This window comes from Juglans regia, chromosome 5, assembly GCF_001411555.2.
Source record: "Juglans regia cultivar Chandler chromosome 5, Walnut 2.0, whole genome shotgun sequence".
Classification (NCBI taxonomy): domain Eukaryota; kingdom Viridiplantae; phylum Streptophyta; class Magnoliopsida; order Fagales; family Juglandaceae; genus Juglans; species Juglans regia.
In genome coordinates, this window is record NC_049905.1 from 13,625,503 (window position 1) to 13,697,591 (window position 72,089).

General features: G+C 38.4%; 1 protein-coding gene and 1 pseudogene across 1 annotated transcript; one reads left to right on the top strand and one right to left on the bottom strand.

Moving 5' to 3' along the window:
- The window catches only part of LOC108982551, a 1,563-nt pseudogene extending 347 nt beyond the window's left edge, over window positions 1-1,216 (bottom strand).
- Window positions 1,217-11,428: 10,212 nt separating this feature from the next.
- Window positions 11,429-50,878, top strand: LOC108982552 (CBL-interacting serine/threonine-protein kinase 3-like). Its single transcript, XM_035690493.1, has 15 exons — window positions 11,429-11,740; window positions 12,130-12,329; window positions 12,424-12,486; window positions 13,952-14,023; window positions 14,291-14,398; window positions 14,517-14,597; window positions 18,807-18,860; window positions 18,964-19,089; window positions 19,171-19,260; window positions 22,087-22,209; window positions 22,324-22,434; window positions 49,524-49,637; window positions 49,805-49,861; window positions 49,952-50,026; window positions 50,734-50,878. The coding sequence occupies exons 2-15, from the start codon at window positions 12,159-12,161 to the stop codon at window positions 50,806-50,808; spliced, it is 1,320 nt and encodes a 439-aa protein (XP_035546386.1). The 5' UTR covers window positions 11,429-11,740; window positions 12,130-12,158; the 3' UTR covers window positions 50,809-50,878.
- Window positions 50,879-72,089: the final 21,211 nt, after the last annotated feature.

Genomic DNA, 72,089 nt, shown 5'->3' on the forward strand with positions numbered 1-72,089 from the left:
GAGAAATTTCCTCCTCGGATGCTCCTCTATCAATTGACCCCGCATTCATGTTGTATCCGACAAGGTTGCTAATCATTGGCATGCAACAGCATAGCAGCAAAAATAGTAGGAATAGAAATGAATAGCAAATTGCATTCCAAACGAGCAGGGAGATGCATAGCACATGTAGTTTTGGGGCTAGATGGAAGGACCCAAATCGAGAGTCAAATACCCAAACATTACCTATCACAAATCATAATGCAAAGAACAATTCTAGTGAAGTTCGGCATTTGTTCATTAGATGTGAGATCCTGTATCCATTGTAGCAATCAATTAGAAGGCTTCAAAAAGCTCTTGAATTGTCAAAAACTCTCTGTAACACTTCCACTAAATTTATGGAAACTTGTTTGTGTGTGAAAAAAATTAAAAGTAGGCAATTCATGAGTTTGTATCTTGTTTTTCATCATTTAAATATTGCTGCCAATACGATTAAAACTCTAAGGTGGCCTAGTACAAAATATAGTGACCACCAACCATTATCGAATTGATTTGAAGTTATTTGTTATAACTTGAGGCTTTTATCATATCACTAAGGGTTCATCACTACTAAGCTGTTTGCATAATTCCTCAATAATTCTACCCAAAGAACAAAATCAAAGACTTATCCTCAATAACTAGTTGCATGATGTTTTATAACTAACTCACAAATCTTTGTAATGATCCCAACAGACGAGTTGTCACTATTAGTACAACGCATGGAAACCAATGATTTTGTTTAAGAGAAAAATATAAATGAATCATAGAAGTTGAAGGGGCGATTGTATGTAAAGCTAGCATACCTAGATTCTTCACTGCCCCTCTGCTATTCCACATCAGAAAGGCCAAAACTATCTCCATGATTGAGATGGCGCCGGTAGCGGCCGTAGAGTAGCAACAGACTAAGAACACATCCAATATTATAACCAACAATCCATATTCTCATTGGCCAAACATGCTTCTCCTTGGAAATGGCTATAGTAGATGTTGTGATACTTATTTGAATCACCAAAACTATAAATTCCATCAGCATCCAAGTGCTTGAATTGAAAGGATTCGAGCTAAGATCAGATCTTAATTCATTTTGGTAATGGAATACTCTACTTAAGAAAGAGAACCACCTTGTTCTGGAGATCCTCATCGCCATCCTTACCAATGACGAAGAAGGTAGAGCACTAGTAGGCCTATGTCGGGTATTCATTTTGGATGATTTTTGTTGGACTAAAAACCAAATTCCAAACATTTCCAAACAATAAACTACCGTTAACCCTTTGCCCATTATATCATTGCAAACAATCGAAATATATAGAATACCAGCATAAGGAAACTTCAAAATCACAAATATGATATTGTTGAATCATGAAAAAAAGTGGCTTTTGGCTAATTCGTAATGTCACCCAATTCATGAGATTTCACAATAAAAAGGTTTAATCAGAAGTTTTTGGCAAAGATTCTAGCTTATTTGATCATGCATGATAATCTTGATTAATGTGAAAAAAGGTTTATTCTGTACTTTTTTGTCAAAAATTAAAATGAACCAAAAGGATTAACCCAACTAATGAAATTCATGTACTTTTAATTGTCCATGAAGTTGGTAATTATTAACATATATAAAATTTGTGGGACTTTTTAGCTATCCATTATTAATGATCATGGTTGTAACTACTGATCAACTCATCTTTTTACTGGTGCAATTAGATCTAAGTTGCTCATGATGTATTGGAGATGAATGGAATGGATCATTAACATTTAAATGACTAATTATTAAATATGTATGTATGTATGTAGTAAAGTTGGTAACTCCAATCATATATATATATATATATTATATAAGTCATATATAATATAAATATATATATGATTTTGTTTCCAGCACTGCAGATATATATCCATTCTTCCATTGTAATGCTACTTATCAATCTTCTTCTTCTTCTTCCTCTTATCTTTTTAATTAACTTCAATGCCTTTTTAATTTCTCCCTATTATTCTTCCATGTGCAGTTGAATTAGAAACAGTTTTTTTGGCAAGATGTTTTGTTCTCAACCACATTATAATCTAGCTACTTCAATAGCATTTTCTATGTATATATGCAGAAATTAAACTGGCAATTCATGCAGAACATCCTCAGCTACCTGGTGAAAGACAAGAAATGCATGCGTTTTTTCAATCGATCTTCTCATGCATGCATGTGAACCCACAATTCTAGATCACTGATATAATCAATATATATAATGTTTCAACATCAACATCAAAGACATTAATTTCTGTAGCTAACTCCAGCCATTTAGATATATATGACTGAATAATCAATAATTAACAAATAGAAAGAAAAATAGGTCATTAATTCATGATAAGCCTCAAACCCACCCAAAAAATTTAGTTTTATCTAATTACTATGTAGGTTATATAGCATATATATATATATATATATATATATATATGTTTTTTCAATTAATTTTCATCCTTTAATGCTTATGAGAATTAAGGTACAAACGTACGTAGGTTTGGTTTCAAAATTAAAATAACTAATTAATTAAGAAGACTGGTCTGATATATATCATTTCCATGAAATTATAAATTAGCATAAAGCTGGAGTTCACTATAAAAACGAATACATATTGGAATATTATTGCAAAAACTAAAATGGTCAGTTTGAGAAAAATTAATATTGGAGGAAAGAACAAACCTTCACATTAAGAAGAAGAAGAAGAAGAAGAGATGAAGTAAATGCATGGAGAGGGAATTTGGAGAAACTGAAGGCCCTTGGAGGCAAAGGGCGAAGGTGCAAATTAAGGCAAAAAAGGCAATGATTACTAGAGTGAGATGAGAACCACTTGATTAAGCTAAACAATAGTTGATGCTGTTGCATGTGATTCTAGATCGACCACCATTAATTATATGTGACATGATCAATTATATATATATATATATATATAGCTAGAGTACTAGTCCTTCCAGGTAAATATATAGAAGATATTTTCATGGTGGGAACAAGCGTGCACTGCATTTTATATTATTAGTTGACCTATAAAATCACTTACAATATACACCTATATATAAGTGAATAAATATAATAAAATCACTTAGTGTGCTACAAGCAAACTGAACAGCCAGCTTGTTAATTTCCATCCTAGCTATCATAGTACTATCACAAAATGTTGCATTATTATATATAATTGTTAATATAAATATTAATTTTACTGCATGCATGTCGATTGATCTTTGAAATTATCTAATAATTAATTTTTGTGTGTGTGTGTGTGTTTGAATTGTAACATGGAGGATTGATACGGGCATGAACTTTGAGTTGCAAGCTAGCCTTAGTCATGCTAATTAGTAGGATATATATATATATATATATATACATATGAACAGAGTCTCACCTGCATTTATATATATATATATATATATATAGCTAGAGTACTAGTCCTCAAGTAAATATATAGAAGATATTTTTATGGTGGGGGCAAGCATGCACTGCATTAAAAATGGCTGATCATGATCATCTAGCTAGAAAGCGTTAGATGGAAGATAATCTCCAACTACAATATTAATAAACTTGCAGTAAACTTTTGTCAATGTGATGAACTCTCTCATCTAAGTCTGGTAGTGGTTGAGCATGTAGATGACAAATATCACAGTAGTTTTAATGTCAAACAAAGGCTTATGTGCTGAAAATAAAAGCCACACAATGATATTTTAATGACTTCTTTTTTCTTTCTCTTGTTTGGGGCTCAAGTACATAGATAACAACTTCATATACATGGACTCCATATGAAATGCAGTCATTCGGACTATGGACTGGTAAGTACTTCAAGATAAAATGCAGTAGTCATTCGGTTCTATGAAAGTAATATTATACCTGGCCAGGAAACCAATCAGCGGCAGCGTTAGAGAGAGAGAGAGAGAGAGATCAGTGGAGCCTAAAATAGTGAAAGATAACTCACCGGCGTCTGCTAGGCGGCGAGAAGGCAGTGAGGTGGCAAGACTGCAACCAGAAACAACGTCCCTGCGAAGCCTTGAGTCAGAGAGAAAGAGAGAGATAGATCGGTGGAGCCCAAAATATGAAAGAGAAACTAACCGGCATCGGCTAGGCGGCGAGGCGGCGATGAGGCGGCGACAGCAATAGGAAACAACCGTGCGAAACCTCGAGTCAAAGAGAGAGAGAGCGAGACAGAGGGGCAAAACTAGCAAGGGAAAATAATAGGGAAATTAGGGGTAAATTTAGGTTTTCGTTATTGTGTAGGACTTATTAAGGCAACCTAGATGTTGCCGTAATAAGCAAGATGGATAGGATTTTAAGTTTTTGTGACAAGATTATTAGCGGCGTCATAAAATCGCCGAAATTAATAATTTGTAGCGACGACTTTTTTCTAATGATAACGGCTACGTTGCTATACATAAGCGTATTGGGGACAATCTTATTTCCGGCGAAAATAAATTGCCAAAAATAATGATCTATTCCGGCGATTTTCCTATGGAAACAAAGGATTTACAGTAACAGTAAAATAGGCTATTAGCGGCTATATTTACGTCGCCGGAAATAAAGATAGTCGGAAATGACACTTTTTCTTGTAGTGATCTACTCGTATTTCGCTCATTTTCTTATAAATCTGAACAATGTACATCATTTACGAGCCGATTAGAGTCCATAAACATCATTCAAGTAGTAAGAATCCATCTTTTACTAAGATCAACTCAAAGCAACAACAATCAACATCAAGATGCTAACCAAAACATGCATTAACTCCAAATGGCAATTCTAAGCTTACTAACACTTTACAAATCCATCAAATATTTATATAAAATGCTTCCATTGACTCTCTAACTCACTTGTTTTCACAACTCTTATCAACTCATCTCATCATTAAAACTTTCTCAAATTCTCACATAAAATTATAAAATAAACAATTCAACTTTTTCAAATCCCAAAACAAAAATAATATTCTAACAATATTTTTTTCGACTTTCAACTTTCATATAAAACCATATCATCTCATCTCACTATTCAAACAGGGGCTAAAACTTTCTCAAATTCTCATACAAAATAAAATAAACAATTCAATTTTTTTAAATCTCAAAACAAAAATAATATTAAAAAAATATATTCTAACAATATTTTATTCAACTTTTAATTTTCATCTCAACTCATCTTATTTCATCTGCAAAAACAAACGAGGACACATCTATTCAATTCATACCGAAAATGTATAGGGAAAGTTTACTCACCAAACTGGAATTCTTGAGCCTTAGCGATCGTTTTTGCTATACTAACTCCTAGTTAACTCCCTCTTTGTTTCTCGCATTGTGGATGGTGAGTTTGTGTTGAGCTTTGCGTGTTTGTGAGAAAGAGAGAGCAGATGAGTATATAAGAAGGAACTCTTAGGTTACAGCACAGAAATTTAAAATAAATAAATAAAGGTTTGGAAGCCACTAGTATGGCCCAAGGGATTCTCTCTCACAAACTTGTGTTTAAGTTTTTAATAGGTCTAGTTGTTTGATCTACAACAATTCTCATTTTATCTCATTTAATTATTACAATTTTTTCAGATTTATACACAAAATAAAATAAACAGTTCATCTTTTTCAAATCTCAAAATAAAAATAATATTTGAAAAATATATTTTAGTAATATTTTATTCATTTTTCAACTTTAATCTCAACTCATCTTATCTTATCTCACTATCCAAACAACACCTAAGTCTACTTCTTCTCATCAGTTTAAACTTTTGAGACAAATCACTACTAAAAAATTCGTCTATCCCGACGATTTTTAAGTCGCTACAAATAATATCGTTGGGAAATGTATTCTTTCACATCGATTTCCAAATCGGCAGTTGTTTTAAAATCAAATATAACCAATCGTACGTTAGGTCCATTAATCAGAGTTATTGCAACGCTTTGATGGTCTTTGGCGACGATTAAAATTGCTGTGAAAAAAATTATCTTTGCGACGCTCTAAACTACATCGCAATAGATTGTGTGGGTGTCAGATTGATCTCTTGTTTATTGAAGAGTAATTTTATTTTCCCCCCAACACCCAGCTTCTGCACTTTGACGAACCCTCGACTACAGTGCACTTGCATTGCAACCCTTCCAAGTGTGTGTGCACGACATCACCTCCTTTGTCCTCAGCGAAACCTCATTTTCACTGTCCCATTTTTCCACACCCTTCTCACTTTCATTGTTGGTTCTCCATTTTCAGCGATCCTACAAAATGGAAAAATCAAGTTCCCTCCATTTTGGCTAGTAAAGACGATGTGACCTACGTTTCCTTCCCTTATAATATAGGTTTTGTGCCTCCATTTTGTTTCTCAAGTTGAACTTTTGCCGCAGTCCAGTATAATCGTCGTCTGCTCTAGGGAAGGAAACCACTGTACATGTATCTCTAGTTGCTAATTTATATGTTTTTCCCCCTTCATGTGTAGGTTGCATTGCAAAATTTGTGTTATGCTAACAACTTGATTACGCTACATTATACACATACCAACGATTATAAAATTGCTGTAAGTGAAGTATCAAAACCAAAAAGTCAATTGCAATGATTATAAAATAGTTGCATATTCATCTTTACCAACGATTTTATAATTGCTGCAACTGAGTTCTCAAAACTAAAAATGTAATACAACAATTATAAAATTGCTGGGAATTTAATAGAAGCGGTGATTTAACTTTTGCTGCTTCTGGGTATTATTCTAAACAAAATACTCAATCCCAGCGATTCAAAAAGTGCTAGAAAATAGAAGTACCAGTGATTTATAATCCCCGCAATAAGGTTTTCACAATCGTTTGATTAGTTGCAACGTTATTTTGAAAGCACTGGGAAGGTGTACTTGTAGCGATTTTAGAACTTTTCAAAATGATTAAGCTTTCCCAACAATTAGAACTGAATCATAGATGATATTTGCAACGATATTTGAAACTTTTTGCGGTGAAAAATATCGCCAGTAAAGATTATCTTTTAGCAGCGATTTTTGGCTTCCGTTAGGATAGATCAAAAGCGGTGATTTAATACCGGCGATCGTTTGGCGATGTGGATATTGCTGGTAAAGGTGTATCGCGGCGATTTCATATATTTTTTCCAACGAAATTGATTGCTTGGAAAAGCGAATCCCCTTGTAGTAAATGGTGATTTCCATGATATCAGAGTAGAAGTCTTGAGTTCGAATCTTGATTCTATACTTTATCATATTTAATTAAATATTCTACGTAATTAACCCACTTATTGAGAGAGAATTTGACCATATGTAAGAAATGTTAAGACAAAACATAAATGATTAAATTTATGATTTTTTTTAATTTTAAAATAGTCTAGATATTATTATTGATACTCACTGCTGGTTGAAGGGTAATTATATACCGAAAGTTTGATTTTAGCTCTAAATTAAATTAAAAATTATAATTACAAAAGTATCCTATCTAAAATTATAGAATTGATAAAAATTGTAAAACTATAGTAATTGAAAAAAACACAAACCAATTATAAACTATCCTCGGAAACATTTTAGGTACTAAAAATATATTTGTGCAAATCGAGTGTAGTGTTTTGATTTCAAAGAAACATAACAAAACAACAATATTCATGCAAAAAAAAAAAAAATAATAATAATAATAATAGCAATAAAAAACAAGTTGAATAATGTAGTGAGAATAACTTCTACAAACAATTTCTGAGCAATTACTCTATATGAATGATATTTTTTTATTTTTTTTATAAAATATGTAATATATGGATGATGAATAGAAGAATTTAATAAATTTAAGAAGAATAAACTTAAAAATAAATTTTAAAAAATTAAAGAATTAAAAAATATAATGTGTAGTGTATGAATATAATAAATAGTAAAACTCATAAAATATATATTATTATATTTTAATCCTTCAGAGACAGGTGTGCTGGTGCGGCTTGTGTAGACAGAATGCAGCTCGCGTACAAAACACGTGGTCTGGTGTACTTTCTCTTGCAATAATATAATTAGTACTAAATTGTAATTTTGTACTATTAAATATTAAGATATCTTTTCTATAAACAAAATAATAGGTCAATTAATATTTATATTTGTTAATTTTCTTTCCCCTACCAAGTTGTACCATTTTCTGGTGGCTTATCACATGCAGTACGAAAAATACGCTAATTACAGGAAGATACAGAGAAGTTTCGCTTTACCGACTGTTTCACACGTATACGTGATTTAGAAAATGAGACAGATGATCTGTTAAAATGATTTGTGAATAAAAGTATAATTGTTTAAGTTGAAATATTTTATAATAATTTTGAGAAATGAAAGAGAAAAAATTAAATAAATTTTTATTTTATTTTAGGATTTAAAAAAATTAATTAATTAATTAATTTTTTTTTATATATTTTGTTAAAAATTTTGAAAAAGTTATAATAATTAGTTGAAAATTTAAAATTAAAAAATATTTATAGTATTTAGATATTGAGATAAATCCTTTAAACTTTTGGAGATTTTTGACTGAGTAATGTTAGCCCGGCTTACAATTTTTTATTTTTTAAAAATGAATTTTTATTTTATATGAATCTCATATTTATTAATTTTTTTAAAAAAAGTATGCGAGACTTGTACATTCTAAAACTACAAATATTATTTCTCTTTATCAATTAAAATTTAAAACTCAAAATTATTCCACTTCTTTAATTTTGACCATCTTAACAATAGATTTGAATTACAAATAAAAACTATAGAATAAAATAGAAAATCATATTCAACTCCACTACACTATTAATTCTATTGTTTGAAAATCAAATCATAGGGACCCTTTTTTTAATTTTCCCAAAGAACTACAATCAACTGGATTAGGTTGAAAAAATATCACACAATAAATATGAAACGAATAAATGAGTAGGAAAGTCACATTGATTACCTCATTCTACCATTTTTATTTAGAAATTGATAAATAAATGAAAAGATGAGAGATAGATACTTAGAGCACTGGCATTCAAATAATTATTTAAAAAAATTTCCTTAGCTAACATACGTTGACATTATTGATCTAATTGAAATAGCATCTCACATCCTAAACGAGTTTCCATTAAAGTATTTCAACATAGATACCAAAGCTTTAAGCAATTGATTAAATTTTATTATTTTATCTCTCCACCTTTTGAGCAAACAAATAAAAAACATTTGTTCATCACTATTGCTCAAATTTTGGGTTACTGTATCTCATTTTCGTTTGGATTGAGAAATGATCTTAATTTATTTCATCTTATCATTATAAACTTTTTAAATTTTTATACAAGATATAATAAATAATTTAATTTTTTTAAATTTTAAAATAATAATAATATTAAAAAATAATATTTTAATGATATTTTATTTAATTTTTAATTTTTATCTTAATTTATTTCATCTCATCTCTCAATTCAAACGGGATCTAAGTGATATAGCTTTTGGCAGATGCATAGTTTTCAATTATTTTGACGAACGTGACCTATATTTTAATTCTAGCAACTCAATAAAATATGTATTCTTCGATATTTTTAGGGTCTATATATTTTTAATTTATGCGATTCAATGGGTCACGTTTTTGGATATATATTGATAGAAGAATAGTATTATATATGTACAATTTTATACACAGTATTATAGGTATTTAGTGACAATTATTATTTTCTTTTTAATTTGAATCTCAAATTTCAAATTTTAAAATTTTCAATAATTAACACATTAGCATGTATGATTATATAAGTAAAATTATAAATACAAAATAAAAGTTTCCTTAATATATATATATTTTTTTTATGAAAAATTATATTCATCATCTCACACCATACATCATATATATATTTTTTAAAATTTTATTCTCTTATCAAATGTGTGGTATATAGATGATGAGTATAAGAATTCAATTAGTTTAAGAAACCAAATTCTTTTTAAAAAGAATTTTTAAAAAAATATAATGTGTGGTGTGTGGAGATAATTGTTGTCATTGTTGTGTTTCGCAGCCCGAACAGTTCCGCAAAGCCCAAGCTTCTTGTCGCCTGCAACTAAGAAGAAAGAGAGGCTCCTGTGGCTTCCGGTGTCACTTCGATGCCTAAGTCAGTGGATAACTTTCTGGTAAAAAAGAAGGAAATATGGAATAAAGTTGGATTGTTAAGCAAATTGAATCGAGAGTTTTCCGTAGGAGGGTTCTCCCTTATTTATACCTGATTCGGGCTCTTCAGTTGAGGGAGATCGTGGCATGTCAGACGTTTGGCCTGCCACTACTCATTCTCTATTGCTTCAGTGGGTGTCAGTCCGCAGCCTATCGTGGAGATCGTGCTGTGCCAGTTGTCCTACATATGTCTGGCTGCCACTTCCCTGTCATGCCAGTGGGTGTCAGATTGCAGGCAAGCCGTCCTTGCCTCGTGGGACATTCTGTCGCGCGCTGGATTTCCTGACACTGACCTGGGTTGGCTCGTGCCTTGGGTCCGTGGCTCTGGGACCGGGTGCGTGCTGCTGTAGTGCTCGTCCGGCCTGGTGATTAAGCTTGTTAATTCGTCGACCCCCGAAACGTTCCTCTTGATGCTCTCGAGCCTTGAGTCGACAGGCCAATCCTGATTGGGTCTACGCTCACTTCCCGATCCTCTCACCCCAGGCTCTCAACTTCCTCTCTTGGACGGGTAATTTCGTATCTTGGGCCCTTCTGCAAGGTGTTGCACGCTCGGTCTTTGATTCTGTAGCCCAAAGTCTTTATCTGCCCTCTTCCGGCCCGGGCTTTGTGGTTGGGCTTTCCTAGGCTCGGGCCCTTCCGAGATGGGCCTCCCCTCACAATAATGAAAGCAAAACTCATTTTCTACAGCCTATTTATTAACATTATAGTCGGTTATCATATTTTTTGAAGATACAAAAAAGTTTATCAATAAATAATAAATAAATAATTTTTGTCAATATATAACGTTACATAGTGACTAATCTAATTTAGAATTAAATTTTAGGTGGTATTAATTAAAAGATAACTAAGTTCTCTTTTATATATTTAAAATATATTAAAATATTTATGAATAATAGTGAAATAATTTAAATTAAAATATTTTATTAAATTTTGAAAAAGAAGAGTAAAAAATTGATTAAAAAATTATAAAATTAAAATATTTTTTGAATATAATTTTATTTTAAAATTTAAAAAAATTAAAAAAAGCATTATTTTTTGTATTTATATATAAATATTATAATAAATAAATAATGATTTGATAAAAAAATTAAAGATTTAAAATTAAAAATCTAAAACATCTGCAACATACAATTACTACATGTTCCCAAACTAATCCACTTCGCCTATCCTACGTGACAGCCCTGGATGAACAAAATATTCTTGGACACAGTTGTCGGCTGTCCGGACGCAGCTGATGTGGCAAATGGAATAAAACCGAACAGAACATCACAGTACATCAGCGTTGAACGTCGGCCTCGGCACAGATTTGTCAGGGCTGTGGTTTCAGAAATTGGCAGTTCAGATGAATGATTTAAAATTGAAACGTGTATCGTTCAAACATTGCCGACGCTTTCACCCTATTCAAAAACTTTTCACTCCTTACCGTAATCAGCTCCTCCAGGGCTTTGTCGGTTTCTTTCCACTTTACTTCAATTTCTTGAGATTTTCTGAGCTTTTGGGGTCTTCCCGTCTTTGGAAACTGAATTGGTTTGAGTTTTTCTGGGTCTTTTTCATAGCTCATAGCTTTTGGTTTGGATTTGGACTGAATTCCGCATTTGGACGGAAGGTGATTATCTCTCATTCCCAAAATCTCTCTCTCTCTCTCTGAGGTAGGAAATTGGTATGAGAGTCTAGGGTGTTCTTGCGCTTTGGGTGGGGTGATTCCACTTTACACCACCATTTCTACTCCACTTCGCTATTTGATTTGAATATAAGTTCCTTTTATAGTTGTTATTTGTTTGGCCAATCTTTTTCTATTGATTAGCTATAAATATATACGAAAGATTTTTCCAGGTTTTCCTTTTTCTTCTTTCAGTTTCCTGCTTTTGAGTCCAAATGTTTGAGGTTACTAGTTAATGATTCTTGACATCCGTTTTGGCATCTCGGACTACATGAGCATTCCATTTTAATTTTCTTCTTGAAATGTTTTGCTCCTATGCTTTGGTCATGCTTCAGCTGAGAAAAGTCAAATCCATAATTGAAGAATGAATAAAGCTAAAGTAAAGCGCCGAGTGGGTAAATATGAGGTGGGAAGAACAATTGGCGAAGGGACATTCGCCAAAGTGAAATTTGCTAGAAATGCGGAGACTGGGGAACCCGTGGCTCTGAAGATCCTTGACAAAGAGAAGGTTCTCAAACACAAGATGGTCGAACAGGTCTTAAGATGAACCCTTTTTTTTAACAGCAACATATTATTTCCTTTCGACTAGGACATATTTGATAAATATTTTTCTTTGCATACTTTTACAGATCGGGCGGGAAATATCAACAATGAAGTTGATAAAACATCCAAATGTCATTCGATTATATGAGGTTCGGTCTCTCTCTCATCAAATAAAAGTTTTCCAAATCTACCAATAGTGCTCCATATTCTTAAATTCTGTATAGTAGAAAAAGGTGGTTAATTATGTAGAGAGAACACTCCTTATTTGTGGAGTTGTGAACAGAAATCAATTACCACAATTACCTTAAGTTTGTGATATATATGTAGGCCGAGTTTTGAGTGAAGACGCGGCCTCCATTTTTTTCTCTTTTGTGCTTGATCAGTAAGATATTTCCTAGCGTTACGTGGCATACAACTGCCTTAGTTGTAGTAAAGTCTATTTGCTACTATTCATTTGTAAGGACGTCTCATTGAATCATAGACTTTTTTGATTGGCACTAGGTGAATGGGACAACGTCTCGACTAATCCACAAGCGAACCTTGGGTAATTTAGGAGGAAATTCCCTGAGTCTGATGGCCCCAAGAGTGTGAATCCAGAGTTTCGAACCCAGGACGTTCAGTTTATATGGCTTTCCCCAAGACCACTACGCCACCCTTTGGGGTTGAATCACTAACTTGAAGTCGCTCAACATCATAAACTGATGTTTCTTCCTTTCTATCCCTTGTGTACTGCTTGTTGTGGCTATCAGCAGTAAAGGAATTGCAATAAAGCAATAAGTTCTGTTTTATGGATCTTATTGTCATACTCATTTCTCGTGTTTCCAAAACTGAGAGCTACTTGAAGCCCCCTCCCCACTAATATTCTCATCTATGAAGACTGGAGATCCTAGTCCATTCCATCATCTTGTAACATGTTATGCCAGTTCAAAGTGTGTGACTGCATTTTTGTCCAGATCATTGCTGCAATTAAAGGAAAGCAAAAATCTTTAAAGTAATAGAAATAAAATACATAAGTCAGATCATAACTTCAATTAGATGGAAGAAAACACTTTCAAGTGGTGGACCTAAAATACATCAGGGGCCACTTTCACTATCTTCTGAAAAGTATATTACTTTTAATGTTGCCAACCTTTTATCCTTTTGGGCTGTCAATCCCATCTTAACCATCACAATTTGGAGATTATTTTATGTTTATATGGGATTCACTTTCTGAAAACTTGAATCTATTAGTCTCTCTCTCTTAGACTGTTTCGTGTTAATCGTTATCTTTCCGCACATCTTCCACCAATGAGAAAATAGGCAACACTACAATATTTTTTTGGGCAATTTCTACTGCAGTGATGGTGTAATCATGCTTTTCATCTAGGATAGAGAAATATTGTATAAGATGGGGCAGTGGGTGTTTTCGGTCTACATATTGGACTGGGGAAGTCTTGAGCCAATTAGTCTTCGAGTAATTGCAGCATGTCGACGAACTTACTTCAAAAGAAACATTATACTAAAAACCATTTAATTTTAGCAGCAGCTCTTGATTTAGATGTTAAGTTCTTTTTAATTATAAATAAAAAAATGTTATGTTCTTTTCCTTATTCTGCATTTTATCTTTCTTTTCAGGTAATGGGGAGCAAGACGAAGATATTCATTGTTATGGAGTTTGTTACCGGGGGAGAACTTTTTGATAAGATAGTGAGTTGTCATTTTCTGTGATCCTATCCTGTACAACAGTATCCTTGTCAATTTTGAGGTGTCCTAAGACGCCAGTGACAAAAAGGAATGCTAAATTAGAATAAGGAATGCAATTTTCACCTTTCCCATTTGCTTAAAACACATGATATCTGAAATTGTTTTGGTCCCTTTTTTTTCTGCATTCGGACATTTAATATGTCAGATTTGAGCCATGCTATGATTGGAAAATATAGTCATTTCTAATGAAATTAACTTTTGATTGTTAAGGTAAACCATGGACGGATGAGGGAAGATGAAGCCCGCAGATATTTCCAGCAGCTTATTAATGCCATTGATTATTGCCATAGCAGGGGCGTTTATCATAGAGACCTCAAGGTGCATGACCTTTTTGATTCACTCTAGAAAATATCAGTTACGCTTGTAGCGAAGGTTTTCTTTATATTTTCATTTTTTGTTGTATTTTTAATTTTTTAATTTTATGGATTTCTTGCAGCCAGAAAACTTGCTGTTGGATGCTTATGGAAACCTTAAAGTGTCTGATTTTGGATTCAGTGCTCTGTCCCAACAAGTCAGGGTAATAATTTGCACTGTCTTCTAAACGTCCCATTTTGTTTTCTTCAATATTGAGTTGATCTTTGCGCCGTTTAGGGTACTGTCATTTTTATGTTCGGCATTGAAGTAATTGTGACATGATTAAGAGTGGAATAGTAAGGAAGATGAAGGCAAATGGTTCTTGGCTTGTATTGTGATAAAGGTGAAAACTAAAAAGTAGATCTCTTTCCGGTTAAAATTAATTTGATCATAAGTGGTTAATGCTGATAGGGTGGTGCAAGATATACTGCCTCATTTGTTTTTGTTAATTCTTTGGTGCGTAGTATGATTTGTATTTAAGCAATCAGGAACTTTCAGAAGAGAATACGCGCAGCTGAGCTCTATTTTTTTACCAATAAAAAAAGTAATCAGGAACTGAGGAACATGCAGAGGCTGTATGGTCTGGCATGCTAAAAAATGTTTCCTGGCGCACTAGATTTTGCACAAATGTTGACTGCCTCTATAGATACTAGGTTTGTGGAGATTTCAAAGTGAAAGGTTTTGTGTTAGTTATGAGTTGGAGGTTTTAGGTATTTTCCATTTCTTCTGATTGATGGGTCAATCATTTGCTTCTTTGCTTACACTGAATTTGATATGCATTACCTGATTTTTAGGTGTGTGATAGCCTCTTTTTATTATAATTATTATTATTTTTATAAGAAGGTGTGTGGGGAAAGAAAGGTTTACCTATATCTATTGACCTTTCAGAGACAGATTCAAACTCAAGTTGGGCCATTGAGTTTGTTTGGCAAGAAGAACAACCAATGAAGTGTTATCCCCATGATCTCCCCCGATTGTGAGGCATGGACTTCCAGGCTCCTTGATACAGATGATACTTTCCTCATTATAGCTGACACTTAGTATGGCTGCCATATTCATGTAGGATGATATGTAGGATGTTAGATAAGAAGCACAGAGGGATTTAGAAATGCAGTCTACATGTAGGAGATTCAATTTCATAATAGGAAACATAGAATGCAGAGACATAATAGTTATGACCCCTAGCTATATTTTCCCCAGTCAATTACGACCCCCATGTAGTATTGAGTACCAAAAATGCGCTAACAATAAAGGAACTACTAGAAAAAATCAGTAGTAAAGATGTTGCACATGTAAAACCTCATCCCACTAGGTTTCAAAATAATGCCATTTTAGAAAACTTGGGGAACCAGAATGCTACTAACCTTTTGAAGATTCTTACTTAGAAGCTCGGTATATAAGATTTCATAAAATAAAGAAAATGTTGACCGTTTCTCACGAAGATGTTCGTGAGAACGAGTCTATCACTTAAGAGTCCTTGAAGTGGTCCACCACTCTTCCATCACGTTCATAACTGATCCCATGAAAATAGGATCACGTGGGACACGAAACACCGAAGCTTGATGGAGGCTTCGGCTATAAATACAGTGTTTGGTCTCCAGACTCACTCACTCAATTCCCTTCGGTATTACACCATCTAAATAGAGTGGAGAAGAGTTTGGAAGTGCCAAACACAGAGAGAAACGCAGCATAAACAGTGAATAATATCAATGGCTGGAGGTATTATTCTTGGCATTAAAACCTATCAATTATTGTTTCTAAAGTGTTATTCTGTATTCTAGAATTGTTTTCAGTCTAACAAAAAAACCCTCCTTTATTGAAATATTGAAATTATAAAAGAGAGTCCGCAGAAGCGCTTATAAAAAAAATCATTTAAGTCTCACGTGCTTAACAAAATAACTTAATAACTCAAAACATAAAACTAAACATATCATGAATTGTCTAGGCCTTTGCCTCATCTTCCTGAGCCAAGTTGTGTCCTGCATCTTCATAGTAATTCTCACCTGGGGTAGTTAAAAATATAAAAACATACAAATATGAGTCGAATACGCTATAAGCAACACAATATGAACATAATATGGTTTTCTTGAAAAACGTACATACTCATTTTTTTTTATAAGTAAAATGAAATTTTATCGATATGAATGAAATAGACGAAGTCCATGTACATAGGGAGTATACAAAAGAATACCTAAATACATTCTAGGAACTAGAAATTAAAAGCAAAAAGTCACGAACATGAACTGTGCATATGATTCTTTGACTTGTCTTTCACTTTCCTGATTAGCCGGTATCCAATGTTGACTTTCATGAGTTGGGGTTAGTGAATTTTGAAGATTCTAATTCCATCCGTAGCCATGGGTTAGGAATCCACACATGACGATGACAACACCGGGTACATTACCAGCGTGCCAAGATAGGCAATGCAATATGCCCTTACCTCATGGTACTCCGCTTGCTAATTATATGAGTGTCATACTCATTCAATTAGGGATGTACTCTATCTCTTCCATGGGAACCACATAAAATTGTGACTTGTCATAAAATATCGTAATGCATGAGAATCACATAAATCATGACTTGTCACAAAATATCGTGATGCATGGACAATGCAAATGGACATGGAACATATGCATAAAATCATGGCATTTATAATTTATCATGACATTCCGAAATAGCTTTCAGCATGGCTGGGGTAAGTCACATTCGTGGGGCCTGACGCCCAATTCTAAACTCTAATATGTAAACCTCAAATAATGGATCCAGATTAAAAACCTAATAATAACTTCACCCAAATTTTTACCTGGAACTCCAAATAAAAGAATAATATATAATAAGTTGCAAAATAAAAATCTCTACAAAGTTTGGGGGTGTTACAGCACATGAATTGAGGGATAGAGAGGTATATATATATAGAGAGAGCTAGTCTCTTGGGTGGCTGAGAATCTTATCTATAAGAGACTGAATGACGATGAAGGAATAGAGGGCACTAACAAGAAAGGAACTATGAGCATAAATCAGTAAAATATATTGCACATAAACAGAGGGATAGAGAGTTGGGTGGCTGAGAATCTTAGTCCAAGAGACTATTGACGATGAAGGAATAGAGGACACAGCTGAATCTTGTTACAATTGCATGTCCCCCCGTCACCGGAGAGTCCTATGGGACAAGGAGCTGGCAGTCAGTCATCCACTCTTGAGATTCATTTGATCAATGGATATCCATGTCTTGCCATATCTATAAGTACACTTATTCTACGAAGGGGAAAGTAAGGCTGACACTGGTCCTGCCAGAGCAAGGATCTACTTCTCACCCTAGGAGTTGGCAGGTATGATAGTGTCCCGTTTTTGTCTCTCTCTGAGTATCTGCTAATATGTAGCACTTTTGCTACTCAATCATAGAGATAGAGTCCAATGAAGCTGAAAAAGCCCTCTCTTATAAGCTAGTGCTCTGCAGTCTTTCAAAAGACTAGCCAAAATAGACCCCTTACTGAAGATGTGCCAAGGCACCTTTACATATTATAATTTTAGGCGCTTCTTTATCGAAGTTAAGCTTTATGCTTCTTGGTCAAGCTTCATGCTTCTTAGTCGGGCTTCGTGCTTCTAAGTCAAGCTTTGAAGCCCCTTCCATTATTTCTGGGATATTTGAAGAAGCTTAGGTTTGGAGCCGCTCTCAATGATTGTGGAAAAAGAAATCAATCTTTTTATCCACCCGAGAATCCTGCCTTTACTTGTCACAAATGAATCATACTTTTAGTGCTAAGACTTGTTTTGGACTTGGATAAATTTAGAGCAAACGTCTGGCCAGGACTATGGAGTGAGCTGCATGCATGCTGAACTTTAGTTTCAAAAGTTGACTGCATGGGTGGAGTGGAGTGTGAATTTGTCTAAGTTGAAAAGACCTAGTATTAAGAACTTTACATTGACTAACTATCGTGCCCAGAAAGACCACTGTGAAAAATTTATTCAGACGTGTGAATCGTCAGTTTTCTGTTGAGCTTTAGTTTTATTTAGATTCATGTTTTTTCCTTACCTAGGTACATTATGCAAGGGGAAAAATGTGCAAAATGATCTTCAAAGAAAAACTTCATTAAGATACACGAGCTTATTAGAATTTGGGACAGGAGATATTAAAGCTTCTGAAGAAGGAATGATGTATCTGGTGTTCTTCGGTCAACTTAACTTCTAACTGGTCTATTGAATAGAATAATATAAAGATCTAAGTTTGTTTTATATTTCAAGGTTTCCGATGCACTACTTTAGCCGCTATATTGCTCTCTCTCTTTCTCTCTCATCCATTTCAAGCCTCTGCATTTATTTTTCAATTTCCTCAGAATCTTGCTTTTGTTCCTAACCATGGTTAAATTTGCAGGATGATGGCCTGCTTCACACTAGCTGTGGAACACCAAATTATGTTGCTCCTGAGGTATGAATTGTTTCTTAGCACCCTCATATTGTTCAACATTGTATGCCTATTTTTTAACCAGTGGTGCTTCGGTCTTTAACAATTTACAATCTCGATCTTTTAGGTCCTTAACGATAGAGGCTATGATGGAACAACTGCAGACTTGTGGTCATGTGGAGTGATACTCTTCGTATTGCTTGCAGGTTACTTGCCTTTTGATGATTCTAATCTTATGAACCTGTATAAAAAAGTGAGCATTGTATAATTTCTGCAGCATAATCCTCCTGTCGATCTCTGTCTTCTTTATGTTACCTACTTTCTCTATTTGCAGATTTCGGCTGCTGAATTTAATTGCCCTCCTTGGCTCTCTTTTAATGCCATGAAATTAATAACACGAATCTTGGATCCCAATCCAATTACTGTAAGTTCTAATACATTTGGGAAATTCTCTTGATCAATCAATGGCCTTCTTTGTATCCCACAAATATCGAGTCAAATCTTTGTAGCAAGTTATGTTGGTAACAATCATATACCCATACGCAATGGAATATAGAAGCATGGGTTTCTTTCAATTTTCGAATGAACATGCATCGAAAACATTTTTTTTTAGGATTCGTACCCCAACCTTGCAGTCAAAAAGGTTTACCACCAAAGTTATGAATACAAATGAACTTTAAGAATGCTTCTACATGTGAGGACTATATCTATTATACTTTATTTATGCCAAGAATGAGTATCTCTATTTATACTTCATACTATGTCGATTGAATGAAAGATATGACATGATAAGAATGATATGGAAAGATAAGGAAGGGAATGAACAATTGAATGCATGTTTGATATGAAAACCTTTAATCAAGGTCCACAAGTATGATAGTTTTGACAGTACCACAAGTCGGGGTGGGTGGCTACATCAAGAGGGGCAGACTGGTAGTGCAATTGGGATGCTAATCCACAATCATGGATTCCTACTCTAGGCCTTTGGTGGGATCGAGATCACAAGGATAGCTAACCCTAATATGCCAGTGTGTACTGGCCTACAAATTTTATTAGACAGCTGGCTCAAGTAGATGGAGACCTAGTCTGAATAATTTTAGAGGTTTTATCATGATGTCTTTTATATTACCTGGATTTTATGAAAGCTGATATGATATGGATTTTACAACAAGTGTTATTATGAAGTTTATTAATAAAACTTCTTAGTGTTTTCCTTTTTTATGGGTTTCTCTTATACTTGGCTCATGTAATGTTATTGTTAGTGGCATTCATAACCCAAGGGAAAGGGGGTGTTACATATATGTAAATCAATAAAGACGCATGCCCCAAATGAATATTCATAATTTCAGAAAATAAATAAATCGCAAAAGCTCATTGATTTTAGGAACATAATTCTAACCATGTCTATATTTGAGAAGATTCAGATTTCCATAGCATATTTGTAGGTGAGAATTGCAGTTTATACTGCATAACAACCTTTCCATAAACATGACTTAGAAGAAGATGAATCTTGGAGCAAAAACTCATAGTTTTCAAGAATATCATTACATATATATACTTTTTTATGACGAGGAATTCCTTGCGAACACAGCATGTCTTTTACTTAGTTTATACTGAATCTCAACCTTTCTATAAAAATATGATTTGGAAGAAGATGAATCTCGGAGCAAAAGCTCATGGTTTTCACTTTTCATGAATATCATTACATATATTGACATGCAATTTTGTTAATATAGTGATCTTAATTCTTTAACAGCTGTATACTATAGCTTACTAGTGCTAAAATCATCGAAAGAAAATCTTGAATTTTTTTTACAACATTTCCATTGGACAAATGAAACCCTATCAAACAAATATACAAGTTGAACAGACAATCCAATACCAGATTCGTTCAAGTTCAAACAGAAAGCAACAGTTACTTTACTCATGTGTTAAAGCTATTTGATCGAGACAGAGCCCTTCGAAGCTTTGATGAAGTAAGGGCCAATTATGCTAATTCCTTACTGTGGTACTGGAAGTAAGGCATGTCAGGCTTCTCTTCTCTTAAATATAATTATTTTGCATTTTAGATTCTGCCTCTAGGCTTTTGCACATTGGATACATTTGTTTCTACAACAATTTTGTTTCGCTAATTTACAGGAATTTTGGTGTGGCTAATACTTCTGTATATATAAAAAATTTGTGAATATACTTTGTTAATGTGGTAGCTCATTGACTAAAGTATCTCTGTGTCAGTCAGTTATTTTTTTGGTATAATAAGCCAAGTAGCCTAGCTTCTCTGTAACATTTTTGGTCCTAATTTATTGGGATGCCTTGTGATTGTTCTCAAGAAGTTCAATGGAAAGTCTGTATAGGCTGTCAAGGCATTAAATCTATTTTCTGACGCTACCTAATACTTGTTATAAGTTAGGGGGGTGGTGGTTGCCGGAGTTTGCCTAGGAATTTCCAGAGGTGTCATTTGATTATGTGGTTCTTCTAAGAACCAACAAATTGTGTGAGCTTACATTCGTGAAATTTTTTTTATTACTCTCTAGGTCGTATTTTTAAGAGGAAGCTTAAACAATTTGATTTATAAGCAACACAAAGTATGGTAGAAGATTACCAGCTTTTGTAGACTTTGGGCTTTATTACACTTAATCATCAATTAGGATATGAACTAACTAAAGGGATAAATGAAAGCAGAAATTTATTTGTCACGGGGCCCCAAAATTATGGCTTCTGACTATAAAATAAAGGCATCATACCTTGTGCTGTTTCGCCTGGTTTTTTTTTTTTTTGATAAGTGTTTCGCCTGGTTTTTTTCTCCTTGTAATATACTTTATTTTATGTTGTTCTAGTAAGCACAACAGCTGGTGATTCCAACCAAGGAAACTGCTAATTTAGAATTAAAGTTTATTATTCATCTGCTTTATCTTTTCTATTCCTCTATTCTTTTCTTGTAACTCTTCAAAAGACATCATAACAATGCGATGAGAAAATAACGTTTTAATGGTGAAAGTGTTGGTTTTTAACATTTTAGATTGCTTAGGTTCTAACAATGCATTGCTTCAGCCAACCTCCATCCATTTCCAATTGAATATGCATAAACTGCTTTGACTATATCGCATTGTGTGGAAAACGTGTACAGATGATTGTGATTTCCTAATTGCATCTATTAAAAACTATCTTTCAGTACTAACTAGATAAATGATCCATGTAGTGGGAAAAAAAACAAAGATATCTGTCTCTGATTTACTTCGATCTTTGTCAGCGTACTACCATTCCTGAAATTTTGGAAGATGAATGGTTTAAGAAAGACTATATGCCTCCTGTGTTCGACGAAAAGGATGATACAAATTTCAATGATGTAGAAGCCGTCTTTAAAGATTCAGAAGTATGTTCCAGACGAGTGTTGCTGAATTTATAGTATTGACATTTAAAGAAAGTTCCTGCATAGTTGTTCGTAAGTATTTGTCTCACAAAATATATGTTTTTGGTATCATAACAGGAGCACCATGTGACAGAGAAGAGGGAAGAACAACCAGCAGCTATGAATGCATTTGATCTGATTTCAATGTCAAAGGGGCTAAACCTTGCGAATTTGTTTGATGTTGAACAGGTACACATATTAAAAGGCTTTGCTTTTTATATTTCCATGACATTGGTATTTATATGTGATTCTCATCTACTGGTTTTCAACCGCATTGGGGAAATTTGTTGATAATATATTTCCTTTTCCTTTGGTAATTATATGTGATAATAGTTGGAATAAATAATAAGAAACCCTCCCCAATTTTATTTTTTTACTTTTTTTTATGATAAGTGAAAAACCCTCTCCAATTAACATCCCATTCCCAAACATACTTCAAAACTATGACTCATGATAACTCACTCCTTGGATCGAACTTTTTGTTACAAGTTGTCCCCCCTGGGTGTCAGATAGAATCATTCAATTGGTTGGTTTCTGGTATCTTTTTGGAGGTAGGGGACTCCACTAGCAGCAGCTCAAGTTTGTTTGTGCAGTGTGCTCCTGCTGGACTGGACATGTGTTAGCTGCAAGTGAAGGCATCAAAGTGAGGGACTTTTGACGACTATAAAGATAAACGAGAGAAAGAAAGAAAGAAATATGGTGCCCGTGGGAGTCGCAACTAAGGCTCTGACAGCCACCATTGGAGCCACAAACTAAGGACAAAGCTTAGATAAGAGAATATGTTCTCGCGTTGCTTTTTTTGTAGAAAGCTTGACCAGAAAAGTATTATTTTTTTGATAAGTAATCGATAATATTATTAATAGAGATAGGCAAAGCCCAAGTACACAAGATAATATACAAGAGATAAGACCTACCTAGGTTGAAGTAATGGAAGCTAGAAAGCCATGAAAATGGTGGCCATTAAAATCTAAAGCTATGGTCCATAGAAATAAAGTACGGAAAAATAGAGTTCTAAGTTCCTCCGGTGACTGCTCCTTGTTTTCGAAAGTCCAATCATTGCGCTCTTGCCATATACACCACATAATACAGATCGAGATCATCTTCCACGCATCCTTGATTGTTGAACTCCACTCGGAAGTGTCCAGCTAGCCAATAGATTGACCACAGTTGCAAGCATAACAAAGGATAACTCTACTTGGCTAAACACTTCAACCCACAAGGCTCTAGTTGTCTCACAATTGTAACAAGAGATGTTCTATTGTCTCGCCAGATCTCTTGCACATGTAACACCAGTCTAGTATAACTATTCGGCGCTTCCTCAGGTTGTCGGTAGTCAGGATCTTTCCCAAAGCTCCTGTCCATGTAAAGAAGACCGCTTTTGGAGGCGACTTATTTCTCCAAATTCTCCTCCATGGGAACTGAGTATTTGCGGCTTGGGAAAGGGACTTATAGAAGGATTGAACCGAGAAAATGCCCTTATCCGCAGGAGTCCACCACATCCTATCGGCTTGCTGTCTATTCGGCTTCACAAAATATAAAAGGCTGAAAAAAGCCTCAAAGATGTCCACTTCCCAATCTTGCGCCACTCTGCTAAATGTGACGTTCCACTGCACTTGGTCCCCAGATAGAAGCATGAGGTCCTCTATTGAAACTTCTTGATTGGGGGCCACTCGGAAAACAGCTGGAAAAGCATCCTTTAGGGCCTCATTCCTGCACCATATGTCCCTCCAAAACTTAATTCGGGACCAACCCCCTCCCAACACTAATTTAGAATGGCTATTAAAATCCCTCCACCCAAGCCTAATGTGTTTCCAAACCCCCACACCACTAGCCCCGTTTACCTCTTCAGTGCCCCCGCCCCCCCCCCCCCCCCCCCAAGCTGCCATATTTGCAATCAATTACCAGTTTCCATAGGACTTTTGGCTCCATGTTATACCTCCATAGTCACTTCCCAACTTCCCAAGTAGGGCCCGATTGAATTTTCTCAAATTTTTTATACCCAACCCACTTGACGAGATTGGTCTACACACCTTATCTCAACTGGCCAGGTGAAGTTTGAATACATCCCCTATCCCACTTCATAAGAAATCACGATACAGTTTATCAATCCGAGCCGCTACACTAATAGGCAATTGGAACGAAGATAAGAAGTATTTAGATAAGTTAGAAAGGGTACTCTTGATGAGAGTCAACTGGTCACCTTTCGACAAATACAATCTCTTTCACCCTGCAAATTTCTTTCCTATCTTCTCTATGACTGAATCTCATATGGATGAGGCCCTTGCGGCAGTCCCCAAAGGCAATCCTAAGTAGGTAATAGGAAGAGAAACTACTTTGCACCCAAAAATACTAGCTAGTTGCCTAGTGTTACTCACGTTCCCCACTGGCACTAACTCTGACCTGTCAAAATTAACTTCCAAGCCTGATGCTGCTTCAAAGCATAATAACAAAGCCTTCAATGCCCTCAATTGGTTTTGATCTGCCTCACAGAATAGGAGCGTGTCATCTGCAAAAACTAAATGAGACAAAGTAATAATGCCCCTATTGGGGGGTCACCAATCAGAAATTCAGCCACAAACCTATGCGTAACCATCGCTGATATCATCCTACTCAAAGCCTCCGTAATGATAACAAAGAGAAGTGGGGACAAAGGATCTCCTTGCCTTAGACCTCGAGAGTTGCTGAAAAAGCCGGTAGGACAACCATTAATCAAGATTGAGAATTTGGCTGTAGAGATGCACCAACTAATCCAAATACGCCATCTAACTCCAAAGCTGCATCTCCCCAACAAATACAGGAGGAAATCCCAGTTTAAATGGTCATATGCCTTCTCCATATCCAGTTTGCAAATAGTCCCTGTGGAGCCAGCTTTTAATCTGCTGTCCAGGCCCTCGTTCGCTATAAGGACTGAATCAAGAATTTGTCGCCTCCTAACAAACGCATTTCGTGGCTTCGTAATGATCTTGCCCAAAACCACCCCAAATCTATTGGCAAACACCTTGGAGATAATTTTATATACCCCATTCACAAGGCTAATGGGTCGAAAATCCTTAACCTCCGACGCTCCAATCTTCTTCGGGATCAACGCAATAAAAGTAGCATTTAGGCTTTTCTTAAACTTTCCAATCAAGGATACTTCCTGAAACAAATTCATAATGTCCACTTTCACTACCTCCCAACAAGATTGGAAGAAACCCATCAAGAAGTGTAACATCCCGATCCTATATCATTAGAGATAATTACACGGATATTTTATTAGGTTTGATAATTAGGTTATTATTATTATTATTATTATTATTATTTTCTCTCCAAGCTCATGAGTCATTTTCATAATAAAACTTCTCCCTACCAGATTTTCTTTTATGAATTTCAAACAATTCACTCATGCACATTCACGTCTCTTTTTATCTAGGGTTTTCATTTGGGTTCTCAATTATATATATATATATATATGTATATATATATATGGTACACTCCCCAAGTCCTCCACCGTGAGTCTTCCTCTCACGCATCAAACCTATGCATGCACGGCTTCATCCATTTCCTCCGCATGCACATCACTGTGTCTATTTATACATTTCATGCACAGCCTTGCACACACTGCCTTTCATATATCCTAGGGTTTTTGGAATAGAAAAGCAAGCCCACGCCGCTGCACCATGAGGCAATTGAATACTCCCCGACACCGCATGGAAAGTGCACTGCGAAAGCCGCACGTCCAACCAATAACCCAACGTAGACACGACCCCTGCACCTCGGTAAGCTGCCAAGTACCGGTTGCATCACCAGCAACCAAACCGAGAACCACCATAAAGCAGCCCCGCCGCACTGCCAACCATGAATCATCCGCAACCTCTTGGAATACTCTGTTTTCTATACCAAAAACAGAGCAACCCGAACGTCTCCAACGTGAGCCCTGCGAACCACCACCACCACCACCACCACCACCATCGAGAGCTCCTTCATGTCGAGACCCCACGGTGCCAGAAACCACTGACCAGCCAACCTTGTGGCACCCACTCAATTCCGGTAAGCCCACTGTCGCCGCCACCCTCCTCTCTCTCTCTCTCTCGGTTGTTTTCGGCTTAACAGAACTCCTTCCCTCCTTTTCTTGGCGTCGCACCGCCCTGCCCAGAACACACCGACGCCACCACCGGCCACCTTAGAAGACATCGGATCACCCTTAGCCACCAAGGCACGCCGTAGCAGCCACGAACGCGAACCCCGAAGCCTCTGCTTCTCTTGCACGGTAGCCACCTCAGGATCTTGAAAAACCACTCGGGAAGCCACAAAAACGGTCGTATGGTTCACTTCCTTCGGCCTCACACAGCCACGGTAAGCCCAGTTGCGTTGCCAGTCTTTCCCCAGCCAACCAGAGCTGCCGCACGTCAGCTTCTTCTTTCGATGTCGAGTTACAAAGTGAGATTCAAGAAGCACAATGAGGTAAGTAATTTGATCATAAATTAGGATCATCACAGTTCAACTTATATATAAGTATTATTCAAGCCAATTCATTGACAGTCATTATTTATGAACCACTCATGTCATATGCAAACATGTCATCCAGTATAGCATACGATCATGTCATTTCGCATCATGTTCAAATTCATAAATTATAATTATGTATTATGTCATGCATCTCATGTGTATAAGACACGTAAGCTATCTTAAGTTTAAAGTGCAATATAAGATCAGATCAGTTAATAATATGGCCATTCAGATGCATGGTACCCATGCAGTTCAGTTTCAGGGTGGATGTGCAAGCCACGGACTCAAGCGTGGTTCACCATAATATGCCAGAATACTATCAGCGGCTCTCCTTGCTGCAGCAGAATGTGGGGCTGGTGCACAACCTCGCACACAAGGTTAAGTGTGCTGGCCAATCAGATCAGACAGTTAAATCAGACTAGTCAGTTAATGCAGATAAATCAGTCATGCATAACATAAACATCAGTATGAATAGTCATGAAATTTTTTAAGCTCTCAGCATGAAAACTTTTATGAAAACATTATGTTTATTACGTTTACGTTGTGATGGATTTCCTGCTGAGTCTTCGACTCATTTTAGTTTGTTTTCATGTTTTTGACCACCTAGGTGAGGATGATGAATACGAGTAGGTAGACCAGGATTAGAAGGAGTAGTTGATTTAGTTTCAGACATTCTAGAATAAAATTGTTTTTATGACTTAAATTTTATTTAGTTTATTCATTTAATGTTTTTAGAAGAAATTTTATTAGACATTTTTCTACAAAATAAATTCTATTTTTTTATTTATTAAAATATGAGATCTCTTGCCGAGTTTATTTTATGAAAAACACGTGACACTCCTAGCCCACAGGGAGGGGATGTTACAAGAAGCCATCTGGACCTAGAGCTTTATCTTTTTCCTATACGTCTCACTACATTATACACTTCCTCATCTTCAAAAGGCCTTTCCAACCAAGACGCTTCCTGGGGCTCAATAGTATCAAAACCAAGACCATCTAACTTTGCCTCCATCTCTCACGTCTATCAGCAGTTGTTCATAGAAATCCACCACATGGTCACGAATCAAAGGGGCCTCCTCGCTTTCCATACCATTAATCTTCAACATTTCAATGGTAATATTTCTTCTATGAGAGTTAGCAACTTTATGGAAGAACTTTGTGCTCTGGTTCCCTTCTTTTAGTCACAATGCTCTCTACTTCTGGCGCCAAGAAATCTGCTCCAAAGATAATACTCTTTCCAATTCTGAAACCAACTCTGCCTTCCGCAATAGCTTTTCCTGTAAAAGGGTTATAGTCTCAAGTATCCACTCAAACTGTTGCAACTTCTCCACCATGAATTTCTTTCGCTTCCCTATATCTCCAAAGGACTATGAATTCCAAAGCTTAAGGTCATTTTTCAAGACTTTTAATTTACAGGCTAGGATGTATGAGGGATTACCGTAAAATTGGTAAGAAGACCACTAATGCCTAACCTTATCTACAAAGTCTTCACTTTTTAGTCACATGTTTTCAAACTTGAAGTATTGGCGCCCACTTTGAATGCCACCACAATCCAACAAGATAGGAAAATGATCCGAGCAAAGATGTGACTGTCAAAATAGGTTAAAGTTCTGTTTGAATGGCCGAATCAATTGGCCTTTGAGTAATCTGTATATTATATAGAAACTTTACAAGAGAACTATACATGGGAAGAAACTAATTATCGAGTGATTCTAGCGTTCTTAGCCTTATAAGGAAACTATATATTCTGTACAAGCCTAAGTAACGGAAGAAGAATAGAAGGAAACTATATTGATGATGGACAGCAAAGCTATCCATTGACAGCCCCCCTCAAATTGATGCGGGTTGATCAACAAGCATCAATTTGCCACTTAAGAAACAGTGTCGATGGCGAGTGAGAGCTTTGGTGAAGATATCAGCAATTTGTAGTTCAGTGGGAACATGTGGGAGAGTGATAACACGAGCTTCAAATGCTTCACGGATAGAGTGACAGTCGACTTCAATATGCTTCGTGCGCTCATGATAGACAGGATTGGCTGTGATTTGAATAGCACTCGTATTATCAGCATGTAGTGGTGTAGGATCGGTCTCAGAAAAATCTAGCTCAGCAAGCAAACCTCGAAGCCAAATAATTTCGGAACAAGCAAGAGACATTGCCCGATACTCAGATTCTGTAGATGACTTAGAGACTCTGTCTTGCTTCTTACTCTTCCAGGAGATCAATGCATTACCTAAAAACACACACCAACCAGTAATAGATCGACGTGTATCAGCACAACCGGCCCAATCAGCATCGCTATAAGCAATAAGGCGATGAGAATTGCCTGCAGGAAAGAATAAGCCACGGGCAGAGGTGCCCTGAACATAGCGTATGATCCTACGGACAGCAGCCAAATGAAGATGACGAGGGGTCTGAAGAAACTGGCTGACTTGTTGTACTGCAAAGGAAATGTCCGGTCTAGTAATGGTGAGATAGACAAGACTACCTACCAACTTCCGGTATAAATTGGGATCCTCAAGTAAATCACCCTCCTCTTTGCGAAGCTTGATATTCAATTCCATGGGAGTATCAACAGAAGTGGCCTCCTGTAGGCTAGCTGTAGCCACTAGGTCACTAGCATACTTATGTTGATTGAGTGAAATACCAGATGAACTACGATGCACCTCGAGACCAAGAAAATATGTGAGAAACCCAAGGTCTTTCATATGAAATGACTCAGAGAGATGAGTCTTGAGCTGGCAAAGTAAAATAGAATCGGAACCAGTAATCACAATATCGTCAACATAAACCAAAAGAACAACAATACCCACATCTGATTTCCGAAGAAACAATGAAGTGTCATACTTGCTCTGCTTGAATGAGAATTGTAATAAAGCGGTTCGAAATTTATCAAACCAGGCCCTTGGAGCTTGTTTGAGACCATAAAGGGAGCGACGAAGCTTACACACATGCGAAGTCGAAGGAGAAATCAGTCCCGGTGGTGGTTTCATATAAATACACTCTTTAAGATCCCTGTGAAGAAAAGCATTCTTGACATCCATCTGATGTAGTGGCCAATCATTAGAAGCAGCAAGAGCTAGAATCGTACGAACAGTAGTCATCTTAGCCACAGGAGCAAAGGTCTCTTCATAATTGACACCATATTCCTGATTATTCCTAAGAGCAACAAGTCGAGCTTTGTAACGATCCAAACTTCCATCAGATCGAACCTTGACTGAGTAAACCTATTTGCAACCCAGAGGAGCAATTGTTGGAGGACATGGCTCAATGTCCCAGGTATGATTGGCCTCTAGAGCTGCAATTTCTTCCTGCATAGCTTGTTGCCAACAGTCATGCTTGGCAGCTTGTGAGTAGCATGTGAGAATATCAAAATTGGATAATGCAGCAGTAAGAGCTGAAATAGAGGACCCAGAAGGAAAACCATACCTATCCGGAGGTACAGACACTCGAGGAGAGTGTCGTACCAAGGGCTCTGGAGGTGCTGCAACTGACTGGTTCTGGAGCATGTTAGGATCAGATATCGGGTGAGCCACGGGAAGAGACTGTGGGCGGGAGCGTCTCGTATACACAATACCTGGTTTAAAGCGAGAGCGGACTGGAGGAAGATTTGAGAATTGTTGCTCAAAGGAAGGGAGGACCACAGTGGAAGAAGAGGGCACATATGACATAGGAAAGAAATGTTGATTTTCAAAGAAAATAACATTCCTAGAAATGCGTGTGCGATGTAAAGTAGGATCATAGCAAACAAATCCCTTTTGACACACATTATATCCCAAGAATGCACATCTAACAGATTGAGCAGATAATTTATGTCGCTCATGAGGAGGTAAATGAACAAAGCATACACAACCAAATGTACGAAGATTATCATAACTAGGTTGCTTACCAAACAAGTGGAAATAGGGAGACTCCATGTGTAAGACTTGGGAAGGTAAACGATTAATCAAATGAGTAGCAGTTTTCAGAGCCTCGACCCAGAACATGGATGGAACAGAGGATTCTAACAAGAGAGTACGTACCATGTCAAGAAGAGTGCGATTTTTGCGTTCGGCTACTCCATTCTGTTGGGGAGTAGCGGGACATGAACGTTGATGAATAATACCTTTAGAAGCCAAGAAAGCCTGAAACTCATTAGACAAATATTCACCACCAGAATCTGTGCGTAATGTCTTAATAGTCGCAGAAAATTGATTGTCAACATATGCTAAAAACGCAGTGAAAGTACGAAAAACCTCAGATTTGGAACGAAGGAAATAAACCCAAGTAAATCTGCTATGATCATCAATGAAAGTCACATAGTATTTAAATTTCTCATGTGAACTAACGGGGGAAGGTCCCCAAACATCACTATGAACAAGATCAAAGCAGTGAGAAGCTCTACTAGCATGCAAAGGAAATGGAAGAGTTTTGCTTTTACCAAGTTTACAAGAATCACACTCAAGAGATAAAGACGAACGTTCTTTATTACCAAGAAAACCAGAATTCAATACATGAGATAAGATCTGAGTATTGGGATGGCCTAAACGACGATGCCACACCATACTCAGATTAGGAACATTATTACAAGCAAAAGACATAATAGAAGAAACTGGAGAAAGTGCTGGAACAGGTAAAAATAGTGGAAACAAACGCCCCACTTTAGGTCCCTTCGCGATCGGCTCCCCCGTTACCTGGTCCTGCACAACACAACCATCACCAGAAAATTTAACAGCGCAATTGTTATCCACTAATTGACCAACAGAAATAAGATTCGTGGAAAGTTGAGGAGCAAGAAACACATCAGTAAATGTCGAAGAGGCATCTCCGACAGCAGCTATTGGCAAAGAACTACCATTGGCAGTTTGAATAGCAGATTGACCAGCATAGGGTCGAACATGACACAGAGCAGTGGGCGTATTTATCATGTGATTAGAAGCTCCCGAGTCTACGTACCAGAGTTTAGGAGAATTTTTACCTTGAAACCCCATTGCAGAAAATGCTGAAATTAGCATCTGTTGCACCATTTCAGGAGTGCAATAAGTTGCTGCAGGAGATGCAAGATCAGAGGAAACACCTGAGGAAGAGTCATGTGCTGCAGAAGTCGCTATGGGAGAAACAGACACAGAAGTCTGAAATGCGTGAGCCTGACGATTCTGGGGGCGGATACGACATTCTTTGATAATATGACCCTTTTTCTTACAATAAGAACAATATTTTTTAGGACAATTGGCAGCAATATGCCCATAGGCCTTGCAACAGAAACACTGCAAATTTTTAGAAGTCATAGGTGATCCATGTCCTTGGGCAGCATAAGCCATAGTTGCCGTACCGGAACTACCATGAGATTGCTCCAGAATAGCTTGAGTACTAAGACGTTGTTCCTCGCGAAGTAACTCACCAAAACAAATATCCAGAGAAGGAACCGGAGATCTGTTCAGTAGAGAAGAGCGAACAGATTCATATTCCGGGCGTAGCTTCATAAGAAACTGATCACGCCGGCTAGTCGCATGAAGCTTCTGAATAGTCGAAAGTGCGGCAATAGGAACATCCGCTATAACCAAATCAGTATATTCATTCCAAAGAGTCAAGAATGCCGAGTAGTAGTCTTGGATGGAAAGACTACCATGTTGAAACATGGCAATCGCATGTTCCAACTGAAAGCGACGAGCATCATTGTCTTGATGATAAACTTTCTTCAAGTAAATCCACATGGATTGAGCGGAGCGATGAGCCCGCAAGTTAGTGACAATATGTGGCTCCACTGAACCAAGAAGCCAAGACATGATCCGAGCATCAAGCACATCCCAAGAAGGCGAAGACATGACATCTTTGGATGTTTCAGTATTGGATGTTTGTGCAACATCCGTGCCATCAATATGGCTCCAAAGGTCTTTTCCCTTGAGGAAAAGTTCAAACTGAAAGGCCCAAGTAGAATAATTTTTGCCTGTAAATTTGACACACATAGGTGTAGAGTCCATTGCAAATAAATGGAACCCAATATGAAGCAAAAAAAATCCAGAAAAAAAATAAATGAGCCAATAGAGGACTTCTGCTGACAGATGATAGAAGCTAAAAATAATACCCAGACCAAACAAATGCCGAAACCACCCAATCCAAATAACTGAAACCGAAAATGCCGAAAGAAATAAAAATACCCAGACCGTAAAAACAGAAGCTGCCGAAAATCACTACTCCAGAAGCAGATCGCGTCGATGGAGGGAGAAGAAGCCGAAATGATCAAAACCGAGACAGACCCTGCCGACAATGACTCCACCAGAAACAGAAGGCCGAAAGCTGCCGAGATGTGCTGCCGAGACTCAGACAACGCCGACAGACGGGATCGAGAGAAAAAAATTCACACGGGCGACAACGAAACCGAGAGGAGAAAAAAATTTCAACCGGCTCTTGATACCATGTCAAAATAGGTTAAAGTTCTGTTTGAATGGCCGAATCAATTGGCCTTTGAGTAATCTGTATATTATATAGAAACTTTACAAGAGAACTATACATGGGAAGAAACTAATTATCGAGTGATTCTAGCGTTCTTAGCCTTATAAGGAAACTATATATTCTGTACAAGCCTAAGTAACGGAAGAAGAATAGAAGGAAACTATATTGATGATGGACAGCAAAGCTGTCCATTGACAGTGACAACCTCTTTTGGCACACCTCCGGATAGTGCACTTCCCACTTTCGCGAGATTAGAAATCTGTCCAGCCAGAACCATGTCTGATTATTCGACCAAGTAAAAGAGCCCCTAAAGAGAGGAATATCCAATATGTTTAACTCAAAGATACAATCTGAGAACTCTATCATTGCTGGGCGTGTCCTACTATCTCCAGATCGTTCACTAGGTCTGATAACATTAAAATCCCCTCCTAATACACCAGGGAAGTGATGTAGGATAGAAGTGAGAAGGAGGAGTAGAAACAGAGTAATAGGAAATAGAGAAGATAAATGAACTAGAAGAGAAGAGAGGAGAGAGGAAGAAGAAGAAAGCGAAGAGGGACTGGAAGGAGGCGGCTAGCGCTCAACTCTGCATTCAAAAAATAACTACCTCCCAATATTCCTTAAGATGTCTTTAAGTAGTAGGGCAATACAAACCCTAAATGAAATAACTAACACATTAATAAAATAACAAAATAGAAAATGTCTTTAAGTAGTAGGGCAATACAAACCCTAAATAAAATAGACAAGACATTAATAAAATAAATAAAACATTAATAGGAGATGTCCTCATTAACTCTCCCGGGGTGGAAAAGCTTGACTCTGTCGAGTTGACGAGACACACTAAGGCTGCAATCAATCACTCAACCATAAGCTAAGTGGTTGAGCACGCTTCTTCTGACGGCCATAAACACGTGTGAGTGGAGGTCTGAATCTGGTGTCCCTACCCACTTCTCTAGAACAGGTGGCTGGTGACCCAGGCAAAGGAAGATCCTGCTGGCTCCGATAAAGCTCCAATAAATCTGGATCAAGCTGCTGGAGTGTCTCTCTGGGAATCCATGTACAGTCAGAATCTGGTCGATCGACCCAACGAACAAGGAAACGCTGAACCTCTCCACCATTGGTCAACACAATCTGTTCATCTAGAATAGTATCAATTTTATCTTTGTGTGCTGTGACAGATGGTAGTGGATTAGGAGTGACAAAAGGTTCAGGGTTAGTGTTCACAGATGGAGGCAGAAAAGGATCACTGGAGGGATTGAAATGACCTTTGTAAGCAACTAAGTCCTCAACATTGAAAGTAGAGTGGTAACCAAAATGTGATGGAAGATCAATAATATATGCATTTGGACCAACACGCTTTAAAATTTTAAAAGGACCAGCACTACGTGCTTGCAATTTGGAAGCGGATCCAGGTGGACGCCGTTCCAGTCTAATTCGAATCATAACATAATCCCCAACTTTAAATTCAACATGTCGTTTATGCAAATCAGCTTGCAATTTATATGATGCATTACTGGCCTCAAGTTGTTTATTGATCTCAATATGCAAGTCATGAAGATGTTGAACAAAAGCCTCAGCTGACACAGATACATGAGCATGAGGAGACATGGGAATAAGGTCTAAAGGCTTCCTAGGTTTGTAGCCATGAACAACTTCAAAGGCACTCATACCTATAGACCGATTCACCGAACTGTTATATGCAATCTGAGCTGTAGGGAGGATCAAATCCCAATTCCTAAGATTCTCCTGGACCAGACATCTTAATAAGTTGCCAAGACTGTGGTTAACAACTTCAGTTTGACCATCTGTCTGGGGGTGGTAAGCAGTGGAGAATTTCAATTTAGTGCCAACCATATGCCATAGGGTTCTCCAAAAATGACTTGTGAAACGAACATCCCTATCTGAAACAATAGTCTTAGGAAGACCATACAACTTGACAATCTCATTAAAATACAACCTAGCGATCTTATACGCATCTGAAGTTTTGCTACAAGGGATAAAGTGAGCCATTTTCGAGAAACGGTCCACTACAACAAAAATAGAATCATACTTCTTCAGAGTGCGTGGAAGTCCCAACACAAAATCCATACTAACGTCTTGCGAAGGACAACTAGGTACAGGAAGGGGTGTGTAGAGACCAGTATTTTGTCGCTTTTGTTTGGCTAATTGACAAGTGTTACAGGTGCTAACTATCTTAGCCACATCTCTCTTCAAGCTAGGCCAATAGAATTGACGTTCAATCTCTTCTATGGTCTTATCACGTCCAAAATGTCCAGCCAAGCCTCCGGCATGAACTTCCCAAACTATAAAGTCTCTAACTGAAGTCCGAGGGATGCACAACTTATTGGTTTTGAAAATATAACCATCCTCCAAACGGAAACCATCAGTGGTATCCGACTGCCCGCTTTGCAAAGCGAGAAAAGTATCCCTAAAATCAAGACAAGACTCATACTCTTCCTTAAGTCTTTCAAAACCTATGACCTTGACATTCATAATAGACAAAAAGGAGATACGGCGGCTCAAGGCATCAGCTGCTTGGTTCTCAACGCCCTTCCTATGCTTTAAAGCAAAAGAATAAGCTTGCAAATATTCAACCCAACGGCCATGCCTAGAATTCAATCTTTTCTGGGAATTGAGGTAGCGGAGGGCCTCATGGTCTGAATAAAGAACAAACTCCTGAGGTAGCAAATAATGGCGCCAATAGCTCAAAGCTTGCACAACCGCGTATAGTTCTTTATCATAGGTAGAGTACCGTTGTTTGGCATCATTTAACTTCTCACTGAAATAAGCAACAGGGTGGCGTTCCTGGCTAAGAACTCCACCTATTCCTACCCCTGAAGCATCACACTCGACCTCAAAAACTTTGGAGAAATCAGGAAGTCGCATGACAGGAGCTTCCGTCATTCGCTTTTTGACTAACTTAAAAGCCTTAGTCGCTTCCGATGTCCACTGAAATTCTCCCATTTTCATGCACTCCGTGATAGGAGCCATGATTGTGCTAAACCCCTTAATAAAACGACGATAAAATGTAGCCAGACCATAAAAACTCCTGACGTCATGTATAGTCTTGGGCTCAGGCCAACCAACAATGGCCTGAATCTTTGTGGGGTCAACAGATACTCCCGTAGAAGACAATGAATTCTAGGAAGACAACCCGATCGGTGAAAAAAGAGCATTTCTTCACATTAGCATACAGATTTGTTTCGCGAAGAGTGGAACAGACCTGTGTGAGATGATCTAGATGTTGTTCCTTAGTCCTACTGTAAACGAGAATGTCATCAAAGTAGACGACGAGGAACTTACCCATGAAAGGCCGAAGAGCTTGTGTCATCACTCTCATAAAAGTACTTGGGGCATTGGTTAGTCCAAAAGGCATGACCAACCACTCATAAAGGCCGTCCTTCGTCTTGAAGGTAGTCTTCCACTCATCACCCTGGCGAATCCTAATTTGGTGATACCCACTCTTTAAATCAATCTTCGAAAATATTGTGGCACCAATCATCATATCCAACATATCATCAAGCCTAGGGATGAGAAATCGATATTTCACTGTGATCCTATTAATGGCATGACTATCAATGCACATCCTCCAAGAACCATCTTTCTTAGGAGTCAAAAGGGCAGGAACTGCACAAGGACTTAAACTCTCACGGATAAAGCCTTTGTGAAGAAGTTCACCCACTTGTCTTTGGAGTTCAGCATGCTCAGTGGGATTCATCCTATAATGAGGCAAGTTTGGAAGGGACGCTCCTGGGACGAGATCTATGGCATGTTGAATATCTCGTAGAGGAGGTAAGTGGTCAGGAAGGTCTTTAGGGAAGACATCCCGAAACTCCTGAAGAAATGATTAGGCCTCATCAGGGGCCACTATTGGAGATGCCAATGGAACCTCCATAACAACCACAGCAAACACAACAGAAGTACTCACGAGTGCACGCTCAAACTCCGTAGAGTTAATGATATTTAATCATTTTCGTTCCACAATTTTCTTTGTTTGTTGTGAACCAACAGGTTTTGGAGGTAAAGGGTTAAGATGAATCTTCTTGCCATTAAACACAAAGGAATATGAATTGGATCGACCATGGATGGTCACATCTAAGTTGAATAACCAAGGCCTGCCAAGAATGACATGACCGACATCCATAGGAATGACGTCACACCATATATGATCCTTATATTCTAAGAACTGGATAGGCACCAGACAACGCTCTTTCACAGTTATGGAGGAGGTATCAACCCAAGAAACACTATACGGCTGAGGGTGAGGCACTGGTTGTAATCCAAGACGGGATACAGTAGCCACAGAAACCGCATTAATGCAACTCCCACTATCCAAAATGATTTTACAACCCTTATCATTGATTTTGATATAAGTATGAAAGATGGCATGACGACGCCAATCATCAGCACCTTTTGGTTGGGTAAGGGTGCAACGTACAACACTTAATCTGGGTGTGTCGGGAGCATGAGGTACAGAACTTAAATCCACAGGAAAGGTTCGGATACAACCTAAGAAGGTATCCTCATCATCACCTAAATCACCAAACTCCTCAAGCTTAGGCTCATAGACTTGATCTTCTAACAGTTCATCGACTATACTCTCATGTTCCTCAATGACTAGGGTTCGACTAGGACAATTGGAAGAAATGTGGCCAAAACCCTTACATTTGAAACACTGCAAGCGGGAGGAAGTCCTTGGAATTTCAGGACCTTTACCCTTATTTTTCCATGCGGGAGAAACATTAGATGGTGGAGGTCCTAAGAGAGACTTAGGGGAAAGGGTGGGCTCTGGGGTGATGGAAGGGCGGTTGTCACCACGCCTTCCATACGGAGTCCTCATAACCGACTCATAGTCTCGGACTAAAGAGTAAGCATGGTCAAGTGTAGCGACACCCCGAAGGACAAGCTCGCGCCTAAGATCATCTTTTAAGCCTTGTCTAAACCTACTCAAAGTCATGGCCTCATCCTCAACAATATGACATCTCATTCGGAATTTATCAAATTGAGTGACATACTTAGTCACTGGCCGATTGCCCTGTGTAAGGGCATTCCATTGGTCCAGCAAATTACCCCTGTAAGATTGGGTCAGGTATTTCTCTTGAAGACGACGTTTCATTTCTTCCCAACTCCCAAAAGGAGGCGCATGACGTCTCTCAAGGAGATCCTCTACACTTTCCCAAAAGAGTTGGGCAGTGCCAGTTAATTTCAGGCTAGCAAATTGAACTCTTCGATCTTCAGGGACTCTATACTAGGTAAAGAAACGATCCATATCCCTAATCCATTGAGTAAAAACTCGAGGATCTAGGCAACCATCAAAAGTAAGGGCCTCTAGCTTAATGTTTCTGAATAAACGCTCTTCATGGCGAGTAGGGAACTGAGTACCTTGGCGGTAATGGTCTCGTTCTCGCTCACGATCATAATCCCTACCCCCACGATCATGTCTGACATGTTGTCGATCACCTCGTCGACGACGATAGCGTCTATTTTGGGACACTTCAGAGTTGTCAAACGAATGAGGGAATTCCTCAAAATTGTTCAACCTAGCAGCTAGGTCCCTGTTCTCCTCACGAGTAGCAGCCATCTCAGTTTGGACAGCCGCTAATTGAGTTTGTACATGTTGCTGGTTATTGGCTAGTTGAGCTAATTGTCGAGTGAGGGCATCAAATTGGGAAGGATCCATGGTAAAGGTACTGGAACTAGAGATGACAAGACGACCACTACGCAACTGCATGCAATGCAACACCCGCTAAATAAAGTGCAATGGAGAGATCAATGAACAACAAATGCAAGCAATGAAAAATATCAACTGAGCCAAATAATAATAAGTTTTTTTTTTTTTTTTTTGGGATTAAGTAAATCCAAAATACGGCAAACAAATAATGCTAATGTTTAAAATAACAAAGCAATGGTCAAATGCCAATCAAACAGATCCAATCACATAGCAATGCTGATATTTTTGTTTTAAGAATTTTTTTTTTTTTTTTGGAAAGACAATCAATGCAAAAAATGAGAGTAAAGCTTCAGGCTATGGAAGTGAGAATGGGAACACAAGAAGTAGGAAGTAAACAAAATCCAAGTGTTGAATAAATCTGGCTGTAGCAAGTGCGGGTTTGGCTAAATTCACTATGGTAATAGCAACACAGAGAAACAATTAATACATTTTCAAAACAAACCGATAGTGTAAAACCAAAGAAAGAGATAGTAAAACTCCATTTGCTCGTTGAGAACTGTGCACAATCATTTAAAAGTCACGCAGAAGGACAAGCCACCCTGACTCCCTTTCTTTCTGGAAGGACAAACCAAAGAAGCACAATCGTTGGAAGTCGCGGGAGAGGAGAAACCGAGGGAGAGTAAGACGTCTGGTAGAGGGAGAAGAATCGGAGCTGAGATGTCGTGTTTCCGGCGTCGTCTGCCTCAAGTCTAGTGGTTTCGGCGAGGTCTGTATTGTTTTCTCTCTCTCTTTTTTTTTTTTTTGCACCTGTTGTCTCTGGGTATCTCGGCACTGGGTGTTTCGGGAGAGGCCGTTTCGGGAGAGACCGAGGGGTGGTATCTCGGCACTGGGTGAGACGGAGGTAAGGAGAGGCAGCGACGGTGGTATCTCGGCACTGGGTGTTTCGGGAGAGGCCGAGGGGTGAGACGGAGGTAAAGGAGAGGTCGAGAGGCTTACTGGCAGTGTGCTCAGGGTCAAGAGAGGTAGCGACGGCGGCCACTCACAGAGAACGAGATGGAGAATCGGAGAGAGCCGATTCACTGAAGAGAACCCAGTTTTTGACAAGATCTTCGACGGGTTTTGTTTTGGCTTGGATCGAAGGGAACTCAGATGGACGGGTTTGGGATTAATCTATTGTTTGAGAAAACAATAGAACCGGCTCTTGATACCAATATGATGTAGGATAGAAGTGAGAAGGAGGAGTAGAAACAGAGTAATAGGAAATAGAGAAGAGAAATGAACTAGAAGAGAAGAGAGGAGAGGAAGAAGAAGAAAGCGAAGAGGGACTGGAAGGAGGCGGCTAGTGCTCAACTCTGCATTCAAAAAATAACTACCTCCCAATATTCCTTAAGATGTCTTTAAGTAGTAGGGCAATACAAACCCTAAATGAAATAATTAACACATTAATAAAATAACAAAATAGAAAATGTCTTTAAGTAGTAGGGCAATACAAATCCTAAATAAAATAGATAAGACATTAATAAAATAAATAAAACATTAATAGGAGATGTCCTCATCAGGAAGCTTCCACTATCTATGTAACGCAACAAGTTCCTTCCATAAGAATCGTCTATTGTTGTCTACATTTAGACTGTATAAACTTGCAAAAGCCCACACAAAATTATCTGCCACACTCTTAAAAGAACATGCCACTGTATACTCTCCCACAAACTCCTCAATTTTCTCCATTCTTTTATCCCACATCACTAGGATTCCACCCGAAGCCCCATTCTGTGCAAGATAAGCCCAATTTGCATAAGAACAACTCCAAACACTTCAAACTAACCTTCTAGAAACACTTTTCAACTTAGTTTCTTGTAAACATACTATGTCTACCCTCCAATCTCACAACAAATTTTTTATACGAAGTCGCTTGCCTCATTTAACCCGTGGACGTTCCAAGACAAAATTTTCGACTTCATAATAGAGAAGTAAAGCCCCTTCCCCTTGGATCTTTCATGGCTTGAGCTTCCTTCATAATTCATTGACCAAGTTAGGCGCTTGAGCTCCCGTTGGTTTTTAGACCTTGATTTCTTTGACTGTGAATGACCCGCTTCAATGGTAGTAAGTAGAGCCAAAAACTGCTCTTCATAACCCATGCATTCCATACCTACACAGTGTTGCATTCTTTCACCTTTTGGAGCACGCAATCCGATACATTAGAATCAGTTGGTAGCAAACGATTCAACGTGATAGGCTCCCCTTCACTGGAAACCCACTGCAGATTAGGTGTCACCCCCCTTTCTTTCTCCCCGAATAAGTTTCTACCTTCCCATTCAACCAGAACATTACTAGTGGAAAACTGAGTCTCGAGGACCATCATTACCTCACAGCCAAGTCTCTGAGAGTGCTCGTCGTCAACCACCTCCACCCTTACCCCCTTCGCCTCTAGAACGATTCCTTTGCAAGCTTCAGAGTAAACCCGTCCCGCCGCAATAGACTCAAGATGATCCTTGAGTTGAAAATGGGCCTCCATCTGGGAAAGTGACACTCCCATCATGTTCATCAGTAGTTTCTGGCTACATGAAGCTGCTGTAGTAGCACACGGTGGCGGGAACTCCACCATCTCCACCTGGTTTTTTTCTTGTAAGTTTTCTGGGAGCCCCCCCATCACAAGCATCTCTTCGATGGAAGATGACTCAAATCTCGAAACCTCCATTAATGGAAAAGCAACCGCCGGTGGTCTAGACGGTGGTGCTATTGCCATCAAAGCACCAGCGTCCTCCCTCGAAGTGCTCTATAATGGACCCCGCACATCAGATCCCGTGCCTCGTTGCCTAGCTGGACCAGTCTCAGACTGCATAGTCTCAGTTGGTGATACTGCCGCCTTCGCCGGGGCCCCCTGGCTCTTCGCCGGTAATGGTGGCTGAGGCCCACCCGTCGATGGGCTTGAGGTAGACGGGTTGCGTCTCTTCCAAAAAGGCCCCATCGGATGAGGGGTGGTCTGTGAACCTAGAAGATGAGGCCCAGCGCTTGGGCCTAGCCCCATCTTTTCTTTCCCTGAGGCATACGGGTTGCGCCTGGGCCCATTCAATTCCTGGCCCATTTACCATACCATAGACAACCGTTCTGCCTATAGTCTCCCATGTCTTTATCAATTGTTGGCCCATCACCCAGGCCGAAGCCCACCCCCACCCCTTTTTCCTCCTGGACGCACCGTATCAACAAACTTTTTGGGAGCTCGACCAGAAAACTATGGAGCTCCCTTCGCTGTGCTTGCCATAACCAACAAATGAGGCGGCTCAATTCAGATTTTATACTAGTAAGGAGAGTTATGGATGAAAATGAAGACTCTGTTGGGGAGCTCCCATGCCCAAGAACATGTAGGAGCCATGGGATGCTCCCCACCAATCTATTTCACACTTCCTCTAGCTTGTCTACTTAGTCAAAATCTACCCATTTCATTGCATGGCCTTTAAGTCTTAACCACTCTTGTCAAGTAGAAAATGTTCGTGGCTACTCTTCGAGCTGCTGCTTCTTCTGTTTCTTCAAGTTCTTTAGGAAAATCGAAAGCCATGCTAAATGCTCCAAACTCAATTAATCTGATCATCTTTCTTTTCCTAGGCTCCTTGTTGATGAATTGAATGCGCTTAATGGGCTATAGAGCTTTAAACCAACTTAATAGGGAAGTGATTCCTGATGTGGAAAGTAATAGAAGAAATGACAGAAGTTTCCAGTCAAATATGATGCGAGAGCTTTATACAATAATGGACATAGCAGAAAGAGTAGAATGCCCAAGCATATAGGTGCTTGGAGAGGAACCACGACCGTGGGCCATGGGAGGCTCATATCATGGTCACCAAGTTTTTTTAAGGCTTTTTAGCGGAGGAAAATCATTTCATTTTTGATCAAATGGAGATGGCAATGTCATTTTGAGGGAACTATATGAAAACTTGTTACAACAGTTGGTTTTGCGAGGTGATATGTCATAAGCCATAGTTTGAAAGTGTTTCTTAAAATAGGGTAGTGGTTTCGGGGATTGGGGTAGGGGGGGCGGGGATTTGTAATTTATGCTGTATGTTTTATTCATTTATTCTTCTTTTAGGGGTGTCACTTTACCAAAGAAATTGGGAAGCCAAGACAGAACATTTGGCGAATGGAATTTACCACTAATAATGAAGTGAGGGGGGGAAGGTTCACTAGATCTTGATTCTTCATCTATGTTGACTTGTTATTTAAACTATTTGAGAGATGGTTTTTGATTTGGTTTGGGCATCTTTCGATGCAAATCAATTATGTTTTTGGTTTTTATCAAGCTTGTCCTCATCCTGAAAGTTGTTGATTGTCTGCGCTGTTGTATATTGTAAAATGAGTAATGCTAGATACAGTCTTGGAGTGTGCAAATCTCGCGTACTCTTTTTGAAAAAAGTGAGACCCACCATTAAAAAGTGGGTTTTTTCATGTGGATCCTAAATTTATCCACTTTGTTCAAAGGGAGTGCGCGAGACTTGCACATCCTAGAATTGTATAAATCATTTCCCTTGTAAAATTATAATGGGCGTAGTTACCGTTAGGACCTAGTGTAAAACCCAGGTTTTACACCCCCGAATCATATACCACCACCTCAACATTCTAACAAGCTTACAATGAGCTCAACCATGCTAGATTATTATTTTTTACATGAAAAATCTAAAACCCTAAATTCCTAAGAACCCTAATGCTAATTATTTTTATGACAAGCTCCAACACCATTTCAGCCGCCATCTCAAGAAACATGTCACAGGTGCTTGGCAGAGGCCTTGAAGTGGTGTAGTCCAGAGAAGCCATGAGAGTCTGTTATGAGTTGTTAGGAAGTTAGTTGCAACAGCTTCAACCGTCGGGAGGAATCAAAGAAATGAAAGGCTTTAATGAAACAAATCGTTTTAGTCTTCATTAAAAGTGTTTGCGTTTTAATTCTTAGGAGCTGCGTTTAGAAGCTTTAATGAAACGTTGCGTTTCATGATGTAAATAAGTAGCTGCGTTTTACAATTGTATTCTTGCGTTTTATTACATACGATTGTTTTAGAAAGATTAGTTGGCCATCTGCTTCTATAAAAGCAGAGGTAGGAATAATGGTTGAGTAGTGAATAAGCTTGGAAGTCTGTTTTGGGAGGTTGAGAATTCCTTGAAAATTCTCTACAAGGTTTACTAATGAAATCTTGTTCAGCTAGTTCTTGTGTTGAGAGTCTCTGAGTTTGTGCATTACGAAGCCTTGGGTTTCTTATTCTGGAAGTGCAGTAAGTTGAACCTTACAAGTGGTATCAGCAGTGGTCGGTCCTACAATGGCAGAAGGCACGAGAGGTTCGGTGAAGGGTCAACAAGAAATGGTTCAGAAGCAATTGGACCAACATCAGCAGACAATCAATGGTATTTCAGAAAGGTTAGATCAACTTATTGACATGTTACGTTCTGTTATTGAATCTAATCATGTTAATAATCATGAAACTCGTGAGGGGAATGGTGAGGATAGAAGTGCAGTGTATAGAGGGTTGCGTTTGGATTTTCCACATTTTAGTGGCACTGATCCTAATGGGTGGGTTTTTAAAGCCACTCAGTATTTTGACTACCATCAAACACCATTTTATCAGAAGTTATTAGTGGCTTCTTACCATATGGAAGGGGAGGCGTTGATATGGTACCAAGAAGGGTTGGATTCTGGCCAATTTAATTCTTGGGAGTCCTTGATCTTGGCTTTACAAGTGAGGTTTGGGCCATCCATCAGCATATGATGACCCAATGGAGGCTTTGATGAAATTGAAGCAGACTTCTTCTGTCACTTTGTACAAGTCACAGTTTGAGGCCTTGTCTAATCGATTGAAAGGGCTATCTGAAAAACATAAACTTAGCTGTTTTCTGAGTGGGTTAAAAGATGAAGTCAGATTACCAGTTAAAATGTTTAATCCTGTTAATCTTGGGGCTGCTTTTGGATTGGCAAAGATCCAAGAGGAGTATGTTTTATCCTCGAGAAGGCCTTGGAAGTATAATCTGAATAGTGGTGAGAAAGGAGTTGTTGATATTGCAGTAGAAGTTTCTAATAGAGGACTAAGAAATCAGGTTCTAGCTAAGAGGGTTACTTCTTTACAAATGGATGAAAAAAGAAAAAAGGGACTTTGTTATCACTATGATGAGAAATGGAACCCCAATCATAATTGTAAAAATCCAAAGGTTTATTTGTTGCATGTGGATAGCAATGTAGAGGAGGAAGAAAATCAAGTGGATGAGGAGTTGGTGCCAGAAATGAATTCAGCTCTTGAAAAAGAGTGAAGAATTTGAGATTTCTATTAATGCTATCTCTGGTTGTACTAACAGTAATGCAATGAAGTTATTGGGCAAGATTGGTTCATTTTCTGTTGAAATCTTGGTGGATTCAGGAAGTACTCATAACTTCTTGGATCCATTGGTAGTAGAGGCAGCAAAGTTGAAGGTGATCAAAGATGTGGGTCTTCCAGTGAAGGTGGCTAATGGTGATAAAATACTTAGCCTAGGTAGATGTGAAGAAAATATCAACATTCAAAGTACCAAGTTTTTGGTTCCTTTTCATGTATTGAATCTGGGGGGTTGTGATATTGTATTCGGTGTCCAATGGTTGAAGACATTGGAGGCTATTCATTGGGATTTTACCAATATGACCATGGAGTTTGTGGTGAATGCTAAAAAGCTTTCCTTGCAAGGCTTAGTTTCTGATTTAGTAGCAGTACAACTTGGACTGAATCTATTGAAATCCTCTTTTGTGAGGCAGCAAGGGTGGTTGCTGCAGATAATGGCTTGGGAAATTTGTGGAGTTGAGGAGCAGTTGCAGAGTGAAGTTGAAGTGTTACTGGGCCACTTTAAAGCTGTATTTGAGGAACCAGTGGGTTTACCCCCACCTAGGAAATTTGATCATCAGATTCTGTTGAAGGAAGGTGCTCAACCAGTTTCAGTGAGCCCTTACCATTATGCTCATTATAAAAAATCTGAGATTGAAAAGATAGTGAAAGATTTGCTCACTAATGGAGTTATAAGGCCTAGCCAAAGTCCATTTTCTTCATTTGTATTGCTGGTGAAAAAAGTTGATGGTAGTTGGAGAATGTGCATTGACTACCGAGCCCTTAACAAAGAAACCATCAAAGACAAATTTCCCATACCTGTCATTGATGAGCTTCTTGATGAGCTTCATGGAGCTAAGATTTTTTCCAAACTTGATTTAAGGTCAGGTTATCATCAAATAAGGGTGAAAGAATGTGATATTTCAAAAACTGCATTTAGGACTCATGAAGGCCATTATGAGTTCTTGGTAATGCCATTTGGGCTTACCAATGCACTTGCTACATTTCAGGGATTAATGAACCATATCTTCAAGCCTTTTCTTAGAAGGTTTGTTTTGGTATTTTTCGATGACATCTTGGTTTATAGCCAAAATTTTTCTTAGCATCTGGAACACCTAGAGGCAGTTTTACTGTTTTACAGCAACACACTTTATTTGCTAAGAAATCTAAATGTAGATTTGCAGTGCCTGAAATTGACTATTTGGGCCATATTATCTCGGGAGATGGAGTTAAATTAAAGCAGATCTAGCCAAGATTTCCTCAATGATTGATTGGCCAATTCCAAAAACAGTGAAGGCATTGAGGGGATTTTTGGGCCTTATTGGTTACTATAAGAAATTCATCAAGCACTATGGTTCAATAGCTGCACCACTTACTGAGTTGTTGAAGAAACTATTTTTCTTGGAATAAGGAAGCTGAGGCAGCTTTTATACAGTTGAAGAATGCAGTATCCAAACCTCCTGTACTAAGGCTTCCAGATTTTTCAAAGGAGTTCACTATTGAATGTGATGCTTCAGGAGTGGGGTTGGGTGCTGTTTTGATGCAAGAAAGCCAGCCAATAGCTTTCTTCAGCAAAGCTCTAAAGGGCAAGGCTTTGTTACTTTCAACATATGAAAAAGAACTTTTGGCATTAGTTTGTGCAGTGGCAAGGTGGAGACCATACCTCCTTGGACAAATTTTTAAAATCAAAACTGACCAACAGGCATTGAAACACTTGTTAGAACAGAAGGCAGCAACTGAAGCTCAACAGAAGTGGATTTCCAAGCTTATGGGATATGATTTCAGGATTGAATATAAGAAGGGTAGGGACAACAAAGCAGCAGATGCTCTTTCAAGGAAAATGATAAACGAGACAGCTACATTGGCTCTCATATCTTTTCCTACTCCCATTTGGGTGGATGAGCTTAAACAAAGCTATGTTCTTTCTGATGATCTCTGCAGTATTATCACTGCTTTACAACAAGGCAGTCCAGTTTCTAAAGATTACTCTCTACAACAAGGTCTTTTGCTAAGGAAAGGTAAGTAGTACCTTCTTCCTCATTTCAACAAAAGATTTTACAATATATCCATCATAATCCAGAAGCAGGTCATGTTGGGTATCATAAAACACTACAGAAGGCATGGATGGATTTTTATTGGCCTGGTATGAGAAGGGACATTAGAAGATTAGTCAAGGAGTGTCAGACTTGCCAGATGAATAAGCATGAAACAACACACCCAGCAGGTCTATTGCAGCCATTACCTATTCCTCAGACTCCTTGGTTGGATATTGCAATGGATTTTATTGAAGGCCTTCCATGTTCCAATGGAATGACTGTTATTCTCACTGTAGTTGATAGATTGACCAAGTTTGGTCATTTCTTTCCTATGGCACACCCTTATACAGCTAGCAAGGTAGCTGAGGTGTTTTTTGCTGGAGTTTTTAAGCTTCATGGTTTACCTAAAACCATAGTATCTGATCGTGATGTGGTCTTTACTAGCAAATTTTGGAGGCAATTATTTGAGATGCAAGGGACTAATTTAGCCTTCACTTCAGCATATCACCCCCAATCTGATGGCCAAGCAGAAGCTTTGAATAAGTGTGTGGAAGGCTATTTGAGATCATACATTGGCACCAAGCCAAAGAATTGGAGTGCTTGGTTACCAATGGCAGAGTGGTGTTACAACACTACCATGCATTCATCTATTGGTATGATTCCATTTCAAGCTCTTTATGGAATCTGCCCTCCTAAGCTGTTGACATATGTTCCAGGTACTACTGCTAATGCTGTAGTAGATCAGCAGCTTAAGTCTCGTGATGAAATACTCTCTCTTTTAAAGGAGAATTTGGAAAAGGCACAAAGTAGAATGAAGTTATATGCTGATAAGAAGAGAACTGAAAGGGTCTTTGAAGTTGGTGATTGGGTGTTCCTTAAACTGCAGCCTTATTGACAGAAATCAGTAGCATTGAGAAGAAATATGAAATTGGCCCCTCGATTTTATGGTCCCTTCCAAATTCTTGAAAAGATTGGTCAGGTAGCATATAAATTGAATTTACCATCTTTAGCAAGGATACATCCTGTTTTCCATGTATCTTGCTTGAAAAAGAAACTTGGAGATCAAATTTCTCCATTATCTACCTTGCCTCCTGTTGACAATGAAGGGAATGTGCAACCTGAACCTGAACTTATTTTAGAAAGAAGAATGAGAAAAGTGGGGAATCATGCTTCAACTGAGGTATTGATTAAGTGGGTTGGGGCACCTATTGAAGATAGCTCTTGGGAGTTGTTGTGGAAACTCAGATCTCTATATCCTCACTTAGTGAGAACAGTCTTGCAATGATTGTCACGGGTGCCTTGTGGGCAAGACCTTGAAGTGGTGGAGATTGTCACGGGTGCCTGGCAGAGGCCTTGAAGTGGTGCAGTCCAGAGAAGCCATGAGAGTCTGTTATGAGTTGTTAGGAAGTTAGTTGCAACAGCTTCAACCATCGGGAGGAATCAAAGAAATGAAAGGCTTTAATGAAACGAATCGTTTTAGTCTTCATAAAAAGTGTTTGCGTTTTAATTCTTAGGAGCTGCGTTTAGAAGCTTTAATGAAACGTTGCATTTCATGATGTAAATAAGTAGCTGCGTTTTACAATTGTATTCTTGCGTTTTATTACATACGATTGTTTTAGAAAGATTAGTTGGCCATCTGCTTCTATAAAAGCAGAGGTAGGAATAATGGTTGAGTAGTGAATAATCTTGGAAGTCTGTTTTGGGAGGTTGAGAATTCCTCGAAAATTCTCTACAAGGTTTACTAATGAAATCTTGTTCAGCTAGTTCTTGTGTTGAGAGTCTCTGAGTTTGTGCATTACGAAGCCTTGGGTTTCTTATTCTGGAAGTGCAGTAAGTTGAACCTTACAAAACAGTTCGAGTAATCACAAAAAAATTAATCCGGCCGTTGCTTGGGTGGCAGCTGTGATAGGCCTCCTGTCGGCAGCTGCCAGCAAAATCCCACATGCCAGGGTGGCAGCAGACAACTCTGGTAGTGGCTGCTGGTGTGGGACCACCCCCCACCTTTATTTGATTTAAATTCAATAATTTTAAATTCATAGGACTTTAATCCTGTGTGGGTGTGTTTATTTTACCATCCAATAGAAAAATGAAAGCTGATTTGTCAGTTTTCTATTGGAGGGTGTAAAGGATCTGGTTTACATGAAGTCCTGATTTTAGATTTTTCCTAAAATAAACCCAAGGTTGTTTTTGCTTGCTAAGGCTGTGTGCATATTATGTAACTAGTATCTGCTTCCTTTGTAATAAGACCATGAATCTGGAGAGTCAGGAGTAAGAAAAATATGTATAATTTTATTTATGTTGGCGTTCTGTCATGATGTCTTTGGATTCAGGAATTTAAGAGAGAAACAAGATTCACATCTAAATGCCCTGCCAATGAGATCATCAGTAAGATTGAAGAAGCCGCAAAGCCTCTTGGTTTTGATGTACACAAGAAAAACTACAAGGTGAGAAAACTGCAGTGGCTTAATGTGTACTTTTACTTTTCTTAACTTCAAGCCTCTTAGAGTCAGCTTTTATATCTCTTCGGTACTTGTACTTTATTTTTTGTAGTTTCTTCTTCTATTTTATTTGTTTTGGATGAAATTAATGGGTACCTAATTAAATCCATCAGATGAGGCTTGAAAATATGAAAGCTGGGAGAAAGGGAAATCTTAATATTGCTACAGAGGTACATGGTGATCAAGTTTTACTATTACCGATGAGCTGAATTTATTCTACATTCTGTGTTATTCTTACCTATTCGTATACTTCTATTCAGATATTTCAAGTGGCACCTTCTCTTCACGTGGTTGAAGTGCGAAAAGCAAAAGGAGACACTTTGGAGTTTCATGAGGTCTCCTTCTCTTCATTTCTCTGTTCTATTTTTCCTCTCTCCCACTTTAATTTTCCCGATTGGTGAGTAACTCACTCATTTCACGGGACTCAACTTGTGATCCACTACCTCATTTTTATGGGGATTGCAAGTGCCATTTTATACCAAGGCAATTGGCATTTTCTATTTCTCCTACTTTAAGAGGGAGGTATTATAATGCTCCGAGGAAGTTATTCTCGTAGGATGGTAAAGCCTAAAAGCAAGAGAATTGCTGTCTTCACAGAAACCTAACACAAGGAAAATATATAAACTGACATGGGTTAATATGATCTGTCAGATTGTAAAGCTATTTTATTGTAAAGTAGATCTAACGTATCATATCAAGCCACGTTAGTTTGTAAACTTTCTTTTGTAAGATTTCTGTGTAGGTCAAATATTTCTCTAAAAACAATGGTTGCTTAGTCACCCGTGTGTGAGAGAGAGAGAGAGAGAGGTGACAATTGGAAGAGATTTGTTATGTCTGATGTAGGTTCCCTTTCTGGTTAGTAAGGGCTGCCAATAAGTGATATTAAAGCATTAATCTATCCTTGTGTGGGTCAGTAGTTGTCAGTTGTCACCATAAAAGCTGGTTGTGAATCCTGCAATAGAGCGGCTGCTTGCAGACGCCTAATCGGAACAGTGGAGTTGACATTCTCTAATCACTGGGATTTTTAATTTTTCCTGTGCAGTTTTATAAAAAGCTCTCAACCCGCCTGGACGATGTTGTTTGGAAAACTGAGGAAGACATGCAAGAAATGAAGTAGATTCCAGTGTCTTCCACTTCAAAGTGTTGTGTCCATAAGAATTGGTTTACTTGCAAAATGTTCAATAGTTTCATTTGTTTATTCTGTGTTAGGTAGTTATTCTTGGTAAGCATGAACATCTAACAAAGAGGTTCAACAATGTTTTTTCATTACACTTGGAGCAACAGATCAATCTTAACTCGATACTAAATGAGAATAATGTATATTTTATTTTCATTTATGCATTTTCCATTCGTAATATTTGTTTGTCTTCGCCATCATGAAAAAGCTCACGTTTTTTCCAAATCTCAGCAGAAATTATTACCCCATGGATTGAAATAAAATAACACTGATTTGCTTTCTTTGAGGGGAGCTCTTCCAAGAAAATGAGAAAGAAAATGAGAAAAGAAAATGAAAGATAAAGAAAGTTTTATATCAGTCCAAACAAAAACAGTAAAACAAATTATAAGCACTACAAGAAAATTGTGGCCATTTAATTCCAGCAAAATAACTATTTACAGTTAAAATGAGTCTATTTTGATCACAAATAGCATTTTCGTCGCAATTAAATGGTCACAAAAGTCTTTTTTTTTTTATAGTCAAGATGAAATTCATTAAACACGTTTTGATGTGGTCCATGGGCTCTTCCTTCGATATAAACTTGGAGTGTGACTGTGTGCTTCCAGAAAACAGGACAACACGCATGGTGCATTAATAAATGGATTTGGGTGCAATGAGAAAGACAAAAAACCCCAAACAAAGATGGTGAGTGTTGGACCTAAATAGGCTCTATGGCAAGCCGTCTGCGACTAATGAGAGAACCCGAGGGTACAGTTGACAAGGAAAGGATAACAAGCGACTAATGGCGAGGAAAAGATAACAAGCGACTAAAGGCCATGGTCATGAGGGGACAACATGCGGCAACTAAAGGATAAATGATATTAAACACAAAGTATGTGTAACACCCCAAATGTTTAAGTTCCTAGATTAAGAAAGTTAGGAGGTGGACTAGATTAGGGTTTCTAGTTTTAGGAAGTAGATTTAGACTTAGCCCAATAAGTGGGCCCATGCCCATTTAAGTCAAGGGAGGACGGACAAGGCCCAAGTGCTATGCTCGCCTAAGCCCACTAAAGAGCCTATGGGAGTAAGCACTTGAGGTTAGTACAAAAACCTACCTTAAGTAGAACTCCTAGTTAGAGTAGAACACCCAATTAGAATAAAACTCCTAGTTAGAGCATGACTCCTAGTTTAAGTGAAAATCCTAATTTCATGCACAACTCCCAGTCTAACCACAACTCCCAGTCTTCCTAGTTTAATTATAACTCCTAACCTAAGGCACTTAAGTAGACCACAATTCCTAGCCCTATCCAGAAACTTAGGGAAGACCTAGTCTAGGTTAAAACTCTAAATGTCCTAACCAATCCAAAACTGTAACGCCCGTCCTTGTGATAGGACTTTAGAAAATGATTTTAGAAAATGAGACGAGAATTACTAATTAAAACTTTTTTCCCTTTCATTCCCAGGATATGAAAGGTTTTTAGTTTAAAACTAAAATCTACTCTATAAATCTAAGAGAGAGTTTTGCAGTGGAAATTATTAAATTAAATTAAAAGGCCTTTTACAAAAATATGACTTTCATACATTACGTTAAACCGCCTAGGCTTCTGTCACACTTTCCTTGGGCCATATCTGTCATGATGCTTCTTCATCGTTTTGTCCTTGAGAGGGAGAGAGACATACATAAAAACTAAAGTGAGTCGAATACTTAGTAAGTATTACTTCATACTGTAAAAATATACTAACATAGATTTTCATTCATTCATTCATCATTTATCTACATACTTTACGTAAAACATTCACTTCATTTGAAAACTTACAATGTGAGACTTTTCTTTAAAAAAAAGGGTTTTCATTTCATAAAACGTTCCCACACGTTGTACATTCATTCATAAGGAAATTAAAAACCGTTCATACATTCATTTACTCTTTTCACTTTTCCTCTGACTGGTACACATTGTTACGCCCCGTGTGTTGGGTTAGCTGTCTTTTGGACCCGGATTCCGCCCATGGCCACAGGTTGGAAATCCCTTTCAGTCAGGGGGTAGCATTGGGTGTACTACTGGTACTACTTATCCGGCATTGCAATCTGCCTAGTCTTTTGGTACTATTATTCATTCATTCAATCATAGTCGTTACGTATTTTCATACTTTAAGACATTCATTTCATTTCCTTTCCTTTCATTTAGTCCTTTCAATCTTTTCCTTTTTCATTTCTTTTCAATCCTCAGTCCATTTCATTTCATAAACATCATTTAAAAGCATAAGCATAAACATCATCAATAAACATCATTTCATAGCATCATTTAAAACTCATTTCATAGCCTTATTTAAATATTAGTTCAGAGCATCATTTAAACACACTTTCGTCGCATCATTTATACATCATTTAAAAGCACCAAACATAAACCTCAACATTTCATTTCATGGAAAATAAAGATAATAACTACTACATATAGCATTTATTCACATGCATACAACTATTATTTTAGGTGCATAAATAGAGGCTGCCAAATAAGTTCTTTACTTACATATACTTTTTAAACACTTATACTTATCATACTTTCATAAAACATCATTTCATTTCGTAAAGTATCATAATTTCTTTTTCATTTCATATCATTTAGAAAACTCTATAAGAGTATGAACATAATACTTACCTGGACTTTATGCTATTTACATTTCATGCAGTCCATTCATGTGCGTGTTAGATGACAATCTACATGCATACATAACCTTAACATTATTTCCTTTTCAAGTGCATATGTAACTTAACTTAGAAAATACATAAACTGTTCTTCACTAGGACTTTCTTCACTTGGACATACTCTATCATCTAAGTACATCTTCTATACTTTACTTTATCACGTTTCCTGAATTCTCAAGATTGTAACTTGTGACCCACTGGAGGTCACCGTTCAAACACATAGCCTCCTACTTCACATTCTTATCCTTCAAGGTGAATCTCCTTGATTCACCTTAAAGGCTTAGACACATCATCACCTTCATCATACTCTTCCTACCAAACCATCCATCCCGATGCATAACTTGGACCAACCAAGTTATACTACCCAATCCTAGTCAATACACACACCCCTTCCTCCATTTATGCATAATCTAACCAACACTTCACCGTAATCTTAACCATGTATAATACACAACTTTAAGCTAACATTGAGGCTTAAACATAATGTACTCATGCTTAAGAGATATTATCCATTATGCATGGTAAATCTGTCCGGTACATGTGTCCAACCAAATTATACATGTACCCTATCCTTTTTATCACCTAAGATCAACATATAATACACTAAAACACCTACTTGTATAAACAAGATTCATACACCCGACGCTAACATCCAACTCAAACACATACCATTGTCACACTTTGCAGTCTTCCCCAACCTTCACAATCCTAACACATCACTTGACATCATGCCACTTCACAAACTACACAGCTATCCCAACACTTTACAAAATTTCCAACCAACATGACACTTCATACAATTCGCCCAACTACATAGCTTATCCCGACACTTTACTCGATCTACATGATGTACAACCACATCATGGGTACGCCACATCCAATCACTTCACACAACACTTCAAATTACATGACTCATCCCAACACTTCCAGTGGCATCCTGCCATTCCACAACTACACAACCCCATCACTTCACAACACACTGGCATATCACCAACTACATCACACGGCACAACACTGTCACTTCACACTACTTACAGCCACAACATGACACAATATTGCCAAACACTTCAACTACACAACCACATCACACCCATGGAATGGTAAGAGTTGAAACATGACCAGCAGTAGAAGATGGTGATGAACCCTAACCCCTGGCTAAGGATGATTGAGAATGAACCAAACCCTAACTAGAAGTTGGAGTTGATAGTGGCATTTATGGAGATGGTCCTGTATACCATACAACTCATCAAAGAGATGCTTTAAGAATGTTTTGTTCTAAAAACCCCTATGAACCAGATTGTAATAAGGAGGTGTAATCTCCATAACAATGTTGAATTGATGCCTTACTGCTTGGACATCTACTAAATAAGGCATTATCTATGTTTTAATTAAATGTTGGGACGTTTAGTTTGCGTTTAGGTACAAAAGTTTTACAAATCATCTTTTCCATTGCGAATTGTTGCATACTGCTAGAAGCATGCTAGGATGCATTACATATTATCTGTCATGAAGGGGGGTATGTGTAACACCCCCCCTAATTAACCATTAGGATTAGCATTGAGATTCCCTTAGATTAACTTACAATTTTGGGTTTGAAATATTTTTTTTATTGTTGTTTATTATTTTATTATTACCATTATTATTATATTAATTTTTATTGCTTATTTTAATATTTTACCTTAATGTTGATAGCTAGATTTATTTAGACCATGACACTTAGTGTCGTTAATTATTTAGCATAGAGGGTTAGAGAGGCAAGTCCATTTGTAATCCTATTATGGCCTATAGAACCTTATGACATTTATGGGCCAAGCCTTAGAAGCCTTTAATCAAGCCTCTTAGGAATTCAAGACTTGGAAGTATAACCTTAGCCCAAGTATGGGAAGGCTTAAGGCCTTTGGGCCAAGCTTGGTATAGATTTGACCCATGGCCCAAGCCAAGGAAAGCCTTTCATGCCTCATCCTCGTGGATCTTGAGGTCTCTTCTAATCCCTCAAAATCTGGAAACAAGGCACCTCACTCACTCAAGCCCAAAAGCCCATGAGCCTTTGACCCACAGTCATGGCCCTTTTAAGCCAACAAGGCCCAAAGCCTTGTTTTGATTTATTTCACTCTTCAAATTGAAAGCCCAATGCACCATATCATGAGTTTCCTTAAGCTCATGTCATACCCTAAGTACCCAAATTAAGTTTTAAAATTGGTTAAGACCATTAATCAACTTACCCAAGATTAGTGATCTTTAAACCATGTTTTGAAACTTAATTTTCTTTCTTAATCTTTTTTAACCTTTTGATATGAAATTTTCTTATTTTCTTATTCAATTACATCACTCTTAGATCATACTAAAACCCTAGATAAACCTCCACACATGTGATATGAACCCGTGTGAATGAAATCCCTTGAACGCACAATCAATTTGAAAACTCTCCAAAAAAGCCAAAATCAAGTCAACGGATGGAGAACCTAGACCCGATGAGAACTTGTTTCAAGAACCTAGATTATATTAAAATCTAGACCCGTTGAAGAACCCGTCTCAAGAACCCAGATTACAAAGGAGGAATGCCACAAAGGTTGTGATTTACCTTTGATAAGTTCAAGAGTTCAACCAAGAACAAGAGGAGAAAACTGAACTCACAAATAAAATTCAATCTTGTCTAACCCTTCAAATGAGGCTACAAAGAGTTTTTAAATCCAAACCTAATCAAAACTAGACAAAATAAAGCCCCATTTACCCAAAATGACCCTTGATGAACATTACCGGCTACAGTACGCCCGGCTACAATAACCCTACAGTAAATTGATGAAACCCTAGTTCCTAAAAAGTAACTTTCCAAATAAGCCATTGGCCAAAATGCAAGGCCTTCCCAAAAACTTAGTTTATAAGAAATAAGACACGTGGACCAAGCATCTTCAAGCCCACTTATTCTAAACTAATAAAAAAAATCATTTAACCAAATTGGAAGCCTCCAATAACAATAGGCCATATCTCTAAGTAATGTCTTCCACAGCTTGAATCAAGTGTATCAAAACTGGTTCTCCTTCTTTTAGACCCATCTTGAGTGTTGGGCTCTTGCTGGCTTCATCCCAAATGGATTGCACCAATCCTTGCATTGCTTCCTTGATCTTCTTGGCCCTTGATCTTGTAATTGGCCCATCTGGAACTTGCAAAGGATATTTAAGAGTAGGCCCACCTTGGTTCCCATCAACATGTCATTAGAGGAAATGATGTATCAAATCCCAAAACTACACCAATAGGCACACATGTGTGCCCTTTGTGCACAATGACTATTTTGCCCTTAAACCCAATCTTTTTGTGCCATTTCTCTCAAGGAAAATATGGTCCTTAAACACCTCATGATACCCCTTTTAACCCAGACCAAGCCTTGGACAAGTTTGGTTTCAAGAATCAAACCAAAACACCAAGCTGATTGCACCTAGGAAGCTAGTTGGTTGCAAATTGATTTGGTTGAGTTTCAACCACCCATTTGGCATGGTTAAGCCACCACCCCATGCCACCTTCAACACCACCCAATCCCCAAGAGGTCCTCATGATCATCATGACCATTTGACTCAGTTTTCCCACCCAAAGAAGACACAAAACCAAAGGCATCCAAGACACTCCACTCGGCAACCACTTACCTTGCATCACCTTCTTGAGCTGCACCTCTATGATTCACATGGCAGCCAACTATCCATCTTCTATCCCCTGAAAAAGGCTTCAAGAAATTACCTTACCTTTGCACAATTCAGTCTTGAAGAAAAGCCAAGGAGGGGATTCAAAGTGATGATCAAATTTGCCCATGGAAACCACTTGAGCCCTCCAACCCCCTCAGGTGGTTTTGATAATTTTTCTCATCTCTCCGCTGCACACAACTTGAATAGCCCCCATAGAAACAATGTAGCAACTATAGAGGTGAAATCATGGTGGTTTAGGACACTATTTTGGTCTGCACAAGTTGACACAAGCTGATAGACTGAAATCTAAAAAATCAGCCCTTACACCACCTCCCTCCTCAACCAATCCCCTTAGACCAAGGCCAATGCCTCTACCCTCTTGGCCATCTATAAGAGTCTCCTTCACCCCCTCATTCTTCCACACCTCCTCTCCAACTTCCCCTTGAGCACATAGAGCAATCTTCTCCCATGGTTTTGAGAGAAACCAAAAGGTGAATGAGTTGAGTGTTCTTGAAAGTTCTTGAGAGTTCTTGTGCTAAGAGCTTGAGTGGGCTACGCAATTTATAATTTTTCTTGCCCTTGATATTAGTTTACATGTAAAATCTTGTTTTTAAGTGTTGGAGTGATTTTGGGATGAATTTAGAAAAAGTTAGCATGCTTGATTCAAAAGGATGGGTTAAGTGTTTGAATTATTTCAAGTGAGAATTTAGCTATGGCATGTCTTAAGTATGTTTTGATATGATTTATTAATTTATTAAAATGATTATGGAAGGTTTGATTCTTAATTAGAAGCATGCCATGATAGTTTTTGGTTCTATCTTGTTTTGATCATCAAAATATGCATGGATTTTAAGTAAATTGTGATTAAGGCTTGAAGCTTGATTTATTCCTCCTAGGCTTGATGGTTAAGCATATAGAAACCTTCTAATTGGGATAAGCACCAAATTCGCATATTTTGGTTAAGTTTGAAAGCATTCCTTGTTGATTTGCACTAAGAACAACAAACTTGATTAATGAAGGATTAACCAAGATTAAGGTTCTTAGCCATGATTAAGTGTTGTGATGAACATGATTATCCAAGAATTAGCCTTTATCATACCATTAAGGACTATAGTGATTGTTTCTGATTAAAGAAAGCTGCTTAAGTATGCATTTATAGGGATCAATAGTTGAAAACACATGAATGCATCAACTAGAGTGCATGCCATGGGTTGGGAGCGATAGCTTTAGAATATAAAAAATATGAGGTTCATGAAGTTTGGTTGAATTTGAAGTTTGTTTGCCAATAGTGAAATTTTAGGGTCTTAATGGCAATTTTAGAAAGTTTAAGGGTATTTTTGTAAATATTCATTTTTGAAGCCTTTGTTTATGAACCTCACCCATAGTAGTATTAATCCTAACTTAGTATAAATCTTATTTCAACCACTACAACCTTTTTTGAAAACTCAAGAAGTTTGTAAGTTAGCCTCTAACTTACACATTGATAGATTATTTATAATTTATTGATAAATGCTTCATTCATGTTTCAATTATCATTTTGAACATAAGATATCATGTTATATGATATGCATTGAGTGCATACTTACATGACATGTGATATTTTCACCATTTTAGCATATTGCATCTATAAATGTCATTTTCATATGAAAAGCCTGCTACATATGCACATGTCATGAAACGCATTTTTTAACATATCTAGAAAACATTTTTAGTCACAAACTCAAAGGCTAGGATGAGAAATTATCCTAGTGGAACTCCTCTGTCCACTCTAGAGTGTTTAAGAATGGAGCGGTAACCCTTGAGTTGACGAAGAACAGTCGACGGGCTTTGAATGGGTTATTTTTAAAGAACGCCGGGGCAAAGTCAAATTTTTATGCCACCTAAGGCTGGTGGGTGTACACGTTATAATGTTATGATGTTATGATGTTATGGTATATTGTCAATGCATTAAGAACGAGTCTGCGGACAACGTACTTTCAACGTGAGTTGTACTATGGTCACCGGTAGGTACTCACAGTGCATATGAGAAACTGTGACGATATCACACGTTATGATGTTACGATTAAATATGAATTGCTTATAATGGTGAAATGTTATGATGAAATTATGTTTTGACGGTTGAACTAAAAAAAATGTTCTCGGAACGAAAAGTATGTCTCAGTTTTTCTAAAAATGTTAAGAAATCTGGATGGGAGACACACACATATTTTTATGCATTTCATATTTATCATTCTTCATGCATAATTTATCTTTATGCAAGTTGGTTGTTAACTTACAGAGATTTCATGTAAATCTCACCCCTTGTGGACCCATTACTCAGAATGATAGAAGTTGTGTCAGGATTCGAGGATGACTGATTAGATGAAGCACTGGATCCGACTAATTGAGGAGGAGCCTAACCTCAGGAGGAGACTGGACTTGATCCTTATGTTTATAGCCCTAGTCCTTCATGCCCTAGAATGCATGAAACGATTTATTTGACTTTGGAGACTTTAATGCTTAGTTGTACTAAGTTTATGCTACGAGTTGGCTTTGAACTTATGATAGTCATTAATGCATTTGGGATGTTTTTAGTTATTCTTACCTAAGTTATATTTTCACCTTTATTTCTGCTGCGATTATTGCATACTGCTAGTTGCACTTATAGGATACATTGCATAATAATTGTCATGTACGGGGGGGTATGTAACCTTGTGTTACATGTCTCGACGCTCTAAGTCTCCGTTCCATCCCAAGCGGAGGTTGGGAGTGTTACAGTATGTAGCCTCGTGTTACATGTCTCGTTGCTCCAAGTCTTTGTTCCATCCCAAGTGGAGGTTGGGGGTATCATAGTGGGGTTCTAAGAGGCAACTGCTCATTATAGAGTGGGGAACCACAGAAAGGATCCTGTGGGAGAAATTTAAGAAAGAATTTGATGATCGATACTTTCCCACTATATTAAGGCATCAAAAGTTAAATGACTTCTCTAATTTAGTTCAAGGGAATATGACGGTAGAGAAGTACGCCGCTAAGTTTATGGAGTTAGGGAGATTTACCCCTCACCTGTAATGCTCGTATTTGTGGTGGGACTTTTTATAAAATGATTTTAGGAAAGATGACGGGAATTACTGTTCGATTTAAATCTTTTTGCTTCCATATCCAGGATGCAAGACTCTACGTTATAAAATAAAATGTGTTTTTAGAATAAAAGAGGTTTACAGTGAAAAACATAAATCTTAAGATAAAAAGGCCTCTCATACAGTTAAAACTCTCATGCCTAGACTTCTGCGCTCTTCCCCTTAGGCTGTGTCCGTCCTGACGCATACTACTCATTCAGTTCCTGTGGGGGGAGGGGCATACATAAAAACTAAAATGAGTTGATAACTCGTAAGCATTACTTCATATAGTTAAAATATAATAACATAGATTTTCATTCATGCATTCATCATTCCATACATACTATACGTACATGCATACATGCATTCATTTGAAAACATCACTGGACATGGTTTTTCTTTAAAAAGGATTTTCTTTCGTAAAACGTTTCCCCCTTCAGTGCCTTCATTTCTTAAAGAATGCGAGCATTCATACTTTTATACATTATTTCTTATCACTTTCTTTGGCCAATACATACTGTTATGCCCTATGTGTTAGGGTTAGTGGTCTTCCTTTGGACCTAGATTCTGCCTGTGGCCACGGGTTGGGAACTCCTTTCAGTCAGGGGGAACTACCAGTACTGCTTACCCGGCGTTGCAATCTGCCCATTCCTTTGGTATCCTTTTCATTCATTCATATGGCTGTTACGTATTTTCATACATGAAACGTTTAGGCCTTTCATTCAGTTAAGTCCTTTCAGTCCTTTTCATTTAACATTTCATTCATGGAGAAACATCATTTAAGATCACGAGTTTAAACATCATCTTTCATGGCATCCTTAAAACATTAATTCATAGGGACGTTTAAAACACTTTCTTTGAGTCAGTCAAATATCAGTTAAAGCACAAGGCATCAGCCTCAATATTTCTTTTCGTAGAAAATACATACAATAAGTACTGCGTATAGTCATTCATTCACATGCATACACTTAATACTTTGGGTGCGTAAAAAGGGGCTGCTAAGAAGGGCTATACATACGTATACCTTTGAACATTTAGCATGCTTTTCGTAAAACATCTTTCGTGTTGTTTCATAAGGCATCAAAAAGGAAAAACATTTCATTTTCATTTCACGTTTTTTAGAAAACTTTAGAAGAGTATGAACGCAATACTTACTTGGAACTCCATGCTGTACTCAAATCATGCAGTCCGTTTATGTGCTTGTCAGATGGCAACCTACATGCATACACGTAACCTTAGCGTCATTCTTTATCTAATGCATAAGCAACTAAACTTAGAATAGAACTATACTTCACTTGAAACACTCTCCTTCTATCCCATGCTCTTACGTGCCCTTTACTATGCTAAAACCTTCGGGATCCACTTACGGTCACTACATCTTCCAAACTCAAGGTCTTACCTCAAGTGCTCATCAAGTAAAGTGAACCCATGATTCACTTTAGGATTAAGACATGAAGACCTTTGTCTTACTCTTCTTACTGACCTCATCCCGATGCATGACTCAGACCGATTAAGTCACTCATCGCAATCCTATACATTATGCCTATCACTACCTTCATGCATCTTAGCTCATACTAAATCCTCATTCCCATCCATACACGCCACACGGCTCTAAGCCAACTCTGAGACTTAAGCACCGTGTAACCATGCTTAGGACAGATTACCCATTACATATGGTAAATCCATCCAGCACATGTGTTTCACCAGATTACACATGTACCTTATCCCTTTATAACCTAAAATCAACATACAATTCGTTGATCACATGGTCGTAAGGACAAGCGCCATACTCCGATTGTAACAGCCCGCTAGAATTTCACTGGTGGAATTTCTATTGACTTTAAGAACCTCGTGAAAATCCCATGAGTTTTTACGAATCGACCAATCGTATAGGTTTTAGTCTGTCAACATAGTCAGTGTTATCATTTACTATGGTGCTAGAAATATGGGTTTTATTTATTTGAAATAGTTAGAAGTGTTAGAATGCGTTATGGTCTACGCCATTAGACTCGGTTGATTATTTAAAATTTTATGGTACAATAAGTTTATTTTCATATTTTTGGACGAAACGCCTGTTTGAAACTATGAAATTATTTTTAGGGGCACTTCGAGGTTGAATTTCGGTAAACGATTTTCACAGTTGGTTAATATGAATATTTAGAAATTTTTAGTGCTAAGTTTATGATTCACTCTTTTAGAGTGAATAGTAACCTCGGTAAGCGCACCAATTACAGTGTTTCAAAATCACAATGTGGAATGCCCAAATTAGATTAGAGAAGTTTTATTTGGACACTTGACAAGATCTTAGCCACACTTAGTGAATAATATTAGACACTTGACACCATGAGGAGCATTTGATGGATTTGAAGGAATCAAGGTGTGAGATCATGTTACCTAAGCAAAACTTTGTTTCATCTGCTCAACCAAATTGTGCCAAACCAAAGAGGGTTTCAATCCCAGTGAAGCCCTAAATAGTGGGAATCCAATTGAAAGTCCAAAAGCATGGTTGAAATCGGAACCCTAAATGGTTTCCCAAACCCTATAGCTGGCCACTAAACCCTTTCTAATGTGATTTCTAGCATTGTGTTTAATCACTTGATTAAATCACTTCCACATGCTATTAATCTTTCAAATTTGTGTTAGAATATCATTATCCAACCTTGTTAACCTTGAAAAATTGATTGGGCCAAGTGATATTAGATTTGGGCTTGATAGCAACCCAAACCCTCTTTAAACCCCAAAATTTAGGCCCATTCGGTTTATGCCCATTAAGGCCCACGAAATTGGTCACCATTAGCATTGCTTCATGGCTAAGTTTTGTACCCCCACTTGGCTGGCCATATCTTTATAAAGAAGGGCCTAGAAGGTTCATGAAGTACAAAGCTAAAGGCCACCTCACTCTTTCACTTTTACACTCTACCTTGAGAAAAGATCTTGGACTGATTTTTATGAGAAGAAAAGGCCAACACTCAAGCTTTCTTTCAGTCCTATCACTTTCCATAACTTGTGTAAGAGGCTCTCCAGTCCACTTCCCATGAAAAGCAACTCTCCTTTAAACTTTTCCTTCATAGAACACAAAAGACACTCTCTGACAGTTTTTCTTACCTCTTTTGAACGCCTGTTTCAAAGCTTTTGTAAGTGTTTTCTCGCAAAGTTTCCTTCATGAAAGTTGTTTCTTTTGGTGTCCAGTTTACTTGGATACCTTATTAGTTCCATTTGGAGATCATTTTATCGGTCAAAAGTTGTTTATATCCCAGAAAGGTCATTCTGGGTGATAAACTGGAGAGTGTGTTATATTTTGGAGTTTTTGACCAAGCTAATGAATAGATCTTGGTCCGAAATTTTTATGGAGTACTCTTAACATGTGTATATGATTATTGGTTGAGGAATTGTTGCATGATTAAAAGTTTTGGTGAAATATTTTCTTAGATCTAGAAACTTAGAAACTGGAAGAGGAAAAGCAATTTCTGTTTTGAGAAAGTTTAAAGCTTTTATGGTTTAATCTTATTCCAATGGCTTTGATATTTTTATTGGAAGATACTAAGCCTCTTATATACATTTTATAATGTTATTTTGAAGATATTTGATGTTCGTTTCGAAGATATGAAATTTTATGCAATGAGATATTTGGTTAGGCCAAAGTGATGATGTTCTTGGCTAAATTTATGTTTTGGGTGATGTTTAACCATGTGATCTTGAGTTTGATGCTTGGATCTGTTTTAGGACACCTTTTTAAACCATGTGAAGTTTTGGTTTGAAGATCACTTCTTTATAAGTCATGGATCACGAGGTTGATCAAAACAACTTAGAAACAAAATTCTGTTTTGAACTTAGAAGAAAAACCAAAAAGTTCAAGTATGGTATTAGTGATTTTGATGACTTTTGTTCATGATTCAAAACATGATTATTCTTAGGAATATGTTATGAGTATAGTAGAAGAAAAATTTTGATTTAGTCATGAGTTTTGTAATTTGAAAGAATTACAACAAAAAATCAAAGGAAATAGCCTTTGTAAATTTCGGCCCTATAGAGTTTTAATGGTTGTGTTTAGTTTTAAATTTTTTTGAATTGATATTTGAGCTTAGGACAAAATTTACATAAGGTATGTAAATTTTGGTGATTTTTGGAGTTAGGATGCAAAATCCTTAAGTTAGTGGTAAAATGGTCATTTTCCCACATGTAAAGGATAAAATGGTAATTTTACTCTAAGTTGATATTTTTCCATATTCCTAATTTTTAGTGATTAAGTTCTAATTTTTAGAAAGCACTACTTTCAGTTTCTCGTGATCGCACTTGAGTTTTGTCTAGAAGCGCGAAAACCGAGGTAAGTTAGCTTTTAACTTATTATCAGTTTAATGTGTATGAGTGATAAGTAAGGGAACTAAAGTGTTTGTATGCATGTTATCATATGTGCCATGTCAAGTCATTACATATTTATCTGTTACACAGAAGTTATTCTATCACGAATTATTCATCTATTACACAAGATATTCTATCACGTATTGCTATATATTGATATACATTGCAAGTATGTCATGTTAAGTATGCCATCTGTTACATGTATTTCATGTCACGTAATATTCACTGTCACATGTTACTTCATGTTAAGAAATGTTATCTGTTTCATGGTATGCCATGTTACGAAATATTGTCTGTTACATATATGTCATGTTATGAAATGTTGTCTGTTATATTTATGTTTCAAAGTATGTGATGTCTATCGTCTTTTGTTCATGTCATGTTACGCTATGTCAGGACTTCTGTCTTTTATGTCATGTTCATGTCACGTCACGTTACGAAATGTCATGTATGCCAGTTAAGTCATTCATGTCAATCACGACCCTCAGCGCTAGGATAGGGTAATATTCTAGTGGAACTCCTTTGTTCACGCTGGAGTGTCTAAATAGGTGTGAAATTCCCTAGGTTGACGAAATATAGTCAACAGGTTGCAAATGGGGCCTAATTAGCTTGTCACTGGAGCGCGCCAGGCACTAACGCCGATGGAGCCACACTTTATGTTACGTGTGTCCACAGCAAGTGTGGCACAAACAAATAAGTCATGGGGCCACAACAATTGTGGAGCATGAAGTATGGGGCTACAACAACTGTGGAGTATACATTACGTGAGACACAACAATTGTGACACGTAGAATACGTGGGGCCACAACAATTGTGGAGTGTGTATTAACGTACTAATAGCTAGTATAGAAACCTGTGATGTGATGCGGTAATCGGTAGGGATACACTGCTCAAGGGGACCTGTGTAGCACCCGAATGGTCACTTTAATGATTAAGTCTATTGAATGAGATTCCAAGTTCATGTGTTTCACGTTCAAGTCATGTTTCACGTTATGTTATATTCAAGTTTACGTTCACGTAATGATGGTAATCCCATGTGATAAGATTAAGCAATCATGGTAATCCCATGAGATAAGACTCCTCTATTATGGTGACCCCATGAGACAAGAATATGTTTTAAGTTCATGTTATGTTATGTTCACGTTCACGTTATATTCCAAGTTCACATTTTATGTTATGTCATGCTCAGGTTCATGTTATGTTCAAGTTCATGTTCAAATTATGTATGTTCACGTTCATGCTTTGTTTCAAGGTTACGCTCATGCTATGTTTCAAGTCCATGTTATGTTTTAAGGTCACGCTCAAGCTATGTTTCAAGTCCATGTTATGTTTCAAGTTCACGTTCATACTAAGTTTCAATTTCAGTTTAAGTTATGCTAGTTATGTTATGTTGTATGTCAAGTTATGCCATGATTACTTATAATTTGATTATGCATTCATTCTTTTACTGCCATGCATACATCATTAACCTGTGTGAAGGTTTTTTGTTAACTTACTGAGATTTGTAATCAAATCTCACTGTGGTAGTCCTAATTACCATTCCCCCTGAATGGTAGATCTTATTACAGAATCTGAAGGAGAATCAGGAATCGACCAATTGGAAATGATCGACTAAGCGACGGTGCGATGTAGATGGTAGTACAGTAGTTACCTCATATTACTACTTGTATTTGTGGAGTTCAATCTCCAACACTTTTTTGATCATAACCATATGGACTATTGTGGTGATCTTAGTTGTTTAGCATGTCATTAAGTATGAAGTATGTTTTAAGTGTTTGAGATATTTCAGTTTGATGCATAGTATTGCTAAAGAAAAAAATTATCCGTTGCGAATATTGCATAATGCTAGATGCATGTTAGGAATATTGCATCTTATATGTCATGAACGGGGGTATGTAACCTTGTGTTGCATGTCTCAAAGCTTCAAATGTCCGTCCGATCCCAAGCGGAATTTGAGGGCGTCACAATCCAAGATCAACATATAACATGTTGATCACTTGCTCGTAGGGACAAGGGCCATACTCTGATACCAACCTTCTCTTAACTCGACTAGCATGACTCTTCATGCTACCCATCCCTTTTGACAATTCATCCCAACACTTAGCGCGAGAAGACTCATTTCACAATTACGCCTTATGTCACGTCATATAGCTCGAGATTTCTCCAAAGCTACACCGTGACCTTGTCGCATTACCCAACATTCTGCTACGTCAACTCCTAACTCATCAAGAGTACGGTTCCTCATGTACTCCTGTCACATCGTGACATCTCGTCACGTTCCCGTTATGCCATTCCTACACTCTAACACTTCACCCATCATAAGCATGACTACCAATAACTACATCACTACGTAACGTTGCCCAGTCATGCTTCTGCTACGTACTCTTACACTTGTTCCGCTACTTCACCCATCACAAGCACGACTGTCAATAGTCATGTCACATCTTGACATTCCCCAGTCATGTTTCCGCTGCGCACTCTTATACTTGTTCTGCTACTTCACTCGTACTTCCAGCCACAAGTCCAACATAGTGACACCTGTCACCTTAGACTACAGGCTATACCATAATTATTTCGGGACACTGTTCCACAGTTTTCAACACTACTCACCACGTTCTACGCCCATCCACTACTCAACCATCCTTATCTTTGTGACACGCCACACGGTGTATCGTTGCACCTCATGGAGTACACTCCATGCATACTCCCTTCTCACATGCTACGCCACATCACCACTATGGCGTACACGCCATATGGTGCATCACTCCGCCATACGGAGTACATCTGCATGTACTCCCTTCATACACACCACACCACATCACCATTATGGCATATCTGCCACATGGTGCATCACTCCGCCATACGGAGTACATTCTACATGTACTCCCTTCATACACACCACGCCACATCACCATTATGGCATCTACCACACGGAGTACATTCCGCATGTACTCCCTTCATACACACCATGCCACATCACCATTATGGCATACCCGCCATATGGTGCATCGCTCCACCACATGGAGTACTCCCTTTATATACACACTACGCCACACAGAGTACACTCAGTGTGTACTCTTCCCATTCCACACACAACGCCACGTCACCATTACAGCACATACTCCACAACACAACACAATGCACTTCCCACTACGCCCAACACTTCATAGCGCACTACATAGATGCGCCCAACACTTGACATACACAGCACATCACAATACCAACAACACAGTCTACAACCTAACGAATCAATGAATAACATCTAACATAAATATGAGGGATAGAGGGTTATTCTATCGATGGGATAACCTGTGCGTTCCTCGCTGACTGTCACCGTTGACGTCGTAAGGGTTGTACGTGGTGGCTTTTTTGGCCATTGGGGTGGCTAGAGTTGCAGGTCAAGACGTATGAGGGTCGGGTCGTGGTTCTGGGGTGGTGGTGTCATGGTGGTGCCGAGGTGGCACACGTCGGAGACACGGCGACTCGTGGAGGAGCTAAGGCCGTGGGTCTCCAATAGGGGAAATAAGAGGGAGGCTAGGCTGGTCATGGCTGGCCATGGAGGAGCTTAGGAGGTTGCGGTGGAGCTCATGGTGGCACTGGGGTGGTGTCACGGTGGCCTACGGCGGTGGCGTCACGGTGGCCTACGACGGTGGATCGAGGCTGTGAAATGGATGAGAAGCTGTGGGAGAGTGGGGGAGAGTGAGCATGCATGGGTGTCAAATCGGGACTATGGGCGGTTGGGATTGCTCGGTGGTGGCCTGAGGAGGCTGAAGATGGCGGTTACATGCAGCGGGTGGCAGCGCACGACGGTGGAAGGTGTGAAACCCATGCGTGTGAGGGGGAGGAAACCGTGCGGTGGAGAGAGGCTATGGGCCTTTGGTCACATGGAGGAGGAAGGGGGAGGGAAGGGGAAGATCGCGCAGTGCTTGGCGACCATGGGTGGCCGTGTATGGCGGCACATGGTGGTAAACGGGTAAGGAACCCGTGTGTTAAACCCATTTCAGGAAGAGAGGGAGAGAGTTGCCGTGAGGGGTTGGGTTCGGTGGGGTTGTCGTCGGTGATGGCTAGAGGTGTGATGGTGGCCAGTGGTGGGGCTGCGACGGCGGCTTTGGGCATTGTGCATGGTGAAACCATGCGTGAGAGGCTGGGTGCGTGCGTGGAGAAGGTGGGCATGCAACGGGGGCTAGCTTTGTCGGTGAGGGATTGCCAGCATGAAAGGAGGCTGACGGTGGTGGCGGTGAGGCCTGCCGGCGCACGGCGGCACCGGGCTATGGGATGGAGCATCAGGCGAGAGAGGAGCTATGTACTACGTACGCTGGGGAGAGGGAGGAGAGAGAGAGCTGGGGAAAAGTGAGGGAGAAGGAAGAGGGGCTAGGTATTTAACTTAGTCCCTTCGTCTATGTAACGCCCGTCCTTGTGGTGGGACTTCTTACAAAATATTTTTATAAAAGGACGATGGGAATTACCGTCTGATTTAAAACTTTTCACTTGCATACCCAGGGTGCAAGACTCCACTTTTATAAATTAAAATGTGCTTTGACAATAAAAAAGGTTTACAGTGGAAAACATAAATCTTGAAATAAAAAGGCCTCTCGTACTTTTAAAACTCGTGCCTAGACTTCCGTGCTCTTCCCCATGGGCCTTGTCCATCTTGATCATGCAGTTCCTGTGGGGGGAGGGACATGCATAAAAACCAGAATGAGTCGAAGACTCGTAAGCATTACTTCATACAGTTAAAATATAACAATATAGGTTTTCATTCATGCATTCGTCATTCATACATACTATTACGTGCATGCATTCGTGCTTACATGCGTTCATTTGAAAACTTCACTGGACGGGATCTTTCTCTTTTAAGCATGGGCTTTCCTTTCGTAAAACGTTTCTCCCGTCAGTGCCTTCATTTCTTCAAGAATTCGTGCATACGCGTCTTCTTTTGAAAACGTCACTGGACGGGGTTTTCCTTTCAAAAGGTTTTTCTTTCTTTAAAACATGTCCCCCGTCAGTGCCTTCATTTCTTAAAGGTTCGTGCATTCGTGCGTTCGTACATGCATGCATGCATACATCCATTCGTTCTTATCACTTTCATAGGCCGGTACACACTGTTACGCTCCGTGTGTTAGGGTTAGCGGTCTTCCTTTGGACCTGGATTCTGCCTGTGGCCACGGGTTGAGAATCCCTTTCATAGGGGCAGCACTGGGTGCACTTCCAGTACTATTTACCCGGTATTGCAATCTGCCCATTCATTGGTACCCTTTTCATTCATTCATGTGGCTGTTACGTATCTTCATACATTTCATGCTTTCATTTCTTTCTTTCTTTTCATTCGTTCGTTCATGTCAGTTCGAAAGAGCTGGAGCTTTCATTCAGTTCATTCTTTCCTTTAACAGTCCTTTCTTTTCATGAGAAAACATTTCTTTTCATGGGAAAACATCGTTTGGGGCGTAAGCCGAAAATCGTCTTTTCCTTTTTCAGTTCATTTCAGTCCTATCCTTTCTTTAACAGTCCGTTCATAGAAAACTTAATTTAAGAACATACAGGGGCTTAAACTTCAGCTTTCATGGCATCCATAAGCGTCACCTTGAACGTCGTCTCTCATGGCATCCACGAGCATCACCTCGTGGCGCCCATGAAAGCGTCGGTTCATAGGATCCATAAAAGCATCCGTTGTCATGCATTTCATGCATTTTCATCAGTTTATGGATTTTCTTAGAAAATACATACAATAGATACAACGTATAGTTATCCATTCACATGCGTACAATTAATACTTTGGTTGCGTAAAAAGGGGCTGCCAAGGAGGGACCATACATAGTTATACCTTTAAACACTTAACATTTTCTTTCTTAAATCGTCTTTCGTTTCTTTTCGTAAGCATCTTAAAGGAAAAGCGTTTCTTGTATCTTGGAAAACTCTAGAAGAGTATGAACGTAACACTTACCTAGACTCCATGCTATTTGCATGTCATGCAGTCCATTCATGTGTTTGTCAGATGGCAACCTACATGCATACACATACCTTAGTGTCATTCTCTATCTAATGCATAAGTAACTTGAACTATAAATAGAACTATGCTATACTTGGAACACTCTCCTTCTATCCCATGCACTTATGGGCCCTTTACTATGCTAAACCCTTCGGGACCACTTACGGTCACCACATCTTCTAACTCAAAGTCTTGCCTCAAGTGCTCATCCACTAAAGTGAACCCATGATTCACCTTAGGATCAAGACACTAAGACATTCGTCTTACTCTTCTTACAACCACATTCCGACGCATGATTCCGATCGATGGAATCATGCATCCCAATCCTAGATAATACGCCCGTCACTACCTTCATGCATCTTAGCCCATACTAATTCTCATTCCCATCCATACAAGTCACCTGGCTCTAAGCCAACTCTGAGGCTTAAGCACCGTGTAACTGTGCTAAGGACAGATTACCCATTACATATGGTGAATCTGTCCGGCACATGTGTCTAACCAGATTACACATGTACCTTACCCCTTCATCACCTAAGATCAACATATTATATGTTGATCACCTGCTTGTATAACAAGCACCATACTCTGATATCAACCTTCTCTTAACCCGGCTAGCATGACTCTTCACGCTGCCCGTCCCTTTTGACAGTTCATCCCAACACTTAACACGACAAGACTCCATTCACTACGCCTTATGTCACGTCATATAGCTCGAGACTACACCCAAGCTACACCATGACCTTGTCGCGTCATCCAACATTCTGCTACGTCAACTCCTAACTCATCATGAGTACGGTTCCTCACGTACTCCTATCACATCGTGACATCTCATCACGTTCCCATTATGCCATTCCTACACTCTAACACTTCACCCATCATAAGCATGACTGTCAATAACCACGTTACTTCGTGACGATGCCCAGTCATGCTTCCGCTGCGTACTCTTACACTTGTTCTACTACTTCGCACATCACAAGCATGATTGTTCATGTCACTTCGTGACATTCCTCAGTCATGCTTCCGCTGCGCACTCTTACACTTGTTTTGCTACTTCACGTCTATTCTCAGTCATAAGTCAAGTATGGTGACACCCATCACCTTAGACTACAGGCCTCACCATAGCTACTTCGGAACACTGTTCCACAGTTCCCGACACTATCCATCACGTTCCACGCCCATAAATCACATAACCATTCTTATCTCTACGACATACCACACGGGGTGTCGCTGCCACATGGAGTACACTCCACGTATACTCCCTTCATACCTACTATGCCACATCACCATTATGGCATACCCGTAATATGGTACATCACTCCATCACATGGAGTACACTCCACGTGTACTCCCTTTACATACGCTACATCACCATTATGGCATATCTGCCACATGGTATATCACTCCGCCATACGGAGTACATTCCA

What these genes read in the sequence shown, in the direction of transcription:
- LOC108982552 (XM_035690493.1), top strand. Translation starts at nt 12,159, where the DNA reads ATGAATAAAGCTAAAGTAAAGCGCCGAGTGGGTAAATATGAGGTGGGA. An exon ending in CAAATTATGTTGCTCCTGAG is followed by an intron (nt 18,861 to 18,963) that starts GTATGAATTGTT and finishes TCGATCTTTTAG; the next exon opens with GTCCTTAACGATAGAGGCTA. An exon ending in ATCTTAATATTGCTACAGAG is followed by an intron (nt 49,862 to 49,951) that starts GTACATGGTGAT and finishes ACTTCTATTCAG; the next exon opens with ATATTTCAAGTGGCACCTTC.